At 42.4% G+C, this 72089-nt stretch overlaps 2 protein-coding genes and 3 long non-coding RNA genes across 6 annotated transcripts; 1 reads left to right on the forward strand and 4 right to left on the reverse strand.

Moving 5' to 3' along the window:
* Positions 1-3112: 3112 nt before the first annotated feature.
* Positions 3113-4622, reverse strand: LOC124652589. Its single transcript, XR_006987719.1, has 3 exons — positions 4509-4622; positions 4240-4339; positions 3113-3159 (listed from the first exon to the last, which is right to left on the reverse strand). It is a non-coding gene; the product is annotated as an uncharacterized LOC124652589 (long non-coding RNA).
* A 201-nt stretch (positions 4623-4823) lies between these two features.
* Positions 4824-5294, reverse strand: LOC124654138. Its single transcript, XR_006988227.1, has 3 exons — positions 5242-5294; positions 4961-5041; positions 4824-4872 (listed from the first exon to the last, which is right to left on the reverse strand). It is a non-coding gene; the product is annotated as an uncharacterized LOC124654138 (long non-coding RNA).
* A 981-nt stretch (positions 5295-6275) lies between these two features.
* LOC124652911 lies at positions 6276-7104 on the reverse strand. The gene is made up of 3 exons (XR_006987777.1): positions 7018-7104; positions 6834-6931; positions 6276-6365 (listed from the first exon to the last, which is right to left on the reverse strand). It is a non-coding gene; the product is annotated as an uncharacterized LOC124652911 (long non-coding RNA).
* Positions 7105-19907: 12803 nt separating this feature from the next.
* Positions 19908-20494, forward strand: LOC124653655. The gene has a single exon (XM_047192725.1). The coding sequence runs from the start codon at positions 20097-20099 to the stop codon at positions 20304-20306; it is 210 nt and encodes a 69-aa protein (XP_047048681.1). The 5' UTR covers positions 19908-20096; the 3' UTR covers positions 20307-20494.
* A 1458-nt stretch (positions 20495-21952) lies between these two features.
* LOC124653416 (GTPase-activating protein gyp1-like) lies at positions 21953-25907 on the reverse strand. Of its 2 annotated transcripts, XM_047192481.1 has the most exons (11): positions 25880-25907; positions 25591-25768; positions 25197-25329; positions 24937-25120; positions 24270-24340; positions 24040-24177; positions 23860-23951; positions 23267-23538; positions 22951-23036; positions 22777-22878; positions 21953-22442 (listed from the first exon to the last, which is right to left on the reverse strand). In XM_047192481.1, exons 2-11 carry the CDS (start codon positions 25668-25670, stop codon positions 22281-22283), a joined length of 1320 nt encoding a protein of 439 aa, XP_047048437.1. In that variant the 5' UTR covers positions 25671-25768; positions 25880-25907; the 3' UTR covers positions 21953-22280. The 2 variants fall into 2 exon arrangements, with proteins under 2 accessions (XP_047048437.1, XP_047048436.1); XM_047192480.1 differs by lacking the exon at positions 25880-25907 and having other exon boundaries at positions 25591-25772.
* Positions 25908-72089: the final 46182 nt, after the last annotated feature.

Raw genomic sequence — 72089 nt, forward strand, 5'->3', positions numbered from 1 at the left:
TGTGGCGGTGAGGGGTGCAAGCACATTTATAGAGGAGTTGGTGTGGTGCTGGAGTGATGGGTTGGTGAGTTTGACGTGTTTGCTGAGCTAGAAGAATGGCCGGTGGAAGGGAAACGGGGACTTCAATGGCGCGTTTGCTGAGCTGATTGCTGAGATCATGAAAAGAGACCGTGTAGTCGTGTAGATGTGCTGACTCTGACTAATCAGCCATGGAAAAAGACGGCCTGTTGCAATAAGTTCCTTCCTTCTTGGCCGGCAAGTCAAGAAGGCCTGGCAGAGCAGGTGCTGTGCTGGGCATTTCCAGCTGAAATGGCATGTGCAAAGTTGAACTTGATCATGGAAAATATTAAGGCCAGAACAGAGGATTCACATAAAAGGTCAGAATCTGTTGCAGCGTGTTGTCTTGGAGAAGTAGAGGAAAGGGCATAGTGAGAATGTGATCACCGGCCTTTTGCCACTCTGCACTCCTCCCTGCTTTTGCATATTTGAGATTCTTTTCGATGTCCCGATTGAACCTAACGTCGAGCCACCGCATTTTAGACGGTGGCCCCCGAATAGGGAACCTCGCATGTGAGCTGGCAATAGATTAAGGCTGAACAAAACGGCACTCTCACAGCGCATCAGCCTCATCGCATGAACTCGCATGAACAGTACCATCTATGAACAGTATCGTTGATGAACAGTGCTCCACGGTCGAAGTTACATTCCACCGTGAACTACGATGAATAGTGCCGTGATGAACAGTGTTCCATGGTACAGAAAAGTCAAAATTTTGGCTATAATTTCTCAGATCTTTAACTTCGATGGTAATATCTAAAAGTAGTTTTCCAAAGACACGTAAGTACTCAGCGTAGTATTTTTTTTACCTAAATTTTGACGAAAATTTATCGACACGAATCTTTAACTCCGACATTACTACATCACTCTTTGTAGTTTTTCAAAGACATGTAGTTCCCGATAGTAATTTTACAACAATATTAGTATTTTTTGAACAATGCACGAATGGTAATTCTTCGGCAACATTTTCCCAAATTATTCTTCCGCCGCAATAGTAATTCTCCAACTATAATTATCCAACAAATTCTTCAACCATGCGTAATTCTTCTAAGGTTATCCAACCACCGTCACCGCTACCAATTGAGCGCCTCCATCGTTCGACCTGCTACATTCACAGTTGCACCACCTATAGGGCATCGAGGGAGACGCTATCCGACCAGGAGGATGTTGATCCAGATAATATTCTTTATCTTCTATTACTCATATATTTTTAAGAATATTTTGGATTTTCTCCTTGATTTATTATTTAGCACGTGATTCAAAACTATTCCCCTATATGAAAAGGCCGAATTAGCTGCATTTAGCTAAAATGTACGCACATATTAAAATTATGACGCTATACACAACTAAACATGATATTAACCGCCAATAATATAGTTTCTATCTTTTTTTAGAAAAAATTGTACTTTCTTACGTCACTATGAGTTGGCCACCATTGTGCCTCCCACGACACCAAGTCCTAGCGACAAATTAGGTAATTGATGAACGAAACTAACCTAGCTACATCGGACAGTACTCACGGCGCCTGACTTTATTCTGACGAAATTGAATAAGGAAAATTAATCAGCAGGGTATAGTTCATCAGTATAGCCAGCCGGTGGTTAACACATTTCCGATTTAAGGATATATTAGATCTGGCTCTCCAAAGAAAACCTTCATACATTTTTTCTGACAGTGAAACCATAGGGCAAACCCCTACGGTGTGATTTTCTATTTATATTTCATATGTACAGAGAGAAAAATCAAGAGCAGTTACATCAAGGAGGGTAGAAATGGACAAGAAAGGGAAATAACAAAAGATTTAAGTAACACATGAGTCAAGCCATTCAAGAAGAGGTTGCACCTGACAAGTTTTAACCATACTAGATGACCCGTTGCGCTATCGCGCAAATGGCAGAATCAAGACGGAATTTAAATCATAAATTTTAGTTTATTTTAGTATTAAGAATTAACCTGCAATTTAATTGCTTTAGTATTTTGCGGACACACCATTTCATCAAGGTTTTGCGCTAAGATATAATAATTTAGTACAATTTTACACTTTTTCAGCTTTTAAGCTTTTGTATAAGCACCCCACCAAATTATGGTTATTGTACCGAAAGAAGTATCATTATAAAAAAAAGACAATTACTAATTTCAAGAAGAATGTTTCTACGTATTGTGGGTAGACTATTACAAATGTTTGCCCCCACGTAAATAATTTCCACGATTTGCGTTAATCTCATAACTCTGTATAGAAGCAAGCGATGTAGCCATGCTGTACAAGGCTTCCAATGTCGATTCCTAATATTTTGTATACATGTGCTACACCAATATTTACTCCATGTAAGACAAATGTCCTCGTTCTCCTTATAAGCTTGACTACTCTCGTATGGCAAGTGAATCGAGCATGACTAATATTGAATTATTGACTCTTGCAATGGGAAACTGAAGACACCTAGAACGAAGCAGCGGAAGGATGACCAAAATTTCTTCTAGCCACAAGAAACTCGAGGACTTCTCCCGATAAGATTGTAATCAGTGAGAGAATCAATATGAAATCTGGCAAAAGCTCCTAACAGTGATACACACATCATGCCAGATAGATCCAGTAATCACACCATGTCCCAGCAAAGCAAATCCAGCAGATGCCATACTAAGAGAACCACTAAGTGCAATGTTTCTTATACAGCTTAGCTGATGCCTCTTAGCTGGGTCCTTCTTCGCTCCTCTCGCACGTAAGCATTCAGAAAACAAACTACAATGAAATTACAGTATAGAGGCAAAAATCAAATGGAAATACAGCGAGGCAGCACTTGTACTCCATGTAGACCATTCCACACCCTCTCCGGGAGGCGCTCATTTATCCAGCAGAATGCCGAGCCTTCAGGCTCGCCTTGCCATCAGAATCCTCTTTCAAGTGCTCAACACCAACCATGTTATCCCATGTATTCAAAACCTGTTTGAAGTAGCACAGACAGAAATTGCAGTAAGAAACAAGCACTAAGAAACTAACAAATAACAGGTACAGAAAACACCTACTTTATCTAACAGGTCAAATTGTTCATCAAGCGCTTGAAAGCTCAGGTTAGGTCCTTCATGCGGTGGCAAGCTAGTGATCACCTAGAGAATATATTTTTTCATTAGTAAACGCAAAGTGTGAAAAAGATATCCATATATCTACAAATAAATGCTAAAAAATAAACCTTGAAGCTATAAGGAATTGTTGTCTTTTTGTTGTGCATCAGTGCAAAAGATGTCGTGCTAAATTTAATCAACATTCCCACTCCTGTGTCGGCTAATACAAGAGGGTAGAAAAAAGTATTGCATTCTTCTTTTCTACCTTCCATCCTATGTCGATGCGTGCCATTTGAAAAGAGAAAACAGATGTTTGAAAACTGATTGTTGTACTTTGAGATCTTAAATATATATTGCAAACTACTTGTAGATCACTTCCATGTGATGGGTCCCATCAATGATATTCTAGAAATAAATTGCAACATACAAACAAGTCACTCATTTAAATAAAGCATCGAAGGAAATTTGAAAACATTTCTATAGTATTCATTTCTAGAACGGGATTGAAGGAAACGTAAGTTATATAGGACATAGAGTTGTTTCGTTTGCCATAAACCATTTTTGAGTTTTTTTGTTTAACATCAACTCAGTTTGAGCAATTTATATAGGATTATCAAGAACATAAAAATCCATGCTAAATTCTGAATATCAAGACAAGCGATACAAGCAATAACCGAGACATATTTGAATATGCAGCAACCAAAATCTCTAGTACACATTGCCTTTGCCCTGAGAATACATTTAGCATGTGATGTATGAAATAATAAATTGGGTGAGAATAGAATAATGTTCTTTCTGTCTGAGGGAAAAATGCAATATGAGTGGTAAGTGGTATAATTTCAAACACACCAAAATCATGTTACAAACACAACATATTTAGTTAGTTTTCCTTTAGGACAATTACCATGGCACACCAACAGCTAAAGAAAAGGAACCCAATAGTAACATCAGTTAAAAAGTAGACATGTTGTCAAGACCAATATATATTTTGATTTAGAAAATATTGGCTGAAATGACCGGGGACAAACTAAAATTGATAAACATGGTACTAACAGTACCTACATCAGATCAGCAGAAGAAGTCAATTTAAATTTCACAACCAGCTTACTTGCCTACAACACGTACCATCTATGAACATGCAGTTCAGAAAATAATTTTGAATGTGGCACAATATACACATCAATAATCCTCATCGTTGGCATCTACAACATTATCATCCTGAATCCTGACAAAGCACACACATCAATAATCAGTAATATTTGACAATGGGGGAAAAGCAATTAAAACTCTACCCTCCGGAATTCCTTGAACCTAGAAGCATATAACAACGCCCACCTTGCTCTGCTTATAAACTAATGCTCTTCCTTCCGCACAAAAACAAAGTGATGCTCTACCTTGATGCACTTGATGTGGAGGGAGGCATAGTGATGCGCAACACTTCGCACAAAGAATAAACTCTGTTGTTGTGGTAATCAAGCTGAACATCAATGATCATGTGTTTCCTGCCTGTTCCCTTTCTGTTCCACCAAATAGAAAGAGCCATTCCTCAGGGGAGACGAAGAAAACCAATAGAAAATGAATTGAGAGGCATTAAGAAATGCTAAAAAAATAAACAATCACCTCCACCCATGAAAAAATATAAGAAAGAGGGAATAATGCTAGTGTGTATGGACGATGGAGGAGAAGAGAGGTCAGTAGGATAATCATACCTGCAGATGGCCGTTGTCACTGTCTCTGAATCTTCTGGACAGCCGAATCCTAGCAGCAAAATCAAAATAAATTACGGGGGGATCGGAGAGGGGCAGCCATAAGGAAGAAGGGAGAAGAGCACGCACATGAACCGTACCTAGTTGGGGGTGTTTGTTGCCGGCGTCGCTTGAGGTTGTATTATCTAGGTTAACTGCAGCCATCTTGAGGAGACGAGGTTCTGCATACATACAGTATGCTGCAAGTGCAAATCAGTCTAAAGTGACAATCAAGAGACAATAGGACACCGGTACCATAATTTAGGCCAAGACTACTGAATGTACAATAGGCATACACTAAAAATAATGAAATAACTGAAATAAAATAGCACAATCAAATGGTAGATATTTTACAGCTCCTCCAAAACTGCAGGACTTGTACCTGTTCAGGTCAGTTCCGTCCGACTAAGTAGGTACTGCCTCTCCCAAAACTGTCAATTCAAAACACGTTATCAATGCTCCATAAAAAATATTACATGCAAATGAGACACGGTATACTTTAAAAATGAAAGAGCATGGGGTCAAAACCTGTTATCCTGAGCTTATTGCATCTGTAGTGCTTTAAAAGGTACATGAGGAAGCTCAATGACATCATTGCCGTCTTCAGCTGAAGCTTCGATCTGCTGGAACATTCGTTTTCTCTTCAGGTTGTACTTCAGTAAGCATCTGTCCGAGACTCAAGGGAAAGCTGCAAAAAAAGCGACAATTAAGATTTAGAAGAGAAACAAGTGTTCATTTAAGTTCAGAACTCGAAGTCTATCATGTTGGTAATTTTCCGAAAATGAACAACCAATGAAAATTGTTGAAGCTTTTGGGGGAAAACCTCAGCTTCCGAATTCAGCCAAGAAAGGCTCCTTATCTTATCAATATTAGTTAATAGGTAAAGTAAGAAGGTAAGCAGATCCATGTAATTGTGGCAGCGGTATCTTATAAACTGGATCTAAATGTCCTATTGCTATCACCATTCATCTCATATCTTTTGCAGGCCATTATCTGAAATAAGCACATGCAGGCCTACATGAACAATTAGTATATGACATCTAATAAATGTAGACTAAAGCTGGCCAACATACAATTTTCTTTTTTCATAATCTCTAAATCCTAGGCTCATGTACTCTTCCATACTTTACAAATTTTAGGTGGGCTCATGTACATAAAAAAGAAGGCCATCGCTAGGCATCAACCGGCTAATACAATATGTAAACAGTCTGATAACCTGCTAATTTGCTAGCACCTACCATCCGGTTACAAGCTTAGACTCTGGCGCTGCATTGCTGAAGGGAAGAGAAAGGAGGTACTCAACTATATGATAAAACTAAAATGACACCTGAGCATATTAAAATCCGGAAAAATAACATGAGGGATGGGTTAAAACAATTGGGATAATCAGATGCAGATATGAGACTACCTTCCAACTGAGAACAATTCTTTGTTGCCTCCATCCTAGCATCCATGTACCCCTGCTTCCCTCATCAGCTAGTGATTTGAGGAGCTCAATGAAAGTCTCTGAAATATTATAATAGCAGCCATATTGAACAGCTAGCCCAAAAAAATCGGCAAGAATTAATAAAAATCTGGAAATAATATATTGGCAATTTGGTGTTGGCTCAAGCATACTGGAGACTGACATTTAGTTCGCTACTCAATTATTATTGCTGTTTAAGTAGAAGTTTAGACACCGAAGAGCACAACAATATAGTCATGTTAAGGTTCGCTTATCAAACTTCATTCACATGCGGGAGGCATTATTACCTGGGCATGGCACGTATGTGGAAATTGTATGCGAGTGTTAAGCATACAATCTGCAGAACTAATTCTCTTCAGACCATATAGCTCCAAGCCTGCAACATTCCCCATGACCAACCACCAAGCTTCTTGTTTCACCTACAGAAAACATCACGGAAAGGCTTAATGCAAATTCATTTATCCACTCTTTCATACCAAATACCAACTCTCTAGGCTATATTTTTGTACCTGGTGCTTCGGGCCACGATGGCTAACAGCTTGCAGCAAATGTCCAAACTTCCTAATTGATTGTCATTTGCAGTTCATCTGTGCACACGTGATCTTAGCTGAACATGCATCATCAGAACAGATAACCTGAGCCAAAATGAACAGGGCAAATCATGGTAAAATTTGGAGGTGGATCATAGATTACCTATCAAGTATCCCCAAGCTATCATCCGTTGCTCCTCTCCATCGCTTCAGAAGCGGCAACACCTGCAGCAGGACACATGGACACCAACGTTGCCGTCTCCTGGGCACCCAAACTCAACTGTAAAACAACAACAAAATTAGGAAATAGTATATCGCCCTTTATATGTAGTAATGCTGCTGGGATATTGTTAGAATGTTAGCGTACTGTATGCCTCTTCAATCGCCGATAGTGCTGAAAACAATGTCGAGGTTGTCTTATTATACCGCAAAGAATATGATATGCATTTAAAACTATAAAGAATATGCTTAAGGAAAAGCAAATATCTCCCAAGTTAAGCATAGCTATCAATGAAACCAGGGGTATTATAAAAAGGAATGGCCATTCCTAATAAGGAGCTCCTTCCCAAGCAAAAAAAGAGTCCATGCAACACAATTGTGAGTACATGGTAACAAGGATCACATGTGACGCAAGCTCGTATGGGTTTAGCAAATTCTTATCTTCCCATAACTTTTTGCTGTTAAACCCCGTCCAGGGCGGCCAAAGGACAGCACAGTATGACCAGAGAATAAGCCTAAACTGATTCGTTCCAGGGAAGCACAGCCAGCACAGTACAACCAACGAATAAGCCTCTTTCCAGGGAATACGTCTTAATTTCCCAATCCAACGACTGGAAAAATCATTTACTTCATAAGCCTAAACATCCAGAGATAACTAAATCTGAAATCACCCTCCTTTGTTGCCGCTGAACAAAACACTTGAGAATCATGGACTTGCTAGGGAGGCGCATATGGTGTCAAGGCATGAGCCTGCAAACTGGCGAGTGCTGCTATGTTTTTCTTTAAAACACTGCTATTTTCAGAATGCTATTTCTCTCACATGAAAAAGCTAATATTCAGAATTTAGTTCTAATAGTCTCACTAATTCTTGCGGCGCTAAGAATTACAGACGTTGTAATAAAGTAGAAAACTGAAACAATTGGCAAGCTCAGGAAAAAAAACGAGAGAATCAGTTTTAAACAAGTAAGCACACACCACTTGTAAATTGACAGCAAAATGTGATCCATTGTGGGGAGACAATATGCATAGGAAAAAAAGGTGAGGAAATCCACTTCGATCATAGACACACAAAATACTAAATCCAGAGAGTTTTAATAGACTTCAAGAAACCTTCTACTTTGCTGCTATTAACATTAGAGCAGACATCCTGGCTCCTAAAATCACTATAGAATCTCATTCTAATACTCATTACAGCAGATATCCGTAGAACTTTAGTACTCATTATAAATTCTTTCTACCAGGAAACATCCACATGAAGTTAATAACTTTTTATGAACATTACCTAACTGGAACGGCTAGAGTAATATCAAAGACTAATTACCAGCCCAAACAAACATATACGATTCACTGAATTTCACCAGACATTCACTGAATTCAATAATATAGACACGTGGAGACAATTATGTTGAATAAAACAAACATGAGAGGAGGATCTATGACTCACCATGCAGAAAATGATCTTATTGGCAATGAATGTGGCTCCATGTCCAAAACGTATATGTAATCTGCACAGTGCACTTGCTTCATATAAGAGGATTCAGCCAAATAACTTTATGGTCTGGCATAATCTTGATCTTGCCTTTGCATGCCCTTGTCAACAAGGCTGTGAGGTACCTCCACACCTTCAGGCTGCAAGTCTACCAGACCTTGCCATTTAGAACAGAATCAAAATTAATTACCATCAAATAGGGTCAATGCACAAAAGATAGAACCATGCATTGTATCTCAAAAGGCGCCTCTAAAGGACATATCATTAAATCTACCCATATATTCTTGAAAATATGAGGTGCAAAAATTATCCTTGGCAAACATCCAACAAGTCTTGCTCTCAATCTTGCTGTCGTCAGAGAAAATGTTAGCAACAACACACATCGATTAAGGAAGCAACGAGCAGCAGCAAAGGCAGCAGCCAGGCTTGGCAGCAGTAGATCTAGCAGTACAAAACGACACTGACCACATTTACAACCAGCAACACGCACATATAGCAGCACGAGTAGCAGAAGTAGCCCACAAAGCAACAGCACAAAAACACAACACAGTACCAGCAAGGAAATCTAGGGGAGACAGAGAGAGGAAGCAAAAGCTCATCTGCCTGACGGAGGATGAGACGGGGAAGAAGGGCGTGGTCGACCGGCACGTGGCCCCCACATGCCGACGAGCTGCATACGCGCGACGAGCTCCGGCGACTCGTCGTTCTGCTCTGCACCACCATCTGTCGAGGAGGAAGCTTCGGCGGGCCCCCCACAGGCAGACGAGCTGCACATCCGCGGCAAGCTCCCGTGACTCGTCGCTCTGGTCTGCAGCACCATCCGTCGAGGAGGATGCCACCGGCGGGGCTGAGCAGCGCGTGCGGATCCTCTGCACATCTCGGCCTCGTCCGTGAACCAAGATATGAGCTCCGGCGGTGCGCTTGCCTCATGCCTCGTCCGCGCCGCTAGCCTCTCCCAGACTCGCTCCTGCCGTCAGGCATCAGCCGCCATGGCCGCGCATCTTCTTCCCCTAGCCATGACCGCTCGCCCCGCCGTTCGCCGCGCGCGCTCGCCCCACTGACGCCCCGCCCCGCGCGAGGTACTCGTCGAGCTCGCCCGCCTCTGCCCGCCGACAGGAGTGGGGAGTGGAGGCCGCGGGAGAGAGGAGACGAGAGGGCGGCGGCTCGAAGTGGGAAGCCGGAGTGGACGCCGCAGATATTTTTGCCAATGAAGATCTAGGTTTTCACAGCGGGACATGTGTGCGACGTGCACCTGATCATTAAGCTGGTTCGCTGGCTGAAACACCTGCCCCACACGTAGATGGGCCCAGCTGTCATTGACCTGTTCAGACAAGCACGAAGTGAACAAAAAATTACCATATCCGACGGCTGCTGTGAAAAGTGGGATTGTGTCAACCGGATTGGACGGACAGGATTCATGTGCCCCTCTCAGACCCTCTGGTTAGCTGGGTAGTGTTGCAACATTTATAGGAGAAACTAGATGGTCCATGCGCGCCCTGTCGTGCCATCCTCTGATATTTCGATTAGATTATGTGACGTGTGGCTTCCTTTATCATAATGTACGTGGGTGTGTTACTGTATTGGTTGTTTCCATGTACTGAAGTTTACCGTGTTTTCCATGTGTTTGCCTCCAATGCTTTAAAGTTTCATGATCATTCTCATTTGTTTCCTTTCTAGCTGATCAGATTCTCCGTCCATGCTAAGGATTAACCATTGAAGAGAGAGATTCAGTTACTTGCACATTTGTAGCACAAAAATCATGTCACTTGCACACAAATGGTGCAAATGCTCCAGTTTGCCAACGAACACATTATCCTTCTGCCTCATTTTCAGGTTCCTTTTTTTTCAAGGATAGATTGCAACACTATCTACCGAGCCAAGAACCACTCATCACCGCGAGCCAAAAAATAGGACAAGGGAGAGAAGGGGCAGGAGAGTGCTCGCGCCACCTCGCTCCAGCTTCCCGCCGATATGCTTTGGTAGCACAAAGGGATCACCTTGAGTTTTGCGTCACTGCATCTCCATGCATAGATGCATGTGGAGGAAGAGATTAGACCCACCTCACTGCTGCTAGGGTTCTCCGTGGGGGCGCTTGCTGAGGTGGAAGGGTTTGGATCACACAAATTACCACCAAAGAAGTTGGAGGCCACATGCCACAATGTTGAGAAGCCTCATGTGTGCCCCTAAAATTATGAATAGTTTAAATGCTAGTAGGATTTGGCATGTAAGCCGCTGGATCGATGCTTCTAGCGAGCCTAGATGGACACTTTGTGTGTGTTATTCTACTCTTGCGTCTACTGCTCACTCGTTGCAGCCGCCGATATCTTGGATCCTTTTTCGCCCCTCATCGGTGTAGATATGATGCTGCCAGCACTCCTCGCTGTAAAATAGGGCGTCGGCTCTGCGCGCGAAAATTAATCAGGAACCGTGTTTAGATGATCACAAATCAGAGTGTCAACTTCTGCATACATAACAAAAAAGTGTATTTTTCTGGATGTTTACCGATATATGTCTCGGTTTCTGGTGAGTGTGCACGTGCACCAGAAGCAAGTGTGGAGATAGTGGTGGCAAAGTTCACATGTGTCGTTATCGCGGGATAACGCACGACGGGCCTCGGTGATGGCGAGCTCCGGTTGCTTGGGCGGAGAGCATGACTCGGAAGCTTGTGGTGACTTTGGTGGTTGTCTTCAGGGAGGTGGGGAAGTTTTAGTAGTACTCCATTTGTTGGTTATAGCAACTCCGAACCGCCACGTATACCTGGCCATGGGAAGCCCGGCCCGGCCCGAAATTTCTGGGCTTGGGCCTGCCCGAGCATGCATGTGGGCTGGGCCTAGGCCGAAAATTTAGGCCCGATGACTATCACGGGCCGGGCCTGGGCTTGAGAAATGCATGAAATAGGGAAGATACCCGGCCCGAGACCCGAGGCCCGACGGGCTTTTGTACTGATGGGCCGGGCTTGGAACTAAAAGTTAGGCCTGATGGTCGGGCCGGGCCGAGCCTAGGCCTGGGTTTTTTGCGTCGGGCTTTGTTAGGCTCGGCCCGAAGCCCGACCCAGCCCGAAGCCCGACCCGGCCCGAAGAATGCCCAAGTATGCCGCCACGTGATCCCTTGGCCTCGGCGACACGTTGAACACATGTGACCCATGAGGACGACACGCACACGACAGACGGAACCAACGCAGGCAGACATACGGTCCCAAACAAGGGCCCATCACTAAGCGACGAACGGTTCCCCACATCTGGCACGGAAACGGAAAATTCTATTTAACGCTCAATAAGAAAGGTATCGACTTGACGATGTCCTTCAGCGCATACTCCCGATCGGTAGTTTTAGGGTGACCAATTAAGTTTGTTTGTGAGATGTCTCGTTTCATATTCTTAGTTCTTTTTGCACCACGAACATGTTGTTTCTCTCCTTTTATTTTGTATTTCCCCCCCTTTTTTAAATCCATGCGATTTTCAGTTTGGGAAAATTTTGAATTCATCAATACTTTTAATTTTGAGAATATTATTTCTCGTCCATGGAATTTTTTTAAAAGCATGAACATCTTTCCAAATTCAAAAATATTTTAAAAAAAATAGGATATTTTTTCAAATTCGTGAACACTTTCTAATTCATGAACTTTTTTCCAATGTTGAATCCCTAAATATTTTAAGTTCATGAACAGTTTTTTAATCCATGTACAGTTTTAAACTTGTAATTATTATTAAGCGCGAACATTTTCTAAACTCAATTTTGTTGAGCATGAATATTTTCCAAACGCCAACATTTTTTGAACTCTTTGATTTTTTAAGAGCAAACATTCTAAACCCCAACATTTCTAAACTCGAACATTTTTTAAGCGCGAATATTTTCTGAATGCGAACATTTTCTCGGTGCGAATATTTTTTAAGCATGAATTTTTTTTAAATGCTAAAAAATTAAGCCCGTTAAATCTTTCAATCTCATGAGATATTAAAATCTGTGAACATTTTTCAATTTTTTATCAATTTTTGTTTATCAAAAAATAATAATAGAAAGAACCTAACATTTATTTTCCCAATAGCTGCAGCGAGTGAACGGAAAAGTTGTAATATAACTAACATGATAGTTCTATTATATCGAAGAAACAACAAATGTACTAACCCCAATCACCACGGGAGGGTTCACCAGCCTCGTCACTTGACGCGAGAAGACGTGCCTAGGAAAACGCAGGCACGAGCACTAAGCGACGCCGTTTTACGTAGGCACATATGTTTTGCAGGTGGGGTCAGCGACGGCGACTTGCAGATCGCTTAAGAGCACTCACATTACTGGGAGCTTAGAGCTCTTAGTAGATAAATGTGAAGCTGCAAAATACTTTGAAATCTCACACGCCATCTGCCCAATGAAATATTCTAATCTTTGAAGCTATGATTGTTTCTCTCCTTCCATACATTCCAAGCTGCACATACAAAAATCTCCATGAAACAAGGACCTTTGTATAAACTTTTGGCTTTCAACACTTTCTGAAAGATCCCAATAATCCATTATTATAACCCATTTATACTAATTTCTTTTACTTTTTGAGAACCTACTCATAAGATTATAATTCTAACAAAACAATTTCGTAATTACATAGCTCTAATGTCTATAATTGTGAAACCTTTATGTTGAACCAGAATTACAATAACATGTATCTTATTTTCATTTCTACATAATGTAGATTGATACATTTCCTTTAATAGAACATGTTATTGACTTGAATCAACATAAATATAACAAGAACATCATGAAAATACCAAATTATAATCCTCAACAGATTTATTAGTTCTACTAGAATAATGTGTCTGTACATAGTTGTGTTCATTTTACTGTCGTTGTACACCCTTATAGAATACCTGAATGCTTTTAGGGGTTATAGAGATTTCTAGAGCCTACAACTGTCAATATGACATTTAAATTGTATGTAATGTTTCACTTATAGAGAACGTCAACTATGGCTAGCTTTATTTGTATCATTTAATAGTCATCATGCACAAGAGTAGTCTAGAGAAAATAAGGAGTTCTTAAAACCCATTGCAAGTATTTGTCTAAAAAATAAAATATATTTATATGATGAGTCATGACATTTGTTTCTCTAAGAAAAATCTTTAAATCAACCTTCCTGGTCATACACACGGTCTCCATGACTAACAAAGCACCCATGCATTTTAGCGTGATTTTCTGAACATATTCTGAGCATCTCTCAGCATGGTAGTCCATGTCAACTTGACATGTTTGCTCATGTTTCTAGAATAGGGGATTACTAAATGATACAACACCTATCATTGTAACAACTTGGAGGTAGATGGTGGAAAGTAATCGGAAATATGTGATAGACACGCAACTTGCGGTGAAAAGTGGAAAAATTCAATTGTGTATGAAATTTCATTGTTGAATCTGCCATTTGCTCGCCGTAGGCAGGTAGTTGGAACAAAATCTTCTTGATAAATTAATTGTATTATTGTTTTTATATTAAGAAGACAAGATAATTTCTCAAATTTTATGAAAAGGATAAAAAAATCACGACTCAAGTTAATTCATGCGGTTAAACAAGACACCATAATACAAGTGTGTGCAAGGTCACTCTAGATCATATATGAACAATAGTTATAGTAAAAAAAAATTCAAAGGTACTTGGGTGTCCCTATCCTACTGAAAATAGCAAAACAAAGAATAGAGAGCCTTGGAGGACAATTTTGAGAAAAATGTTGAGCAGTTGGAATGAGTTGTTCTCATATGGAAATTTTCTTGTTATTCTAAATGTTGGGATGTCCATGTTTCCTTTCTTCGAAGTACCTAATGGGATTCAGAAAAAGAATGAGGTAATTGCATGGCTCATACATAAACTTGTCATTGGGGTGCATTTTCATACAAAAACTTGTAAAGCGTGTTCACCTAGTACACGAACTTGTTACTTACGTGCAAATTCATACAAAATGCTTTCAGTCAACATTTGGTGCTGCCACGCTGGATCGAAATTAACAAAGAGACCCATTCGGTTCTCTATTTTTATTTTAGCGCGATCCCTTTAGCCCGTTCTCTCTTTCATGTTCTGCTTTGAGTCTTGACCTGTCTGGAACCTTGGCAAACAGACTATAGCAAACATACTCCATTTAAATAAGAGCTGGCATATTCGTTGTTTACCTAGTGCAGTAGTGTATACACTTAAGCCATGTCCAACGGAGCGACACGCGTCCATTTAGGACCGCGCTGAAAAATGCGTCTCTACCTAGGCTCAACAGTCCAACGCATAGTGATCGGGCCATTCGTTGAGACGCAAACACGGCGCATATTTACGACTCGGATGCGTCTCGTAGGACGATGCACGGTCGCACCGCGTGACCGCTCGCTTTTTCTGCGGGCTCGCCTATCAGCGACCTAGAGGCCTGTTCCGAGCGCATCGCTTCCGCGGCCATTGCTTCGGTGATCTTCGCTTCCGCGTCTACGCCGCAGCCTTCACCATCAATGGTGTCGCTTCCTCTTCTACACTCCTGGCGGGAGACGACTGTACTTCCGCATCACCATGGAAAAGAAGAAGCACGACTCCCAAACGTCCGGCAGCAGCATCAAGAAGGAGACACGACTCAACAGGGTGCCGCTCCACATCGACTGGCGCGGCTCATGCACCAGAGCAGGACCAGACCTAGTGTCGTTCATCCCGTGGACTGCCCTTAGGCAGACAAAAGCACTTGGCATATGCAATTCAAATATGTCCATTTTAGAGCATCTCCAAGTCGCGTCCTCCAAAGCAAACCCCAAAAGTATTTGGGGCACGCCGGATAATTTTTTGTTCCTAGCCGCGCGTCCCAAAGGCCCTTCGTCCGGCGCAGCGCAGGAGCTACGACGGAGGGGAGGCGACGACGGGGCAGGACCGTCAAACGCACCGCCGGGCAGCCAGTAGGCTAGGGTTAGATAATCTAGCCATTTTCATTCAAACTTGTAAAATATAATCAAATTTGAATGAAAACCATTATTTTCGTGCACTTTATTTATTTGGGATGCGTTTGGGGGACGTGGCTGGGGATCGACATCCCCTAATCGCGACACGAAGAAAACTCGTCCCCCAAACACTCGATCCGACACTGTTTGGAGGTCACTTTGGTGGGGACGTGGTTGGAATGCTTTTAACCGGTCAATAGTGGACAAAAGGTTGGATCATCATTGTCGAGTGTTTTTTTGTAAAATAATAGGAAAAAAGTAAATAAATAAATGTGTACTTTGATTTTGAAGAGAAATCTTTTGAATTTTTAATTTTAGATAATGCCAAAAGAAGTTATCAACTTTTCGTAAAAAAGGTTTCTTCATATTCTAAGTAAAAAAAATCGTTTCTAGCCAACAATACAGGTTGATAGATAATTTCAAACATTTTGCAAATTTTAATGCTTTCTAGTTACTTTTACTCAATTGAAATCCAAATTCTAGAAAAATTCAAGTCAATTAATTTGGGATGGAAGAGTATATCTCCATCATCCCACTAGGGCGAGAGAGATAGGCGAGAGATAAGCAATGGATTCCGACCGGCAGTAACCGCCCGGTCTTAAACTTGCAGAGCCTCAAAGTGCCCACTCAGGCCGCGAGATGCAATACGTATATAGGGATCGTGCTAGAATAAAAAGATAAAATGGGTCTCTTTGTTAATTTTCAATCCAGCGTGGCAGCACCAAATGTTAGACTGACAGCGTTTTGTATGAATTTGCACGCAAGTTACAAGTTCATGTACTGTCTGAACACGCTTTACAAGTTTTTGTATGAAAATGCACCCTAATGACAAGTTTATGTATGTGCCATGCAATTACCTCAAAAAGAATAGACTATTAGAGATCTAGATATTTGTGGCAATGTGATTAACTTAAATGAAAATTTTAGCTAACTAATTGGGGATTATTTTTTACGAATAGGTAAAGGAGGCTTGAGAGTGGAGGTTGCCGAATAACCTAGAAATATATACTTGGTAAATGGTTGTTCAAGCCACTGAATGAGGATAGCGTGTGGCAAGAGTTGCTTCATTATAAATACCTTCAGATGATGCCAAAACTGACAGCCAAATTTATAGATTCTTCGTCTTTGTAAGAACCAAACATACGCCTTTTTTGGTAGAGGTACAAAACAGGCACGCGCTTTTAGGAAACGTTTAAGTATAGATAAATAATAGTATGGTTACTTAGGTTCCTGATGTTTTGGTATTCTGAAATATATTTGGTAAAGAGGCTTAGAGCATATACATCTAATAATTACCTTGTTTTTCTAGAATTTGCGATTGTTAACCTAAAATTCTAGTGTGTTTGGCATGTCTACCTTTTGGTAGTTTGTTCTTCTCTATTAAAGAGGAGCATGCTTATCAATATGAAAATATCAAATAATAGTTACTTTGTTTCATGTTCTTATTTAATAGAAAATTATTGGCTTCATCAATAACTAGATCACATGAATATTAATTAACAAAACATGTAGAATTCATTCTTTTTGGTAATGCTTGAGCCCGAGCTTCTCTTGTTCATATCCACCATCTCCAAGCAATTGATGTGCAATCCCACCATTGATCTTCACCAGGTGTTGACAACTTCCATTGAGTTTGATTCTGCATGAATGAATAACTTTCCTTCGTCCGCAATCACAATCAAGGTGAGTGTAGAATAACACTACATAAACCATCGAAAGAAGTTGAGACTACTTTGGGGGAGGCTACGGCTACGTAGTCAAACTACCTGGTGGTGGTGAGGTGCCCTATGCCCCTATACACCTAGACCAGGGGAGTACATCAAATGTAACATGGGTGAGGATATTGCTCGTTTGCTTGATAACTACTTTAATTCTTGGTTAACCAACAAAATCATGACTTTTTTTGTTTGAGTGCTGCCGGCTTCCCCTATTTTATTTATTGTCTGAAGGCTTTCTTAACTAGGCATTTTTAAGTAAGGAAAAATGCATGCATAACAATTGCAATCACAAAGGGATTGAAAAAAACACAATTACACACAAAAAAATGTGCATATATATGTTGTTACACATCCATGTGAAATTATACGTCTTCGAGCAAAAAATATGCATTTATTTTTCTGATGCACTACACATACATTTGAAGATATGTTAAAATTACACACACATATGCACTTGTGAACATATGTGCAATTTCTTAATTCTCGGGAAATCGAAGTCATCGACCTTTATGTGGATCAACGGTGGCATCCACGTTCATCTAGATTGAATTTTTCCTCCAATTTTCTCTTATATTATATTAGAATTTAATTTTCCATGCGCAATTAGAAGCCAATAACAATCTAAAAAAACAAACAACCACATGCCCAATCACAAGTTAAAATGGAAAAAAATCAAAATAAAATAGAGATTACATATAAAGTTTAAGATTGTACATATATATATGCAGTGAGAAAACGGTCAAGCTTTCTTCCATCCTTCCTAGCTCATCGAGCTTGCACCCGTCTCGCGCATTAATGTGCGATTACACATATGGAATTGCATATAAAAAACCTATAGGTGCAATTACACATTGTGGTTTTTCAGTTACATACATATATATGCAATTGCACGTCCACATGTGCACATAAAGTTATTATGTGATATTACAAGCATTATTATTCCATTAGAAAAATGTACGGTTACACATGGATCGAAAACAGCCGCACAAAATGATAGATCCGACCATAGATACAACAGCACGAGAGCAACGGAACCATAAAACGCCCGACAGGAAACAACACGGGAGAAGAAAAATGACTACACCGTTTGCACAAAACTCACTCAGGCGGTGACCAAGCACTGACCCATACTCATTATATTAGTATTTTGCCTCTGTCGTGACCGTGGTCGCACTAAAGCTGTCCTTAACCTCTCTGATAATCACCACAGTAGCTCCATGCCTAAAGCAGGAAAAGAACAACAGCACTCCTTGAACATACCGAATGAACTAGAGGACACATCCATGCTTTTGTGTTTCCCTCCATAGTGCATACACATGCACATGTACATCTTATATAACTATATAAGTGCATGATTGGCAACAGTTTAACTACTCATGTGTCCATCCATGATTAGTTGTGTTGCGAAGTGATGCATCAAAATCAATGGAATCGGTGTGGGCGGTTGTAATGATTTAATCGTTTTCGTCCTGTAGAGAAAGGCTAAGCAGGAATCAACATGTCTAAACGCACTCCGTTAGCTAGCCCTCCAAGATATAGGAAAACATTGAATGTATGCATAAGAATGGCTAGATTTAAGAAATCTCCACAGATCGGCCTAACTGAATCTGGGCAAGAGAGGAAATCAAAACCCAGATGAACATAGAGCAGGAACGGAAGGAAGGAGAACTGATCGATAATTCAACTTATTAAATTTTGCTGTGTAACTTGTCACTGATTTATATTTTTCGTGTCGAACAATACTGTTCACGCGTCTACAGATGTGTATATCCACTATATCTTCTTTGAGGCTTGAATGGTTGCAGCGAATCTAGGCATCAAAATCAGTGAAATTGGTGTCCTAGCTAGTAGAAGAAAAGAGAAGCAGGTAGCAGCGCCATACCATTGCCCAGGACCAGCGCGCTGAGCTAGCACGATGTCTGTGTGTGTGACTTTAGGTGTTGCGTATCCTCTACATATTTTGTTCTTTCATCCTCTACCACTTCTTTTCACCTGATTGATGGAAAACGAAGTATGCAACGCAGCCACGGCCAGAAGCTATGGGAGTCATCTTATTTCCCCACTGGAATGCATTCTAGATTCAGATAGCTCAGAATTTGACTACCAGCTTATTGATTATTTTTCTGATAATGGACGCTTTTATCAGACTCATTGTGTCGCATCAAGGCGATAAAGTTTACACCCGGCCTCCGCATACCCATGAAGCACTCACATGAGTTTGTTAGTTTTGAATTGGATCAACTACGGTAATTGATTGATCATCACTGCAAATCTGAATTAAGCAGTCTTGGTGAGAAAAGACAATAAGCAATGAAGGAAGTAGGGGGCAGGGCTAGTCACGTAATGAGCGTTTGCTTGGCAGTTGACATCACCATTCACTCCCACAAACACAAAGGAAGAGAGGTGTCCACAGACTTAACTCTCACTGTCGACCTGCCTGTCTGCTTACCAACAAGCTCATCATCAAGTAAGAAACAGGCAAGAATGGTCTTCTTGTTCGAATCAGCTAGCTAATCAAATAGGCAAAAACAAGGAAAATATCTCATTCAAGGAATCAACAGTATGATTATCAATTAAAAATGATTTATTTTCAGAAGCAAGTGCAATGCAGAACGTGTGACTGGAGAAGGATGGCCGGAGTAGCTAGCTAGAGCTGGCCGGATGTGGTCGCAAGAGGAAACGATGGAAAGCGAGACGTCACCAACCGAACCGAAAGGCAGAATCCCCCTCCTTCCATCACACCTTTTCCCTCCACTCCTCCACCACTTCCTTGCCTCCCCAATCACACCATTCTCCCCTGCTCTCCTCTGCTCCATTACTTCCTCCTCGTCGTGGTTGTCGCCATCGTCGGAGGAGAACAAGAAGAGGAAGAGGATGTCGGACTGGGGCCCGGTGGTGATCGCGGTGGTGCTGTTCGTGCTGCTGTCGCCGGGGCTGCTGCTGCAGCTGCCGGGGAAGCACCACTTCGTCGAGTTCGGCAACATGCACACCAGCGCCATGTCCATCCTCGTCCACGCCATCATCTACTTCGCGCTCGTCGCCCTCTTCGTCATCGTCATCGGAGTACACATCACAACCGACTAGACCGGCTAGGCTAGCTAACAAGAGCCTTCATCTGATCCTGCCATGCCTCCTGTTTCGAATTTCTTCTTCTTCCTTCTCTTTATGTTCGTTTCTTTCTTCTGACTGATGCCCCTGTGTTCTTTCTTCCTCTCAATGCATATGTAACATTATCCAAACTGCCATTAAAAATATCAGTTCCATATGGTGTACTTTTTGCACATATTATTTCTACTGCAACTTTTTTGAGTTCGTTAACCACTTCCACTCAGCTCAGAACTAAAATTCTACTGCCATCTTTTTTTTCGCGAAAACGGAAAAGCCTTGCATTTCGATGAATTGATAGAAAAAAAGTTATATGTACAAGTACAAGAAAGAACCAACACCACCGTACAACCAAAGCCAACTAGCTAAACTAGGGGAGAAGCTGACGAAGTTCCCAGGCTCCCACGTCCGCCCATTGTCATGCCTCCGCCCTGATGTCGTTGAATAAGGATGCAACCGAGGGACGTGCCTTGTCAAATACTTCCGTGCTTCGGTGCTTCCGGATCCCCCATGCGGTGAGCATGATTATCGATGAAGTGCCCTTGCGCAACTAGCGAGGGGTGGTCCGCACCATCAGCGACCACCATTCTACTGCTATCTCAATTCCTCAATGTTTGTGGATTTGTGTATGGTTGTAAGAATTACAGTTTGTTGTGCTACTGATGGGAATCGACATTCCCCGATTATTGTCTTGTGTATGTAGTTTGGCTTAAGCCTTCACGAAGTTCGAATAAAATTTTGCTTATGCGTCTCTTGTAGCATTGCAAGATACTGCATCAGGAATTGAGGGTGATCCTTTCATGATCTCAAAAAAACACTCCCATATCAATCTAAAATTATTCGTAATAAACACGCAGTGGAATCTAGAACAGAATATGTGTTTCTAATAATACTGAGATTTTCCTACTAGGTTAGTCTGATCTGCAGTTTGCATAGACTATACAGACCCGAGATTTTATGTTCATGCTGATTTTACTTTAACTATTAGGAATCTGAAAAATGGTTTTTTGACAAAAACTTATTTGACACCATTCTTTTAGAGAAAAGAAAATTAAATTTCTTGTTGTAGGTCATCTTCTTATTTTTGCACCAGCTTCGTTCTTGGTCCATGTTGCAGCACTCAGGGGATTAGCGACTAGAGACTATGATGTTGGCAAATGCTACACTCGAGATAGTGGGAAGATTTTCAGCATACACAGATGGCCGCTCCACTTCCACATCAGCCTCTGTGTAGTTTGAATCACTTAGTTTATACAGGGGTTCACATACTCGGATTTCGTTAAGGCTCCATTTTTTACATGTTCTTGCCTCTATACAGGGGTTCACATACTCGGATTTCATTAAGGCTCCATTTTTTACATGTTTGGATTGTGGTAGTTTCACTCATCCTGTAGTAAATTTGCTTTTCAGTCTTCTCGTCAAGAAATATCAAGTGCTGAAGTCCCAACATGGGATTGGAACAATAGCTAGTTAGGAACGGTTAGTGAAGTCTTATTATTGCCTTGAATGAATGCAGACATTCTGTTGGATGTGAGACCTAAGAGTTCAGACTTGACAGATTCAAAATTCAGCCTCAGGGAATGTCGGTAGGATCCAAGTTAGATTCAGGACAAGTTGGCAGGTAGTAAAAACAAACAGGAAGCATATTTATATCACTGGCAGAAACTGGAAAGGTGCTGTCTGAACTGTCACAGAATAATCAATCAGTAAGTTGCCAATTTCCGATATAACAGTAGGAAGTTGCCCATTTGTAAGCAACAGAATTAGGGCGTCAAAATCCAATGTCATCTATTCATTACCACTGAGTAATTTCGCAACAAGATATACAAATTGGAGCTATATGATAATCCATTACTCAAAACAAACATACAAGGTTCCTCCCAGAATGGAATATGTGTCTACAACGGAAGCAGGGACCTGCTTCCATATATAATCGACAGCCACGATGTCGCCCTAGCTGGCAAGATGACTGGGCGAGCTTTTGAACATTGTATGCCACATATATGCTCTGGAGAGGACCATCTCGAGCTCATGGTGCGCCCAGTTCCTGGTCGGGAGGTGCTGGAGGAACATGACCATCTCTTGAAAATCTAGTTTCTGCAGCTTCTCTGACCACTGGGGAAGAAAGAGCAAAAGCAAACATCACTCTCTAAGGCTTAGACACTGTTGTAAAATTAATGATTTACTAAAAAAGCAGGATCCTTTGTCAAAAGTCTTAAGTTGGAGTGAACACGATGAAAAAAGGAACGATCTGCACAGCTGCAAATCAGTACAAAGCATGGAGGTACTTTAACTTGCTGTTAACAAAAAACTAGCTGGTGTAAAATTAATGTATACTAAACAAGCAGGATCATTTGTCAAAAGTCATAAGCTGGAGTGCACACAGTGAAAAAAGAAACGACCTGCACAGCTGCAAATCAGTACAAAGCATGGAGGTACTTAAACTTACTGTTAACAAAAAACTAGCTGATATGTACACGAGAAAATCTGGTAGATAATCCCCTTCAGCAAGATATGTATCCCACAAGCGTGTCACGAGATGAAAAGGGACCTACAATGGTGTAAGCTATTAAGCAACATGAATGTGCAGACCACATAAACAATGGACCTTGATTAGACTAACCTCGCGTATCAAAAGACAATTGAACCAACGAAAGGCGAACTGAAGGAACTCCAATCCTTGTTCCTCTATGTGCTTCGATAATGATTCTGTATTACCACCAAGATGTTGGTGGAAAAAATCAGTATTTCAAACATTTAACGAAACTTTCAAGTATTACCAGCAGATCCAAAGTCATGCAAAATTTAATGACACCATAAATACTGTTATTACTTTCCTTGCAATGCTACTAATGTCCTATAACTCCTTAGTCCTTTACTACAGTACACTGAATTATAGAAGGAAAAGCCATCATATATGTTAATCAGTGGGACAGTACCATCTATCCGATGAACCAACTCTTTCAACCTGAATACAAGGCGTTGTATTCCTGGTTGCGCAAAAGTGTAATGGTCCTGCATGCCATCGAGGAACTTCGAGAGACACCAATAGCAGTCTGCTTCTATGTTAGAAACGTCCTGCAAAGAAAGCTTTTCCATAGACCAAGTGTCCATATTGCCTTCTAAGTGCTCCGACAAGAACACAATCAAGAACGGTGTAAGAAGGTCGTTTATTCCTTGGACATAACCACTTGCTGGGTGACGGATGGCCCTGAAAATAAGGCATAAATGAATCAACTAATAGTGAAGAACAAATAAAAATATTATTGTGGCAGAATCAGAGGCCCAGTTTCCCCCCATAACGCATGCTGGCAATTGCAAATTATGAGGAAGTAAATAAAAGCTACTCCATCCGATCCAAGTGTCGGGGGTTTAGTTCAAACTTGAGATGATTTGAACTCAACCCCCGACACTTTATTATGGATTGGAGGGAGTAGTATTTTCAGCGGAACCAGTCAGAATGCATGCTAAAACAATTATAGGTGCATTTTGCTGATGAATCCAGATGAACCAGCCAAATACAGTTCCTCACCACGTATACAAAATGCGCTCCAAAGACTTCTGGATCTGAGGGTCTTGGAAAAAGGTAACATCCGGGACAGTTCTTGGGCAGTCAACAGCAATCTACAGGACAGCATGCGAGTTTAAAATAGTGGATTTAACTAAAAATTGGGGGCAAGCCTGATGAGGCAGATTGAAGCCTAAATGTTACCTGGCGAAGCATGTTAATCTCTTCATCTGAGCGATCAGTGTCATCAATATCGTAGTATTGAGAAACGCATTCTACATACTCAAGTCTTTTCCTCGTTAGAACACCTTCTCTTCTATCCGCATTGGGAGGTGCATATCCCTGTAGCCAGCTGATATTAAATTCAATACTGAAACACGACACTGGAAAGAGGATACATCATCTCATAATAAACATGTCAAATGTCTACTCACCAAAAGAAGCCTCCATATGTTAGGTCGCATATAAGGGGGCACACCACTCCAAGATAGTTCACGCAATTTATCTAGGTAGTCAAGTAAGAACAATGTATGAGAACTAAAATCTCGACAAGCTAATTTAATATAAATAGATCATAATAATGTACGACTATATAATTTATATAGAACCCAAGCAGAATGGAACCTGAAATGTAGAAACATATCATGCTCTTTAACCATGACTAAATTAAAAAATTAATTTACTGGCTACCTTTCAAACGATGCCACAAGTTCACTGAGTAACAAATTGAAACTTAATCCTTTCTCAGCATCTGAGAAAATTTCCCATGGTTGTAAAAAAGTTAAAATTGAGAACATCAAAAGAACCAGAATTGAGAAACATAACTGCCATAAGATTTAGAGGCCATAACTAGATTTAGAATGTCACTCTAGGGAAAAATCTGCAGCCTTCTCCATTTGGGTTGCATTCAATAATGTGACAGCTGCTAGATGTATATAGAGACTGGATTTTGTACATGCAAGGGTTGGTGCTTGAGTTCAGGGTTTATGTAATAAATAATCCTTTTTTTAACTAGGAAATAACTTCCATGTTGATTGCCTAATTCAAATCGTTACACACTCAACAACTGATTGAATAGTCCTACAAAGAAAATATGCATACCTAATATAACAGCTGGCCTAGAGAGTTCAGCTGTGAATTTTGTAATTCTTGCAGAATCTGTTGCCCTAGCCCCAGAAACTATTCCTTGGGCATCCGGCAATGAATTGACGCTACTTGTCGATGGTGAAATTGATTTCTTAGTATTCAGGTTATCGGTTGTGCTTCCAGATGCTTGCCGTTCTGCCTGAACAAGTAGATTTTTATCAGTTTCAATCTGCAATACTCACATGTCCAAACAACACCAGCAAACACCACATTACCTCCTGTGATCCCTCATTTTGTTCAAAATCATAGCGATCATTCTCAGAGCGTGGGGAGTATTCTGGAGGTGAAAGGGGCTCAGATCTTCGGGTTAGCAGAACCTTCCCAGGAAAGCTCCGTCCTTTGAGCATACTGGCAAAATTTGGGGAAAAAATAGAAATAAGCTCTTTCTGTAAGATTATGAGCAGGTAGATTTCGCAATAGCATGCCATATCTCTAATTATGATCGTGGAATAAAATTTAGGCAGAAACATTATCAATGGCCAGTAGCCAACATTATTTAAACTAAAATTTTACTCCAGGAGCTGTTAAATCAAGATTAGACCATCGACTGCACATATCCAGAAAAAATAGATGGTTGGGAAGTTCTGATAGAGGAGGGGACTGACTGACCCTTGCACGTTGCGGAGTGTCTGGTTGAAGCGCCATTCCGAGTTGTTGGGGCTCCCTCCGCCGCCGTTGCCGCCGCTCATGGCCGCGGGTCACTCCGAACCGCCCGAGGTGCCGGTTGAGAGCAACCGATCAGGAGTTGCTCTTCGCCGGATCTTGCTGCCTAACTCGTGATTTGTCCCTGCATGCATTAATTGTTCATTCTCTGCAGTGCGATGGAGCTCAGGGGTTAGAGCGTCGACTGGAGCGAGCACGCGCGAAGCAGAGCGGATGCCATTCTAGGGGCACGTACCTCGTGCGGCGGCGGCGGAGCAGAAAAGCTGGGCCGAGCGCGCCGGGTCAGAAGGTCGCTGGACGGGGTCCGGCGCTCGCGAACGCGGGCCGTGCAGCGGAGCGATCGGCCGGCCAGTCCAGCCAACCCTAGCAGCAATGCGGGGCGCTGAAATCGGTGGACCGCGCCGGGCGGGAAGATGACTAGAGGAGTTCCGCCGGCTGGTGCGAAGGTGGCGGCGGCGGCGCGAGGGGGTCGCCGGGGAGGAGACGGAAAAGTGTTGTTTTTTTCTCTTCGACGGAATGGGATCTGAGGAGAGGCAGTGGGGATCGCCGAAGGAGACGAGAGGAGGATGGCGAGGGCGAGGACGAGATGATGAGGTGGCACCCGGGCCCGAACGGCAGGATCGACGCCACGTGGCGATACGGACGGACAATGTTTTCCCTTCTGATGTACTATGGTCTCGAAACCAAAGGGATTTGTAACAAATTTTAGCTCATTTAAATTGTTTGTTGAATTTTACTCTTGACTATGACATTGTGGTGTATTTATCTATTTTTTTCTCGAACTGACAAAATAGACTCAGGGGCTGGTTGACATGGCATTTGACTCAACGAACAATTCGGATTTGTATCTGTAAATTTAGAACAACTGACTAAATTTGAGGTCCCTAGTGGATGCATTGTCATATGTCACATGGATGTAGCTTTTTAGTTTGGAAATGATATAATCATATCTTGAAGTCGCAATTAAAGGATAAAATATAATAATCTTTTCTACACGAGGTAAAATCCATCACAACATTAAAACTATAGGGTAAAACACAAGATTTTACTCAAGATTTGTGATGGAAAAACACTCTAGTTTATACCTCTTGTAGTAGACAAACTACTTGTTTGCGAAGTATTAGAACTGGGTTTGGTGTACCTAGATTTTAAAACTCCACTTGCCCAAATCCCGAAATCGTCTGGTGGATAAGTTTTAATATTCCATACCATGAAAATGGATAATTGGCTGCACGGAAATTTGAAGCATGTTTGGTTGATGGCCAAATTTTACGGAACATGTGCAACAAAGGCCTCTTATAATGGCAACAATGTTTAGTTGAATATTTAATCTTCTATGCATGGAAAATGTATGCAAGAAAAGTATGTCCTGCCAGCTTCGAGGTGTTCTTGAAAACAACAATTTTAGTATTTTGATTTCAAAAGTTGTGCATGGACATAACCAAATGATTCATAGATGAGACAAATTGGTGAGTAATTTATTCATTTTTTGTGTTGTAATTTTTTTAGTAAAACCAAAGGGGTTTCCAGGAGACGAGCAATATGTAGTCAACATTGTTTTGGGATTAAGTTACCTTTCTTATAAAGTCCCTTATGGAGACTAAAACAAAATCAACACAAAAAAATTAATTCGTTAAACCTAACACTTTTGAATTTAAGGGATCAACAAGAACAAACTTGTTGTAAATGTGTCTCAGTGTTGGTTAAATAAACTATTGAATGTAGTTGATTACATGATTGTCTTGATCTGTCTCATGTTAAACTCACGTTTGCATACTCAAACTCTAGATCCAGCTCATGGACTCACCCGTTAAAATAAAAGAGTGATCCTTATTTATACTAAATAATTTTATTTTATCAGAAATTGCCTCATAATCATAAAATTAGCAATGTAACAATGCAATGGTCACATGTCTCGGATGTAAATACAAATACACTATATTGTCCATATTTTTCAGTGACATTTATGTTATCTTTTATTTTTCCTAAATTTAGTTTGACAGATTTCAATTTAGTTTATTGAATCCACATGTTATTTTATTTTTCCACCTAGATATCAGAACATATGAATATAAAACTATATTAGTCCACAGATTAGTTCGCGCCACTTACATGGACTATAGTTTCTATGTGTGTTGTGGTTATTCTAGTAGCCTTAAATATCCAAGTAAACATGTCAAAATCTTCATTCTCACAAATATCTTAACAATTCTTTTATTATTTTCTATTAAAAATCTAGTTTTCCTTTATGAGGAAGACTATCATATTGGTATCAAATAATAGTTATATCTTCCATGAATTACTCGAATTAAAAGTTTAGGGTTCTCAGCCAAATGAGAGCAATACTATTACGGGAAATTCACTTTTGAACTTGAAGGCATATGCTCCTGCTACCCAAAACAGCATTTTAAATGTCAAAAAGCTAAACAAAAAATTGGCGAGTATGTGTCGATATTATATGTGTGTACGCCAAGTTTCGTGGAAATTGTGTCATGTGAAAAAAAGATAAATAAAAGCATCTTCAAAATCTTTTTTATTCACCATTTTTTTAAATTTTTTGCACACGACACAAAAAAATGCCAGTTTGTCGCAAAACAACTTTATGAGCTCATAGAACGTGTATGCTTCAATTTTCATTCGGATTTTTTTGCAAAAACAACTAGTCTATAAGTAGTCCCTATAGCCATAAATACTTGTCACGAGTTTAATGAAATTAGACACATTTTAGCCTATATTTTGTCTAAATCCGCGACAACTATTTAGGGCCGGAGAGAGTAGATATCTTCAGAAGTAGTGTCATTTACTTGTGAACTCAACATTCCTGATTACACCCACCGTTAGGGATGGATTCATTGAAGCTTGGTGATACCTAATATAAACTACCTAGGCCCTAATCCCCCTTCTTCATCCACGACGCCGACACGTCCATCACCATGGCTTCATTTGTTAACGACGCAGTGGCGTGGTACGCTCTGGAAGCGGTGTCGCGTGGTGAAAAAGAAGGGAAAGGGTGGCGAGGGGCTCGGCGTACATGACGGTGAAGTGGCGGGCGGCAAAAGGTTGGTGGGGAGTGAAACTTTCACCCCACCAGCAGAATGAATTTTCTTGGTAAAAAAAATACCTAAAAAAAATACTCTACGATGCACCGGAGAGCATTTGGTATAGCGGTCATTTCTCCTAGTTTGGCATTGGGGTCTTGATAGTTTTTAGAGAATCTGATAGTTTGGAGCATTAGCAGACCCCCAGCCCCCATCCGCATAATAACTGCCATGTTGGAGTTTTAGAGAGAGAAAATGGTTGACTCAGACACCGCATCGGGCCTCCATCCGGAAAAAAAATTCCAGTCTTTCCAGTTTCGCGTCGCGGGAACTCCAAATACCCAGTTTTGCGAGGCCTTCCAAGAGCGAACCTCATCCCAACTCCGTGTTGGCGTCAAGGAAATTTCAGCCCGTACCAGCGCCGGAGTCTACCAAACTTCGCCGGAATCGCCACAATCGAGTCAAAATTCGCCGGAATCCGGAGCGAGAGGCCGGCGGAAGCGAGCGACGAGGCTGCAGGGAGCGGGCCGGGATGGACGGTGGTGGGCACGGTCGGGGCGGGGCGGCCGGGGCGAGCTCGGGCAGGGCGAGCTCGAGCGGGACAGGGCGCGGCAGGGGCGGGCGCGACCGGGGCGGCCTCGAGCTGCGGGCGGGGCGTGGCCGTGGCGAGCTCGGGCTGCGGACGGGGCAGCAACATAGGCAGAGGTTGGGGAAGAAGGAGGGAAAAAGGGAAAAAAAAATAGACTGATTGCGGAGCCAGGATGGAATATGCTGTTTTAGGGGTTCGTTTTGCGGTGTCTGGGCTGCGAGCCGTTTTTTCGACCCGCAAAACGCGTTTAGGATGATCTAGATACACCGATTTAACGTTTTTCTTTTGGGGTTCCGCTAGAGATGCTCTTGGGGTAGCTTTAGGCAAACAGTACGGAACCAATAACAAACAAACCATGTATTTCAGTATCAAAGTTGTGGTGGACCAATGTTGTTGTTGCTCTCTGAGTGTATATAAAGCAGATGATTGGCAATCACAGCGAAATTGAGAAATACAAGTTGTTGAACAGCATCGCAGTATATCGCATCGCTGCATGCACGCAAGCATTGCCTTCTTTTAAGCTTGCCAGTTGCCACAATCTACTCGACTGAACTCTGAAGCTTGGACACCGGCCAGGAAGAGCGGCGGCGGCGGCGGCAGCAGCAGCACACCAGCGTCAGCACCCACCCAAAACTGCAAACACAATACACGAGAACCTAAGTAACCACTAGTTCAAGGCCCAAGCACGACACCGTAGTCCGTGTTCGAAGAACTTCGAACAAGTACTTACCACCATGATCCCAGATCAATCCACCTTCTCGGCGGACGACACGGCCGTCGCTGCTGCTCCCGAGCAAATGCCGCCGCCGCGTCCGTTGAGAACGCGGAGTAATGCAGCGCTGGCTCAGACTGCGCTGCCCGTTCCAGGAGCGGGGAGGACGGCGACGGCGTGGTGGCTGCTGGAGAGAAGGGCGGCGACGCGGACGGGGACGGCGTGAAGGCGTACCGCCGGCGTCCCGGGCCGACGCTGACCGGCAATGGGGACGAAGGTGGTGTCAGCGGCGAAGAGGTGGAGGAGGCTGCACTGCTGCTCATTGCCGGTGCACGGCACGTCGCTCGCGGTCGGCACTATCTCTTTCTCGATCCCGTACCGTCGCGTAGTTGGATGGAATTGGAGTGGGACAGTCGGAAGCGGTAGCTGGGATTCATCGGTGGCTGTGTAAAGCTTTGGGTCACCCGCGAGTCAAACATGAGTGATGGTGTGATCTGAACTTCTGAAGACTCGCAGATAGGTATACGACTGCATTTGCATGTGACCGCCAAATTAGCTGTCCGTTTTGCCGGTCGTTCTGGTCGATAGATCGACCGGTGTGGCCGGTGTATAGAGGCGATCGGTGAAGGTGGTGTGACACAGTGATTGGCTGTGAGAGGGGACATGAGCAAAGCCTTGCTAGCTAGCAGTGGATGAACCAGACGCGGCTTGCCCGATGGTTGCACTTGTACCCCAACGCACCAACTCTAGCCGGGTCAGGGGACACGAGCAAGCCTCGATCGCTCGGTCACTTCCTTTGTGCCAATGGTTCCAGCCAAGGCGACTTGACTCTTGACCTTAAACATCTTAAAGTCGCTCTGTTCACTTCCTCCTCTAAACTGCCCACCGGCATAGTCCAAACCGCATCAGTCACCGAGCACAAGTTAACAACAACATGCTGCGAAGAGCTTGTCCATGACCCAACCGAGGACCCCGTAGTCAAACAGACCACTAACCTAGCTAACGTGCTAAAAAAAAAAATCTTTTGGATGCATACCTCCATCACCTATCTACTGGTTATCTTTCACATAATCAAGATCACCGAAAGATAAGTGGATTTACTTCCAAAGCATTTGATACAAAATACATGTATCAGCAGCTATATTTTTGGATGCAATCTTAGGTTAGATAATTTTGCATGTTAATCTCATTTTAGTATAAATTTCATGTTGTACTATAAATTTTAGTTGTATACAATATAAAATGCATCTATTCTAGTATAAATTTCCTGTTGAATCGGCTTAAAATTAGAAAGTCGAGAAACTAACATCTTTACAATCTCATACGGAGTTCCTTAACCATCCAATTAATATTTTATGATTACTTAATCAATCTTATTTTCATTTCAACTCATAATCAGGAGTGTTGAGATCCGCAATGTCATTGTCTCACACTTTAACTTGCTTCATAGACAACTTCCCCGGCTTTAGATTCCGGATTGTGGATCCACCCATTAAAATAAGAGACTCACACTTATTTATATCAAACTTTTTTATTTTCTCTTATTTTTAATGAGATCTTAATTAATATAAACTCATGTTTAATAGAATTAACCACACAAAAAATATTGTGATTTCAATATTTCGTAGCTCTAACATGAATACCTTTACTTTGAACTGATCATAATTTTCAACAACAATTATTTTCCTTTTTATTCTTCTTAAACTTAGTTTGATACATTTCACTTTAGTAAATTCTGCCATTTTATTGTATGCACCTAGATATAAGAAAAGATTCACGGAAATATAAAATCGTATTCTTTCATGGATATATTCGTGCGACCTTGATAGGTTATAGCCAGTCTATATGTGCTCAAGTTATTTTGGTATATCCTTAAATATCTAAGTAAAGATGTATAAACCATATGTTTCTGATAACTATCTTAATACTCCATCTGATTCATATTAATTGACTCAACTTTGTCAAGAGATAGATGTATCTAGTCAACAAACATGTCTAGATACATCTACATCTAGACAAAGTTGAACCAATTAATTTAAATCGGACGGAGTACTAATGTTTTTTTTTATTTCTCATACAAATATCTTGAGTGCATAACCCTACGAGTAGTTTGTTCTTTCTAAGGAAGAAACTATTTGTAGACAGTTCACGCATGTACCGATACTGGCCTACTGGGAGATAGCACCAGCCGGGCCACCTACGGCGTGATTGGTAGGTGGCAGCCCTTTTTGAGCTCCCGAGGGGCAGGCGTTGGGGGCCAAGATGGGTGGAGATGGACGAAAAGCCAACTTCTGCACCTCGTTTGGTTGCCCACAAGACACATTTTTGCGCAAGGGCGGGAATGTTAGCTGTAGTGTTTGGTTCGATGCAATTACATTGTTTTAAGGAAGTCTATGCTAGTTGCTGATGTTTCGTTGCAACACTACCCACAGATATGGTAATCTCTTCCTTTGAGAGGTGAGCTTACCAAGCACATGTCAGACACTAAACAGTTAATCACTACAAGGGAAAGGCCTATTGCCGGCACACCTGATTGGCCTATTGCCGGCGCACCAAAGCCCGCCGGTGCGAACGGGCCGGTGATAGCTGGGTATTGCCGGCGCACCAATCTGTTCGCCGGCGGTAGGGAATCTACTGCCGGCGCACCGGCCCTGATTCACCGACAAATACCCTATTCCACTGGCGCACGTGTAGCTGCGCCGGCAGTAGGGTTGCCAGCACTGACGCTTGCCTTGTGCGCCGGCAGTAGGGCATGTAGGTGCGTTGGCAGTAGTACTCGAAAATATAATTTTATAGCTTTTTTCCAGCGTATTACAATGCATATTTGCAAATTTATATAGCAGTTCATATTTATACAGCAGTACATGCAATATGAGAAGCACATAGAGAGCCAAGTCTCATTTCGGTATCAATACACAAATACACAAGTCTCGTTTCGAAATGTTGATTCATACAACACATGTGCATATGCAACATCGAACGACGAAGTTTCACAAAGTTACAAGTCTCGGTACATAGTCGTCACAAATGTTGTCATACACCTCACAATGTAGCTACTAACCTAAACTACAATCACATAGAACATGACCAACATGGTCACGATGAGCATCATCACGAAGGCCATGGTCTTCATCCGGTTCCTCCTTATGTCCCTCCTCTCTCCCGCTAGTAACGCGCGTATCTTCCTTCCGCCCCCACCCTAGTGGGGTATCCCTTGTAGCTGTTGCCGCTAAAGCGGTGCACCTATCTCCGACAGTACTCCCAGTCGTCGTAGACTCCAGGAACCCTCCCCTTGTACACGACATATGTCGTCGACATCTTCATGCACAAGACAAATAAAACATCAGTACCAATGCAATTAACAAGTGGGAACTCAAATAAGAAACAAGTAGTATGAACTAAATAGCATGTGCCTCATACTTTGTTGGTCGAAACAAATATTAACATTCAGGGATGGGGTCAGCGAGGCCAGATAGGATGCACAATAAGCCTATTTCAAGGATTAAATAATAAATATAGCAAATCTAATAGTAGCAGTTGATGCTGCTTTTGATGAAAGCAAAACCAAGCTGCATATATAGCAGCAGCATTTTGCATTTCATATAAACCACGCTACTGCATGCATTTCATTTTCTTTTTTCAAACCAGAGAACAAATTCAAACCAGAGAAATAGCATTCTCTAAGAAATAGCATTTCAAGAGTCCAAGATTAATAGAAACAAGAGCAGCTACCAAGAGTCCAAGATCAATAGAAACTAAGATTAGCATGGCTACTGAATTTACCAGACATATTCAGATATAAAGCACAAAGGCCCACATGTGAACCAGAGAAATTAAAATAGCAATACATTTTAGAAATGGACAATGCTACTTCAAGATAGACAATGATGCAAGAATCAAACAATTTCCATTTTAGCAAACCATCTGTTAATTTTCAAGCCAGTAGAGAATTTTGATCCACCATGTATTCTAGTCTGTACAAAAATGAGCACGCAAAAATGAACCAGAGAATGCAAAATCTCGACTTGAGATACCAAGCATTTTGATTAACCAACTAAATCAACCAGTAGGAGTAGCATGACCATTTTTTCATCATTTTTTTAAATGAACCAGAGAATGAATCCTCCAATTTGGCCAGCATTTACAATTTTAGGGAAGCATCAAATGAATCCTAAACCAGGGAGGGTATTCATGTATTTTCCTTGTACTACTACTGCAGAGAGGGGAATTCAGGAGAGGGGAACTAAACCTAATAATACTGCAGAGAGGGGAATATTGGGGAGGGACAGGGGAAGGAAGAGGGGGAGGAGAGGGGAAGGTGGAGGAGGTCCTGGCGGCGTCGGGGAAGGATGAGGGGAAGGGAGAGGGGCGGTTCTTACCGACGGTGGCCGGTGCGTGTGCGACGCCCTCCTCCTCCTCCGCGGCGACAGTGGCAACGGTGGCCGGCGCCTGCTCGATCCTCCTCTCCGAGGCGACGGTGTGGAGACGCCTGCTCCTCCTCCTCTCGGTGGCTCTCCTCCTCACGGCGGCTCGGGTGCGGCGGTGGCGCGACGGCGGGTGCTTCTCCAACGGCGGCGCTCGATCTAGAGGCAGAGAGATGTGGTGGCTGGGGATGCGGGTGCTTCCTTCCTTTTACCCCAAATCCTATACTATTTTATTTTTCTTATCTTTTCAAGATAATAACAAAGAAATATGCATGAGTTATGTAAAAACATGAAGATATGAGTTATATATACATACACAAAATATTGACCAACACAATATTAATTAGTTATACATAAAATATTGGCCATGACCATATGAGTAGTTATGAATTACACAAAATATGAGTAATACATTGGAAATAAAGTTTTACATCATCGATCGAGAAGAGTGTTTCACTTTCTTCTTGCTTTTCTTGCTCGTCGTTGAATAATTTAGCCCCGTGTCGTGACTTCTTCTTTTGAAGGGTCGACCTGACCTCGATAGCGTGGTCCTGCTTCTTCTTGTGGTGTATGTTGTGTCTTCGTCCTCGGATTCTCCCATCATTGGGTCTCCGACTTGTCCTTCGAAGTCTTCCTCGTTGGCGACTCCATCCATTCCGACGATGATCCTCTTGCCTCTCCTCACGATAACACGGCTAGGCCTGGATGGGTCGGTTATGAAGAAGCATTGGTGCACGTGTTCTGCCAGTACCCATGGCTCATTCTGCGTGGTGGCGTTCGTGGACTTCGATTTGTTGGCTTCGGGTAGAAACATGTTGGTGAAATACCGGTCTTCTTTTATGACGCTCTTAGCCCATCTGATACGGAACATCGGCACTTTCTCCCCAGCGTAGCTAAACTCCCAGATTTCCTTGATCCTTCTGTAGTATCTAGTCTTTACGTCACCCGTCCAGGAATCCATCGTTACCAATGAGTTCTGGTAAACACTGTTCTTGTCTTTTTCTTCCGTGTAGAATGTGTACCCATTGATATCGTACGCTTGGTAAGTCATGATGTTGGGCGCGGGGCCATGTGACAAGGCCAATATTAGTTTATCCTTGTCAGAATTCATTTGTGGGGGATTAGCATCAATGTGGTCTTTGAACCAGCGCGCGAAAGAGGAGTTGTGATGTCTGAATATTTCTGCTTCCGTCATCATCGGCTTGCCACTGTTCTCTATCATGGTTTTGTGCTCTTTCAACCAAGGATCGATCAAGTCAATGTGTTGTAGCGCTACTAAGTGTGCCCTGTCAAAGTCGGAAGTCTGACCAGACATGTGCACGTGTAGTTCCTTCCTTCCATTTTTGTGGCCTACTCCCTCGAACCTACGGAGGTGCTTGTTTTGAGGCAAACCAACAGGATCCTCGATGTCTAGATAATTCATGCAGAAAGAGATGCACTCTTCGGTGAGCCAGCCCTGGACGATGCTTCCATCCGGTTGTGACCTGTTACGAACAAATCCTTTAATGATCTCATTCATTCTTTCAAACGGCATCATGTTGTGTAGGAATGCCGGCCCTAGATTGTTGATATCATCCATGATATGGACCAACAGATGGACCATCACGTCAAAGAATGCAGGCGAGAAGTACATCTCAAGCTCACATAGGATCACCACGATCTCTTCCTAGAGCCTTGCGAGTTTCTTCACGCTTATCGACTTCTGAGTTATGACGTCGAAGAAGTTACAGAGCCTAGTCAGCGTTGCACAGACATGGTCATCCATTATACCTTGGATTGCAACCGGAAGAATCTGCGTCATCATCGCGTGACAGTCATGAGACTTCATGCCGCTGAAGTTTCGTTTCTTGGGGTCCATGTATTTGCTTATTAGCCCGGAGTAACCGAAGGGAACTCTGACTCCTAGAAGGCAATTGAAAAATTGATCGACCTCAGCCGGACTAAAAGTGAAGCAGGAGGGGGCAGTAATAGTCTGGCTGCTTAATCCTTTTGCGCTTCTGATCGCCGTCTATCTCCTCCTCCGACTGTCCCTCTTGGGTCGCCGGGATCTGAAGCTCTTCCCTGATGCCCAAAACTTTCAGGTCGTGTCTTGCTTTCGGCCCATCTTTGGTCCGGTCCGGCATGTTGAGAAGAGTGCCAAGCAAGCTCTCGCACACGTTATTTGTAATATGCATGACATGAAGGCAGTGAGGTGTATCAAGAATTTTCCAGTACGGCAAGTCCCAAAACATGGACCTCCTTTTCCATACACCAATGAGCGGCGTCGTTGCCTTTTTATTCTTCTCTCCAGGCTTTTGACAAATCTTTCCCGGCGCAGGGCACTCCTTCCAACTTTTCAGTAATGTATCGATCTCTTCGCCGCTCTTCTTACGTGGAGGTCCTCGGGGTTCATTTTTACCATCGAACAGATCTCCACGCTTTCTCCACGGGTCAGTCTTGTGTAGCCACCTTCGATGCCCCATGTAAACGGTTTTCGAAGAGCCGGGATACTTACCAAGCTGCAAAAACACCGTCTCTTCCATGCACCTGACACATGCCTTGTGTCCATGGTACACCTGACATGAAATATAACCGTATCCGAGGTAGTCCTGCACCGTCGTGATCAACGCGGCTCTCAAAGGGGAATAATCTTCCTCGACGGCGTCCCATGTATCTACCCCTTCCTCCGCCCACAATGTTTCAAGCTCCTCCTTTAATAGTTCGAGATACATGTTGATATCGTTTCCTGGCTGTGTCGGCCCTTGAATTAGAATACTCATATGTATGTACTTCCTCTTCATGCACAGCCAGGGCGGGAGGTTGTAGATCCATACAAACACGGGCCATGTGCTATGTGTGCTGCTCTCGTTTCCGAACATATTGAATCCGTCCGTGCTCGCACCCAACCTGATGTTTCTGGGATCTGCCCCGAAACTTCCAAATTCATTGTCTAATGATTTCCACTGGTTTGCATCCGAAGGGTGTGTCAGCACTGGGTGTTCAATCCGCTCTACATCATTCAGCACTGCCTCCTTTTCTTTCAGCGTGCCAGCGCATGAGGTTTGCTTCCTTGCGGTCCGCGTAGAACCGTTGCAGCCACGGGGGGGAGCGGGAAGTACCACACAACTTTCCGAGGAGCTTTCTTCTTCCCTTTCTTGTACCGTTCAGCGTCACAAACAGGACATTTGGTCTTGTCCACGTGCTCCTTGCGATACATGATACAGTCGTTGATGCAGGCGTGATACTTTTCGTGGGGTAAGTCGAGAGGGCACGTGATTCTCTTGGCCTCGGCTAGACTACCAGGACACGTGTTCCCGGCAGGAAGGAGATCTTTCAAGTATTCAAGAATGTCATCGACGCTTGTGTCCGTCCATCCGTGTTTCACCTTCATCTATAGCACATCGAGCGCTACTCTCAAGCGGGACTCCTCCAACCCGCGACCTGAGTCGTACAACGGAGTATTCGAGTCTGTCTCCAGTTGCTCAAGCTTTGATTCCGCTTGGTGCCTTTCGTCTTTTCGAGAAGCAGATCTTGAAGATGACGGCCCCGCACGACTGAAGCTAGCGGCACCTCTTCGTCGTCGTCAAGGTCATTGTCCGCGTCTTCAACATTTTGTTCATCATCATACTGATTTGCATTGTCATGTGCAGCAAACTCTTCATCGTCATCAATATCATGATGCCCTCCTTCTTGCTGGCCATTACCACCTGCTGCCATCGCCCCATTGACCTCCGCGCCATCATCACTCATCCATTGAGTGTGTCCATGCATGAAACCATTAGTGAGCAGGTGCCCCTGCAATTTGCCTGAATAGGGGTCAAACCATTTCCCTAGTTTGCATCTTCGGCACGGATACAATACCTCCATGCGGTTATTTTCATACATGTCGATGATCGCGTGTTTCAGATATCTCATCACGACGCTTTCACTCATCTCGATAACCATTATCGCATGCACGGTAAGATTATATGGTTGATTAGAACCATGCATCCGTCGGTAGTTTTCACGGAAAATTTCGGTATTACCTTCCTACACGGTAGGACATAGGAGCGCCAGAAATGTGCCGAAACGGAAACTTAACGAATCAACATTTTGGCGCAACGTTGGCAACTCATTTTTAATGCCAACACACACAAGCACAAATACAACATATATATATGCCACACACGAGAGCTTTGCTTCAAATGTCCAATATACGTCGATGTCATTCCTCAATTTGTTCATTAATCACCTATTTGTTTGATATATTCGTCGACGAGATCGAGACGTCGCGCCGCGACCACGGCGTATGGAAGCCAACTTTCTAGATCTAGATCTAGATTGAGCGGTCAATGCGGGATAGTAGATCTAGATCTACATAGGGGGATGTAGGAAGGGAAGATTTGCTCAAAAAATATGATTTTGTTTGGTCAAATTTGGCCAAATTGGGGGTAGAAATGGGAAAAAATGAGCTGGGTTGGGAGAAGGCTCGGGTTTGTGTGGAGGAGTGGAGTAATGGTAGTGGGGGAGTGGTTGTTGGGCAGAAATAACTGCCCAGGTTATTGCCGGCGCACCAGGACGTGGGTGCACCGGCAGTATTAAGTGATACGTCCAATTTGCATCACTATTTTATATCATAATTTGCTGTTATTCATTGATATATTTCATATTTGGAGATAATACTTATGTTATTTCATCTATTTTGCATGTTTCATGATTATTGGAGGATCGCGCACCGGAGCCGGGATTCTGCTGGAAAAAGCGCCGTCGAATGCAATATTTCGGAAGATCAACGGTTGACGGAAATTATACGAAAAATCCTATTTTTCCGTGAAGACGAAGGGAGCCAGAAGGGGAGCCGAGGGGACCCGAGGTGGGCCCACCCCATAGGCCGGCGCGGCCCAAGGCCTGGCCGCGCCGCCCTGTGAGGAGGGGGCCCACAGCCCCCTCTCGCCTCCTTTTCTTCGCGTACGCCTTCGTCCTGAAAACCTAAGCTCCAGGGATACGTCGCGAAGAGTCACAGCCGCCTCTGCGGGGCGGAGAACACCAGAGAGAAAAGAGCTCTCCGGCAGGCTGAGATCCGCTGGGGAAATTCCCTCCCGGAGGGGGTAATCAACGCCATCGTCATCGTCATCGAGTTGGACATCATCTCCATCACCATCTTCATCATCATCACCGCCGTCTCCACCGCTGCACATCGCCACCGTTGTAGCAATTTGGGTTTGATCTTGATTGTTTAATAGGGGAAACTCTCCCGGTGTTGATTTCTACTAGTTATTGATGCTATTGAGTGAAACCGTTGAACCAAGGTTTATGTTCAGATTGTTATTCATCATCATATCACCTCTGATCATTTTCCATATGATGTCTCGTGAGTAGTTCGTTTAGTTCTTGAGGACATGGGTGAAGTCTAAATGCTAGTAGTGAAGTATGGTTGGGTAATATTCAATGTTATGATATTTAAGTTGTGGTATTATTCTTCTAGTGGTGTCATGTGAACGTCGACTACACGACACTTCACCTTTATGGGCCTAGGGGAATGCATCTTGTACTCGTTTGCCAATTGCGGGGTTGCCGGAGTGACGAAACCCGAGCCCCCGTTGGTATATCGATGCAGGAGGGATAGCGGGATCTCGTAGTTTAAGGTCGTGGTTAGATTTATCTTAATTACTTTCTTGTAGTTGCGGATGCTTGCAAGGGGTATAATCACAAGTATGTATTAGTCCTAGGAAGGGCGGTACATTAGCATAGGTTCACCCACACAACACTTATCAAAACAATGAAGATTAATTAGCCGTATGTAGCGAAAGCACTAGACTAAAATCCCGTGTGTCCTCGAGAACGTTTGGTCATTATAAGTAAACAAACCGGCCTGTCCTTTGTGCTAAAAAAGATTGGGCCACTCGCTGCAATTATTACTCTCGCACTTTATTTACTCGTACTTTATTCATCTGTTACATCAAAGCCCCCTGAATACTTGTCTGTGAGCATTTACAGTGAATCCTTCATCGAAACTGCTTGTCAACACCTTCTGCTCCTCGTTGGGATCGACATTATTACTTATCGAAGATACTACGATACACCCCCTATACTTGTGGGTCATCAAGACTATTTTCTGGCGCCGTTGCCGGGGAGTGAAGCGCTATTGGTAAGTGGATTTGGTAAGGGAAATTTCTACTGTTTGTGCTGATTTTATTTCTGCCTGCTGCTATAATTCATTATGGAGAGATCTTCTCTTGAGTTTTTATTTGGGAAATCTACTACTACCGCAAAGGTAGTGGATGAGGCGCCGAGTGAGGAAGAAATACCATACAAAATACCTATGAAAATTATTGAACGTGTAGTGGATAACCGTTATACAGGGGATGGAACCGTCCACCCCGGAGATCATTTACTTGTTCTTACATGAATTATGCGGTTTATTCAAGTGTGCAGGTATTGCTATGGATGAAGTGAGGAAGAAACTATTCTCTATATCGTCTGTCCGGTAAAGCGGCGCATTGGTATAAATTACTCGGATAATGGGGATTCTCTTGAATGGAATGATATTGTGCCCCGGTTTTATTCTAAGTTCTATCCTCCAAGTGAGATTCACAAAGATCGGAATCGCATATATAATTTTTGGCCTCATGAAGGAGAGAGTATTGCCCAAGCGTGGGGGATATTGAAGTCTTTAATGCTCAAATGCCCCATTCATGAGCTTCCTGGTAATATTATTATTGATAATTTCTATGCAAGACTTTCTTTTGAAGACAAGACCTTGCTGGATACTTCTTGTTGTGGATCATTCACGTGCAACAAGGAAGAGTTTAAAAGAGACCTTCTTAATCGGATCCAGGAAAATACTGAAGGATGGGAGAACGACAAGGATAGAGAATCAGGTATAAATTATGATTATAAATGCATTGAAGCTTTTATGGATACTGATAAATTTCGTAATATGAGTGCTACTTATGGTCTTGATTCTCAAGTTGCTGAAATCTTTATAAAGCTTTTGCTTCTCATTATGAATTGCCTAAGAAGAAGTTTGATAAGTATCATGAACCGTATAAAGATAAAATTGATTCATCTATAAATAAATGTGTTGTAGTTGAAACTGTTGATCATGTTATTCCCGAAGCTTATATTGAAAAAACTCCTTTCCCTGCTAAAATGAAGGAGTACTCTGTTATAAATAGTGCGGTTCATAAAAGTGAAAAGAAACCTATAGAACCTGAAGAACAAATAAAAGTTGAACCTCTTTGTTGCAATAGTTAAAGATCTTGTGACTGAAAATGTGGAGGATGGTCATATTATTTTCTGTGAAGATGCCTCTAATATTGTTTCACATCCTAATAAGTCCAAGCAAGCTAGTGTTCCTATGCTATCTCGTTAGAATTGGTGATCATTGTTATTATGGTTTATGTGATATTGGTGCAAGTATTAGTGCTATTCCTTATGAGCTTTACACGGAGATTATGCACGAAATTGGTTCTTGTGAACTTGAAGATATTGATGTGGTTATTCGGCTGGCTAATAGAGAAACTATTTCTCCAATTGGTATTGTTCGAGATGTGGAAGTTCTATGTGGTAAGATTAAATATCCTGCCGACTTTTTGGTACTTGGTTCTGCTGCTAGTAAATATTGTCCTATCATTTTTGGTAGACCTTTTCTAAATACTTGTGGAGCTATTATAGATTGCAAGAAAGAGAAAATTTTGACTAAATTTGCTGGTGAATCTTATGAGTTTAACTTCTCTAAATTTGCCAAAACTCCTTATAAAATTGATTCGCCTAATAATGATTTTAAAGTTGAACAGTGTGCATCTATTGCTCTTGCTCCTGATAATCCTTTGCAGCAACATTTGGAGAATAGTGAGAGTGAAGTTTTTAGGGAAGAAAGAGATGAGCTTGATGAAATTTTCCTTCGTCAACCTATTCTTAAGCATGATTTACCGGTGGAAGATCTGGGTACAACACCACCACCAAAGGAAGATCCTGTCTTTGATTTAAAACCATTGCCTGATAATCTTAAATATGCTCATATTGATGATAAGAAAATATATCCTGTTATTATTAGTTCTAAGCTTTCAGAATTTGAAGAAGAAAGGCTATTGGAAATATTGAAGAAGCACCGAGGAGCTATTGGCTACACTCTTGATGATTTGAAGGGGATTTCTCCCTCTATTTGCCAACACGCCATTAATATGGAAGATGATGCGAAGCCTGTTGTTGAACCTCAGCGTCGTCTAATTCCTAAGATGAAGGATGTGGTAAGAAATGAGGTATTAAGACTTATTGAAGCTGGTATTATATATCCTATTGCTGATAGTAGATGGGTTAGTCCTGTGCATTGTGTTCCTAAGAAAGGAGGAATGACTGTTGTGCCTAATGATAATGATGAGCTCATACCTCGAGAGTAGTTGTAGGGTATAGAATGTGCATTGATTATCGAAAAGTTAATAAGGTTACTAAGAAAGATCATTACCCTTTGCCTTTTATTGATCAAATGTTAGAAAGGTTATCTAAAAATACTCATTTTTGCTTTCTTGATGGTTATTCTGGGTTCTCACAAATTGCTGTTAAAACTAAGGATCAAGAGAAAACCACTTTCACTTGTCCCTATGGAACTTATGCTTATAGACGTATGCCTTTTGGTTTATGTAATGCTCCTGCTACTTTTCAAAGATGCATGTCTGCTATTTTTCATGGGTTTTACGAGAGTATTGTAGAGGTATTCATGGACAATTTTTCCGTCTATGGGAATTCTTTTGATAATTGCTTGCGGAACCTTGATAAAGTTTTGCAGAGATGTGAAGTAACTAACCTTGTTCTTAATTGGGAGAAATGCCACTTTATGGTTAATGAAGGAATTGTATTGGGACATAAAATTTTCGAGAGATGTATTGAAGTTGATAGAGCTAAAGTTGAAGCAATTGAGAAGATGCCCTATCCTAGGGATGTTAAAGGTATTCGTAGTGTTCTTGGTCATGCTGGGTTTTATAGGAGGTTTATTAAAGACTTCTCCAAGATTTCAAAACCTCTTACTAATCTTCTTCAAAAAGATGTACCTTTTGTTTTTGATGATGATTGTAAGGAAGCTTTTGAAACTCTAAAGAAAGCCTTAACAACTGCTCCTATAGTTGAACCTCCTGATTGGAACTTACCTTTTGAAATTATGTGTGATGCTAGTGATTTTGCTGTAGGCGCTGTTCTTGGACAGCGAGTAGATAAAAAATTGAATGTTATTCATTATGCTAGTAAAACCCTTGATGCTTGCTCAAAGAAATTATGCTACTACCGAAAAAGAATTGTTAGCCGTAGTCTTTGCTTGTGATAAGTTTAGATCTTATATTGTTGATTCAAAAGTTACTATACATACCGATCATGTTGCAATCGGATACCTTATGCAAAAGAAAGATGCTAAGCCAAGGCTTATTAGATGGGTACTTCGTTGCAAGAATTTGATTTACATATTGTAGATAGGAAAGGTGCTGATAATCCCGTTGCTGATAATTTGTCTAGATTGGAAAATATTGCTTATGACCCCGTTCTCGTTAATGATAGTTTTCCAAATGAACAATTGGTCGTAATAAAGGTGAGCTCGCGAGACAGTCCTTGGTATGCTGATTATGCTGACTTTATTGTTTCCAAGTACTTGCCTCCAACCTTTTCAGCTCAGCAAAGGAGGAAATTCTTTTATGACTTGAGGCATTATTTTTGGGATGACCCACACTTATATAAAGAAGGAGTGGATGGTATTCTGCGAAGATGTGTTCCCGAATATGAATAGCAAGAGATATTAAGTAAATGTCATGGTAGTGCTTATGGAGGACATCACGCCGGAGATAGAACCGCGCTAAAGGTTCTACAATCAGGTTTTTATTGGCCGACTCTCTTCAAAGATGCAAGGAAGTTTATTTTATCTTGTGATGAATGTCAAAGGGTTGGTAATATCTCCAGACGCAATGAAATGCCTATGAATTATACTCTTGTTATTGAACCATTCGATTGTTGGGGATTTGACTTCATGGGACCTTTTCCCTCTTCAGAAGGTAACACTCATATACTTTTTGCTATTGATTATGTTACTAAATGGGTGGAAGCCATACCTACAAAAAGTGCTGATGGTGAGACTTCTTTAAGAATGCTTTTAGATATTATTTTTCCTCGATTTGGAGTTCCTAGATATATTATGACTGATGGAGGTTCTCATTTTATTCATGGTGGTTTTAGAAAAACTCTTGCTAAATATGGTATTAATCATAGAATTGCTTCCGCTTATTGATACGTTCAAAACGTATCTACTTTCCCGAACACTTTTGCTATTGTTTTGCCTCTAATTTGTGTATTTTGGATGCAACTAACACGGACTAACGCTGTTTTCAGCAGAACTGTTCTGGTGTCTCGTTTTTGTGCGTAAATCCAACTTTCGGGAAAATCCTCGGAATTTATGCGAAGGCCCTATTTTCCCGGAATACCGACGGAGCCGAAGGACAAATAAGGTGGAGGCCCGAGGGCCCCACACCATAAGGCGGCGCGGCCTAGGGGGCCCGCGCGGCCCTATGGTGTGGCCCCCTCGGCCGGCCTCCGACGCCCTCCTTCGGACTATATAATGCCTTCGACCTAAAAACGCACGGGGAGAAGTCGAAGTCGCCAGAAAGCCTCCAGAACGCCGCCACATCGCGAAACTCCGTCGCGGGAGCCAGAAGTCTCCGTTCTGGCACTCCGCCGGGACGGGGAATTGGAGGAGATCATCGCCATCATCACCGCCAACGCCTCTCCATCAACCAGCCATGTTTCCCCCATCCATGTGTGAGTAATTCCCCCGCTGTAGGCCGAAGGGGATGGTAGGGATTGGATGAGATTGGTCATGTAATAGCATAAGATTGTTAGGGCATAGTGCCTAGTGTCCGTAATTGGTACTTTGATGATATTGTTGCAACTTGTTATGCTTAATGCTTGTCACTAGGGCCCGAGTGCCATGATCTCAGATCTGAACATGTTATTATTTCATCATGATATTCATTGTTTATGGTCTTCCCTGCAAGTTGTATACACATGTCGCTGTCCGGAACCAATGGCCCCGAAGTGACAGAAATCGGGACAACCGGAGGGGATGGTAGTGATGTGAGGATCACATGTGTTCACGGAGTGTTAATGCTTTGCTCCAGTACTCTATTAAAAGGAGTACCTTAATATCCAGTAGTTTCCCTTGAGGCCCGGCTGCCACCGGCTGGTAGGACAAAAGATGTTGTGCAAGTTTCTCATTGCGAGCACGTACGACTATAATTGGAACACATGCCTATTGATTGCTTTGTACTTGGACACCGTTTTATTATTATCTCGCAAATGCCCCTGCTATGATTGTTACATGAGTTTCTCTCATCCATGCAATGCCCGTCATCCGTCCCCGTGCCTACAATATTTTAATCCTGCTGTTTACTATAATCACTACTGCTGTCTCTGTTACTTCGCCGTCGTTATTTCACTACTGCTACTGCTATAAAACTGTTACTACTGATAAACTCTTGCAAGCAAGTCTGTTTCCAGGTGCAGCTGAATTGACAACTCCGCTGTTACGGCCTCCAAGTATTCTTTGTCTCCCCTTGTGTCGAATCAATAAATTGGGATTTACTTCCCGCGAAGACTGTCGCGATCCCCTATACTTGTGGGTTATCAAGATCGTTTTCTGGCGCCGTTGCCGGGGAGCATAGCTTTATTTGGAAGTTCACTTGGATTGATATTGTTCGCTGCAAATTCTCCATCATGGGTAAAGCTCGCGATTCTAAAGTCGCCATATTACCATCCACTACAAGAAAAGGTACAACTCTGAGTACCTCCGCTACACTTGATTCACCATCTGTGATAAGTCAACTTGTTTCACCGCCACAAGCTGGTACGTCTGCTGAATCTGAAAACTCTCATAATATTGATAATGTTTCTGCTGTGCTTGATGATAGTGGTTCATTGGGATCCTTTCTAGACGCTACAATTGCTAGGTCTAGACAAATTGAAAATGCTGAAACTCCTGATGAAAATGCCACGCCTGTTAATTCACCTGAACTTGATTATTCTAGTGATGATCCTGATGAAGATTATGTGGAGCTTAACGATGATTTTATTGATAAATGCAATTCTATTACTGATGCAAGAAACATTAAAAAAATTCTCGCACAATATACTGTTAGACATAAGCTGTCTCCTGATCCTGAATTTGCCACATCTCCTATATGCATTAAGGATAAAGATTATGATTTTTCTCTTGATCTATCTCATATAGCTATTGTAGAGAAAACACCCTTTTGTGGTACTGAAAAAGAAAGTGCCGTAGAACACATGATTGAACTTTCTTCTATGAGTAGCTTGTTTTCTGATGATGTCAAGATGCGTACTTACTTTGTCGCTAAATTTTTTCCTTTCTCATTAAAGGATGACGCTAAAACTTGGTATAATAATTTGCCTCCTGGTTCTATTAAAAGTCCAACTGATTTGCGTGATGTTTTCTTTCGAAAATACTTTCCTGCTAGTGCTCAACATGCCGCTTTACAGAGAATTTACAGATTTGATCAAGGAGATGAAGAGAAATTGCCTGCGGCATGGGCAAGATTTTGTTCTCTTATCAGAGCTAGACCTGGACATGATTTAGAAAAGAATGATCTACTTGATATATTTTATAGTGGACTAACCATTGAATCTAGAGCATATTTGGATAGTTTTGCTGGTTGTGTTTTCAGGAAAAGAACTCCGCACGAAGTCGAAGATTTATTGGCTAGAATAAGCCGGAATCATGATGATTGGGAAACACCTGAACCAACTCCAACGCCAATATTGAAGAAGAGGGATTTAATTGAATTGAATGATGAAGATATGCGGGAAGCTAAGAAGTCTCTCAAGGAGAAAGGTATTAAATCCGAAGATGTGAAGAATCTACCTCCTATAGAAGATATATGTGAGATAATTCCCCCTTCACCCATGATTGAGGTAAACTCCCTTCAACGCTTTACTAGGGAAGATATTCCGTATTCAAAACCTCCTGCGCAATGCTTAGATGAGTTTGATAATTATATTGTTAAGCAAGAAAATTTTAATATGAGAGTAGAGAATCATCTAATGGAAAATTCTCAAGCTATTAGCAATTTGCATGATATTGTGGAGAGAACCTCCAATGATGTTAAGATGCTTGTTAAACATTTTCAAATGATTCAAACTCAAATTGATCAACTCACTAAAGTGCAAAATGACTTGCTAAATAATAATTCTAAAGAGAAACATGCTTATGAAGTAACAACTAGAGGTGGTGTCTCTACCCAGGATCCTCTATATCCTGAAGGGCACCCCAAAAGAATTGAACAAGATTCTCAACGCATTGAACCTAGTGCTCCTTCTAAGAAAAAAAAAGAAGAAACATAAAAAATGTTGTAGAATCCTCTGAACCTGTTAATGATCCTAATAGTATTTCTATTTCTGATGCTTAAACTGAAAGTGGTAATGAACATGATAATGATAATGATAATGATAAGAATGATGCTTCTGATAAAGAAGAAGTTGAAGATGAACCTGAAAAGCATGATAAAAATAAAAAGTATACTAAAGAAGATTTTATTGCTAAGAAACATGGTAATGAAAGAGAACCTTGGGTGCAAAAGCAAATGCCTTTTCCTGCTAAGAAAATAAAATCAAAGGAAGAAGAACACTATAATAAATTTTGCGATTGGATGAAACCTTTATTCTTGCAAATCCCTTTGACTGATGGTATTAAATTGCCTCCTTATTCAAAGTATATGAAAGATATTGTTACTAACAAGAGGAAAATCCCCAATGAGGAAATTTCCACTATGCTTGCTAATTACTCTTTCAATGGCAAGGTTCCGAAGAAGTTGGGCGACCCAGGTATACCTACTATTCCTTGTTCTATCAAGAATAATTATGTTAAAACTGCTCTATGTGACTTGGGAGCCGGTGTTAGTGTTATGCCTTTTTCTCTTTATAAGAGGCTTTATCTAGATAAGTTGATACCTACTGATATATCTTTGCAAATGGCTGATAAATCTATCGCTATTCCTGTTGGTATATGTGAGGATATTCCTGTTCAAGTTACTACTAACTGCTTGATATTAACTGATTTTGTTGTGTTGAAAATGCCTGAAGATGATAATATGTCTATTATTCTTGGGAGACCTTTTCTTAACACCGCAGGGGCTGTTATTGATTGCAATAAAGGAAAGGTTACTTTTAATGTTGATGATAAGGAGCATACCGTCTATTTCCCCAAGAAGATCGATAAAGTATGTGGAGTCAATACTATTTCTAATGTGAGAACTATCAAAGTTGGAACTATTGATTGTCCTATATATGAGCCTAAAGAAGGTTATCAAAATCTTATGATTGGATCCATATCAATACAATTCAAGGTAACATGATTGATTTGAGGTTTATTTCTTCTTATGTTATGTAAAAATTATTCGGTGGCAAGACTTGATCAACCTTGTTAACGAATACCTTTTATATGCATAGAGGAGGTAAACAACATCTCTTTCTTCCTCCACTTGTCTTATTTGCTGTAGCACTTTTGATTTGCAAAGTTCCTTAGTTAATTAGAGATTTCAAAAAAATTCCTGGCCAGTAATAATAAACTTAATACCCAAAAATGTGCATTTTTCAAAATTTTCAAAAATTCACAAAAATTATACCGTTGGTCCTATTTTTCGAAGAGGCACCTGGGAGCACCAGAGGATGACCTGTGGGGCACCCCGGGTGCCACACCACGAGACGGCGCGGCCAAGGAGGGGGCACGCCACCCTGTGGTGTGGGCCCCTCCTTGCCCCACTACTTCATCTCTTTCTCCCAAGCATCTTCTCTCTCCCGAAAAAACTCGAACCAGCTTTCTCTCACTCGCGTTTTTGCTCAAGAGCTCAGGATTTTTCGATCTCTTTGCTCAGCCCGCATTTCGTCCGAAATTTGGCACATTTGCTCTCCGGTATGTGACTCCTCCGCCTATCCAAATAGAATTTTGTTTGGTTGAGTATATCTTGAATATTTTGCTGCTGTAGGTAACATGTTTAGTGAGCTTTCATGCTTGTTCTAAGTTGTATAAACTAGTTTTGATGCATGATTAGTACTCTAGCAAGTTCCTATAGTAGTTCCCCTTGATTATATGTCACCCAATCAAGTTTTATATCACTTGTTGAAAATTTCAGAAAATGGAGTGGAATAGGTATCAACTCAACCAACAAGAATTGGAGGTCCAACAAGTCATGAGAGTGAACCGTGAAGAGGGAGTATACCCCTCTTACTACCCGTGCGTGGATTTCATGAGGAGCGCATGAATATTGGAAGATGTTTGGAGTCTAATTTCTCGTGCAGGACTGAGTGATTTTGTTGAAGGAGAACCAAGCCAATATGCAAAATTAACTATGTCTGTTGTGCAGGACTTTAAGTTCAATTGGTCGCGATCTAACCCCACGGTTCAGTATAAGATTTATAATAAAGCTGTCAACTTGCCATTCAGTGATTTTTGTGCAGCAATTAGAGTACCGCAATGGGGATCATGCGAGAAGATAAGGGGATCGCCGCAAGAACTCTTAAGCCTCTTCAAGATGATTTGCTATGGAAGGAGTTTCTCAGAGGATAGTGGGAGGATTGGTCGGTCACAGAAGGTGCACTGAATGCACACATAGAGGGAGGAGGCCATCATGCAAGAGACAACGCGGAGGAGGCCGAGGAACACCTCGACTCATCATCCGATGCAGCAAGTTCCTCGCATCAACATGTTGGGTATGTGGAGCCTCCACGTTTTTCTTCTGCACAGGAACTTTACTATGACTACGCCATGAATTATCCACCGGCGAGGAACAGCGACCCTCGTTGGGGTTGAACTCCACTTAGGCCAAAAGCCTAAGCTTGGGGGGAGGTATACCGGCATCACTCATTCTTTGCATATTATGATTGCTGGATACTTGTACATACTTGTTTTGTTCGTTTGAGTGGTTTTCTAATGAGAGAGAGATGATATTTGGGGAAGTGCTGCCTGAAAACAGATTCTGGACTGTTACCGTAAAAATTCTCAAACATAGCCAGGACGGTATTTTGCGAGGCCAATTTTTGTGCATGTTCCCCAGGTTGTTATCTAACTTTCATTAGTTGAACACTTTTCGATTTGAGCAGCGGAAGAATTTATTAAAAATCGAGTACTGTACTGCTGCCAAGTTTGACGAATTTCTGCTGCTTTGCTTTTATGTGACTTTTCTAGTTTGCCAATTCTTGTTTTTGCTTTGTTTCTTTCCCAAAACACAAAAAGACCAAAAATATTTCTGTTGTTTCTCTTCACCACTTGTTTGCTTTGGTTTCTTGCATTTGTTTCGCTTTATTTGCTATTGCTAGTTTGCTATAAGAAAACCCAAAAAGATTTTGCTTTGTTTGCTTGTTTCCTTTTGTTCTTGTTTCTAATTCGAAAACATCAAAAATATTTGCTGTTCTTCTTTGGTTTGTAAAGTTCATTATGAGTTCAATGGTCTTCGGTGGCTGGAGCGTGGTTTTCATTTCATATTATTCAAGCTACACAAGTGAAAGGCAATAATGACGATCTACGCCAATTGGATTATGGTGAGAGGCTGGTATGAACTCTATTTGTTTTCATTTTTGTACATATACTCATCCATGTGAGCATGCTTAGTTGGTTCATGTGAGGTATATGTTATTTGAGAAAGTCTAGTAGTTTATGATCTCTCATGTTTAGCTCCAATTTATTAATATGAGTAGCATGTCATGGATGTTTGCTTGCATTGTTTTATTCATAAGTAAGTATGGCATTGTGGTATCCTCCTCTGAATAATTCATTTATATCGACTTGGCACATGCTCACGCATGCATATGACTGAACCAAAGTCAATTAAGCCTCGATGATTTATATTGCTTCAGAGTTCTTGTATCACTTTTATGCCTCCGTTAATTTATTTTGCCGCAAACATGATTATGACGATTCATCGCTCTCTTGATTTGTCGCTCCCTAGTCTTTTGCTAGCCTTCACTTGTACCGAGCGGGAACGCTGCTCGTGCTTCCAAACACCTGAAAACCAAGTTGTTCCAAAGTGTCCACCATAAATACCTATGCATGGCATTTCAAACCATTCCAAGTAAATTCTCATGCGCTACCTTTAAAACCTTTAAAATGCTTCTCAATTTGTGTTTATGTTTCATAGCTCATGAGGAAGTATGTGGTGTTTAGCTTTCAACCTTGTCATTTAGTTTTGACGGACTCTCATATGGACTAGTGGCACATCCGCTTATCCAATAATTTTGCAAAAAGAGCTGGCAATGGGATTCCCAGTCCCAAATTAATTAACTTAAATAGACACTCCTCCATGGTTTGTGATTGTTGGACGGCACTCGAAGGATTCGGTTAGCCATGGCTTGTGTAAGCAAAGGTTGGGGGGAGTGTCATCATCATAATAAAACTAAAATAAAAAGGCACTCCTTCATGGTATGTGATTGTTGGCAGGCACCCGAGGATTCAGTTAGCCATGGTTTGTGAAAGAAAGGTTGGAAGGAGTGCCACATAAACATGCAAATAATTCATGGGAGCCGCTCTTGGGAGTCCGGTTGGCGAGGTAGTTGGTGTACCCATTACCATTCGTTGACAACAACAAACACCTCTCAAAATAATTTTACTCCTGATTTCAAAAATGAAAAGCTCTAGCGCATGTTAATCCCCTGCCTCCTCTGCGAAGGGTCAATCTTTTACTTTTATGTTGTGTCTCCATTATTTCTTTGAGCACTATCTCGAGAGCACAACTGTCATTCTTAGTATAATATGCTTGTCCCAAAATATGATTGATTGTGGTATAACTTTGATGCTTTTATCTTTGACAATCACTACTTCTAGTCTTTCTATGAACTCCAGAGGTGCCTGGGCATTTATGTTTTGCCGATCAAATACGGGCAAGCGAGATACCATTTTATCATACTCTCTTATGAACATTGCAATCCTGCTTATATACATGATTCTTGATGCTTATTATTAATTGTTGGTACCTCTCCATGATTGACATAGTCTGTTAGATGATCTTATTTGTATGCATCTCATTATGAACTCGCTTGAGTATTAGCCATAGCATGAGAATATATACATCATATGAGCAAATGTGTTCGTGAAAGTTCTTTTATCGCTCAGTTGTTAACTGAATTGCTTGAGGACAAGCAATAAGCTAAGCTTGGGGGGAGTTGATACGTCCAAAACGTATCTACTTTCCCGAACACTTTTGCTATTGTTTTGCCTCAAATTTGTGTATTTTGGATGCAACTAACACGGACTAACGCTGTTTTCGACGGAACTGTTACAGTGTCTCGTTTTTGTGCAGAAATCCAACTTTCGGGAAAATCCTCGGAATTTATGCAGAAGGCCCTATTTTCCCAGAATACTGACGGAGCCAGAAGGACAAATAAGGTGGAGGCCCGAGGGCACCACACCATAAGGCGGTGTGGCCTAGGGGGGCCCGCGTGGCCCTATGGTGTGGCCCCCTCGGCCGGCCTCCGATGCCCTCCTTCGGACTATATAATGCCTTCGACCTAAAAACGCACGGGGAGAAGTCGAAGTCGCCAGAAAGCCTCCAGAACGCCGCCACATCGCAAAACTCCGTCGCGGGAGCCAGAAGTCTCCGTTCTGGCACTCCGCCGGGACGGGGAATTGGAGGAGATCATCGCCATCATCACCGCCAACGCCTCTCCATCAACCAACCATGTTTCCCCCATCCATGTGTGAGTAATTCCCCCGCTGTAGGCCAAAGGGGATGGTAGGGATTGGACGAGATTGGTCATGTAATAGCATAAGATTGTTAGGGCATAGTGCCTAGTGTCCGTAATTGGTACTTTGATGATATTGTTGCAACTTGTTATGCTTAATGCTTGTCACTAGGGCCCGAGTGCCATGATCTCAGATCTGAACATGTTATTATTTCATCATGATATTCATTGTTTATGGTCTTACCCGCAAGTTGTATACACATGTCGCTGTCCGGAACCGATGGCCCCGAAGTGACGAAATCGGGACAACCGGAGGGGATGGTAGTGATGTGAGGATCACATGTGTTCACGGAGTGTTAATGCTTTGCTCCGGTACTCTATTAAAAGGAGTACCTTAATATCCAGATAGTTTCCCTTGAGGCCCGGCTGCCACCGTGCTGGTAGGACAAAAGATGTTGTGCAAGTTTCTCATTGCGAGCACGTACGACTATAATTGGAACACATGCCTATTGATTGCTTTGTACTTGGACACCGTTTTATTATTATCTGCAAATGCCCTGCTATGATTGTTACATGAGTTTCTCTCATCCATGCAACGCCCGTCATCCGTCCCCGTGCCTACAGTATTTTAATCCTGCTGTTTACTATAATCACTACTGCTGTCTCTGTTACTCTGCTGCTGTTATTTCACTACTGCTACTGCTATAAAACTGTTACTACTGATAAACTCTTGCGAGCATGTCTGTTTCCAGGTGCAGCTGAATTGACAACTCCGCTGTTACGGCCTCCAAGTATTCTTTGTCTCCCCTTGTGTCGAATCAATAAATTGGGATTTACTTCCCGCGAAGACTGCTGCGATCCCCTATACTTGTGGGTTATCACTTATCATCCTCAAACTAGTGGGCAAGTAGAACTATCAAATAGAGAGATTAAATCTATCTTGCAAAAGACTGTTAATAAAACTAGAAAGAATTGGGCTAGTAAATTGAAGGAAGCACTATGGGCTTATAGAACTGCTTATAAAAATCCCATCGGAATGTCACCTTATAAAATGGTTTATGGAAAAGCTTGTCATTTACCTTTAGAACTAGAGCACAAAGCTTATTGGGCTGTTAGAGAATTAAATAAAGTTCCTAAACTTGCCGGTAATAAGAGGTTGTTGCAATTGAGTTCTCTAGATGAATGGAGAAGTGAAGCTTATGAAAACGCTAAACTCTTTAAAGAGAAAGTTAAGAAATGGCATGATAGAAGGATTATCAAAAGAGAATTTAATATTGGGGATAAAGTCCTATTGTATCGGTCTCGTCTCAGATTCTTTGCAGGGAAATTACTCTCGAAATGGGAAGGACCATATGTTGTTGAGGAGGTGTATCGTTCAGGAGCAATTAAAATTAGCTCTCTCCAAGGCAATGCCACGCAAGTGGTGAATGGACAAAGACTCAAGCATTATATCTCGGGTGATTCTTATAATGTAGATGTTGATATTATTCGAGTGGAAACACCGGAAGCCTTCATCAAAGGTCAAATTGACAGTCCACCAGAACTCGACTTTGAATAGGTAATAGTACAGGTAATAAAAAGTTCGCGATTTACTTTCCGAACAATATTTTTGCTGTTTTTGGAAAATATGAAAAATTACGAGATCGAAACGGAGTGGAGGAGACGCACGAGGGCGTGCCCCCATAGGCCGGCGCGGCCAGGCCTTGGCCCGCGCCGCCCTATGAGCTGGCCGCCTCGTCGCCTCTTTCCGACTCTGGTTCGACCTGGTACTTTCCTTATGACATACAAATTCCTGCTATATAATCCCCCGGACCCCTGGAGGTCCGTATATCGTTTTCTCGACGTGTTTTTGTTTCTAGTTGTTTCTGCCAGGATCTATTTTCAATCTATGTGCATTGCATTCATGCATAGAAAATCTGGGGAATTTTCGCGCTTTAAAGTAAAACAGTCACAGTAACTGAAGTTTCACTTGATCTTGGTGGAACTGAAGTAGCTCATCAAGTCAAGCGCTTTAAACCTCAATGTGACCTTGTTAAAACCTTGTTTTGGGTAAAGATGATTTGATCTAAGGGGTTAGATCAAATGGAACTAATAATCAACACAACAACACTTTACTCAATGATCAATTGCTTGATCTTATAAAAGATTACAATATGGTAATTCTTGCCATAGCATATGAACATCTATTCAATTACAAACCAAGTAACAATAAAATGGAGAAAAACATTCTGGACTATCTTCTCCATGTTTTAAAACTATCCATGATCCTACCATGAAACCTCATGGTATTCATTCCACTTCAACATTGGAATTATCACAAAGATATCCAACTAAGGAATATAATTCTTCTCCATTTCAAATTATTATACATCAAACCCAGAGAGGTGAGAGTTCTATATTATTTATAAGAAAAGCAATAACAAACCTGGAGCTAAACCTTGGATATACATCAAAGTATTCAAATCATCATCTTTGAGAGGAACACTAGGATATTATTCAAGACAATTCCTAGAGAGAGAACCTTTATAATTAACATAGACATTGATGATCACATCAATCTCTATAGAGCCTAACCTCAGGTTAGTATTAAAGTCCTTCCCAAATGAGTGAGACCATTCATACTAATCCAAGCTTTACCTAGTTAAGAATAAAGGACAACCTTTGAACTAAAGTATTAGGAGATTAACCATTTCATCTTGGAGTGGTGAGACAACCTAACATCACATGGAATAATACCATATCCATGAACTGATAAGGTAATGAGGAGACTAATTCAACCCGGATAGCCAAGTGGAGTTTTAGACTAAATACCTATAGAGATATTGTAAGTACACCATAAACCCTAGAATAACCATTCCTTTATAAGAGAGCCTAAGATATGGTGTTACACTCAAGTTAGTTGAGGCAATACTTGGAATTGAGGGAGAGAACTACCCATACATCTTGATGATTAAATCATCATTCAGTGAGAGAACTCTAAGAGAATATCTCAGGCATTCTCCTGGGATATAAACTATAGAAGCCACCATAATAGCCCATCCTAGAAAGTAAAATAGAAGTGCTATACCTTAATTGATCAAGACAATGCTTGATCATGGAAGTGAGAACCCCATTTAATGAGAGATCCTTAGGAAGCCAAACCTTGATCATTATTAATTCAGTGATGATCATAAACCCTAAGAACTTGAGGTATTGAGAATAAACCCTAATAGGATAAGTAGATCTCGTTTCCACATGAAATTTCTGGGAGATTACTAGTAAGCAACCATATGCTTATATTCCAACCTTAACTTGTGAATCACTTGGTGCTCATAAGTAGAATCCTACCATATCTATATTCCATAGATTTAAGAACCTAAGAAAACTTTAGAGTTAAACTCTATACTTTATATGGTGAGAAACCATACATCCATATGACCAAAGTTAACTATAAAAAAGAACTATAACCAATTTAGTTACTTCAATAATGAATTAAGGATTCTAATAGAAGTCCAATGGAATAAGATAGAGCCCATTCTCAAACCCTTAGTGATTAGAGAAGCACATAAGATATGAAGCAAGTAACCATATTACCATGGTTAGGGGAGACTAAACCCTAGCAAATGCAATATGGTGTCCCCTCATCTCTACAACCTATAATTAAATCCCAACATTAGTTTATGTATCACTATGGTGATCATAATATAAACCCATGCCATAATTGAGATTCAAACCAATTGCCACTAGGTAAATATCATTAGAACCCTAATGGTTTATTAATTAAATCCAATGTTTCAATTATAAAACATAAGAAACATCTAATGCTAAGTTCTATAATTAAACCATATGTGTAGTGATCAACCATTTATCTTTGTAAACAAGATAAACCATGATGGAAACAATCCCTACTGAGATACTTTCAAATGTAGTGATAGTATTAACCTTAACAAGGGGGTTATACTAGAAATGATAAAACCTTAATAAATATGTGCTCACATAAAATCATATGCAAGTGATTAATTCCCTAAATAGAAAACAAGACATAACCAAAACTTCTGAAATACTTTGAGAAGAAAGTAGTAACTCTTAGATTTCTAAATTGAATGGAATTCATAACAAAAAGGAAAATGAAGTGAAAATATCAATTCATGTCTAATTGCTATTTTGAATAAGACACCAATATGCAATACAATCTAATACCAAGTAATTATTTCAAATGAAATAGTGGTGAAATAGTCATTGCATTACATCTTCATTGAATTAACATAATTGAGACACCTAAAATTAAAATTTGGATTAAAAGCAGAATACAAAATAGGAAATATAAAACAGAAAATAGATAAAAGAGAAAAAAGAGAGAAGCTTCACCTGGACCTTACCTGCTCGGCCAAGCCCACCAGCACAGCCCACCAGAAGCCCAGGCCCAGTCCAGCAGCCAAAGCCAGCACAGCCCGCGTACCCCTTCGATAGAAAAAAATAAAAAGAGCTCGTCCTCATCCCTTCTTCACGCCTGGAGGCCAGCGAGACGCCGTGGCCAGCTTCTCCCTCGCGCTGGCGCCCTCTCCTAGACCGAAGCCGTGACGAGGCACCCTCCGACTCCGTATAAATACCGCGGTGAAACCCTAGCCCCAAAGTTCTTCCTCTCTGCCCCAATTTTCCCCCATACCCGAAACCCTGGTTCCGCCGGTCACCATTACCGCCGGCGATGGAGACCTCCCTAGGCCAAGCCGTGACCACCACTGTGATCACCGTCCTCGACTTGGTCACCGTGTACAAGGAATTAAGTTGAGGCGTCTTCAATCGGCCGTGCCAGGTCGTCTTCTCCGACGATGGCATCAAGCAATCCCGGCGATTGCGACCTCCTCTCGCCTCGCCGTCAAGCGCATCGTATTCAGGGTGAGCTACTGGTGCTCACGCAACCCCTAGCTTCTACGATTTCGCCCTAAATCGTTCCCGCATCGATAGCCAGCGAGCGCCGCCACTCGTCCTCGCCGCCAGACTTACTCCGATGACCATTTGGAGGCGGCGCTAGCATCATTAGACTCGACATAGCCTGCTGGTTCGTTTGGTGCAAGTATTACATCCGCGCGAGCCCGCGATCGACGGCGATCGTCGAATTCCGCCGGCCACTGTGAGTCTCTGGATATGAAACCAAATTTTGACTTGGTCCACGCCGCGTGGCAGCCAGCGTGGACCACTGACCCACCTGTCTGTGGCTGTGGGTAGCTCAGTCCGGGTACGTTTAGTAGTTTCTGTTTTATTTCAAATCCCATTTAAATTACTGCAACTTCAAATAAAAGTAGAAAATTCAATTTAAGTCAGATAAATATAAATGAGATATTAAAATTCTTAGAAAAGAAAACTCTATCCAATAAAAATATAATATGGAATTTTTATTTTTAATAAAAATTCAATTATTTAATACTTGTTAATTAAGCCTTTAATTTTAATTCCAAATTCAATTATAATTCAATAATTAGGGAAACCTTATAAAATAATTAAAAAACCAGTAAGAAAATAAAGAAAACATTAAAGCCAATTTCTTTATTTATTATTTTGTTAAATCTTTATTAGTGGAAATTTAAACCCTAATTAATAATTGCCCTAATTATTAATTATTTAAAAATAATAAAATGCCTAACTCAATATTATTTTTATTTCCAAGTTAATAATAACTTCAACTTTTCAATGAAGTTATTAACTATAGAACCGTAGGGTAATTAGTAAACCCTAGTTCCATTATAAACCATGTGATAACATCATAATTTAATGTGGAACCCTAAAACCCTAATTCAATTATGCACCAAACCCTAGCTCCATTAATCAATCGGAACCTTAATTTGTTTCTCACCTAACCCTAGGTTAGAACATGGGATCATGTTACTCAATTACCATAGAGCCATGATTAGCAACTAAATACTAGTTCAAATCCACATAAAATATGGAAACCCTATCACTACTAATTAGCATCCCATGTGTTCATCTTCATCAGACCTAGATAATCAAGTAGGGCCAACCAAGTGTAAACCCTAGATCCTATTACCAAAGCCATCATCATTATTTATCCCTATTTAGCATCACACCATTGTGATGAACCCTAATAGCAACCATACCTACTATTTTACTCTACATAACCCTGTTCCATTAAACCCTACTAGCGTGAGATACTTATGAACCATCCTATTTAGGAACCAACTATTCTCTACTTAGAGATCCAATAGCTAATACAAGACAACCTCAACCCTAATTGATATACTTCTTATTATTTAAGAAGTATGTTCTTCAAAAGTTATTCTTTTGAAGAAAATAAAGAATCATCATCAACCCTGCTTATAAGGACCTATAAACCCTAGCTAGATATCACCAACAAGATGAACCAATCTTGATAGCAACCTTGTATGAATAATTGCTTAGAATGCCAGGCTTAACTCAATCTTACAAGCCCTAGGTGTTGATGAATCCAACATTGTTGGGATACATCTAATATTTACTCCAGAAACTAAATGAAACCATAGTCAACCATAGAACCCCATCAACCTAATTATCATACTTGTTCTTTATTAAAGAACATGTTCTTCAAAAGTTATTCTTTTAAAGTACATGATAATTAATCATTAACCATGCCATACAGTACTAAAACTGACCATTGTTCTTTACTTGTTAACATTATGCCAATTACCATTCTTTGTGTGCTCAATTGAATATTATGCTTTATTATCCACCTGTTTATAATACCAAGTAAATCACACCTGAATAAGAACCTTGTATGTGAATCACTCTAAAAGTGCAACACACCCTAAACCAATCATTACAACTCACCGATCCTAAATCATCGGGGTTAGGTCACGCTTAGAGCGATTGCATCTCATTCTTATGCATTATTGCATCCTTGCCAATCTTTTAAACATCGTCCTTACGGACGATGATGCTATTTCAGAATTTGGAGTTATTGCGTATCGAAGACCTTGTCCGCATAATCTTGCAATCAAGAAAGGCAAGTTCATCACTTGCTCATGTCATTTGAGTATTTCTATCAAATTACTTGCAAAGTACTATGGTTATCACTATTGCATAAAAACCAAAACCACTATTTTCATAACTATGAATATGACTATGTGGTTGGCAATGGAACCATGGATTGTGTTGATATGGTGGAGGTTCCATTGCAAGGGTTTATATCCATCTAGGATTAAACAACAAATGTCGCCAGTGATTCTTGTGCCGTAATACCCGTGTTAACCATAAGATCCGGAGTGGGACGGAGTAGTCAAAAGTGTTTCCACCTCTCGTTCATCAACGGATGCGCTTTACTGTAGACACTTGTATCTGTCGGTGGCAAGCGGTAGGCTGGGGAAGCCTTAAGTCCCCACGGCATAGTCCATAGACACTTGTCGCTCGAAGAACAAGCGGTAGGTTGGGGAAGCCTTAAGTCCCCACGGTATTGCGGTCTATGATGGGTTGCAGCTACCGGCGTAGGAGTGTATGGTAGAGCCCAGCACTGTCGTCGTGGTCGGGGTCCACGTTGAAATCTACAGGAATAATGGGACCGGCATGGACCCAGGGTTGGGGCATGCAACAAAGGGTGGGTGTTCGAGGTAGCGGAGGAACATGATTGGCTAGACCTTATACCGGGCCTCACACCAAAGGAAGTGTGGACGAGCCTGCAACTCGGTTGGCACCAAGGTTAAGATCTCTTATGGGTAAAGCAACACACCTCTCGCGAGTGTAAAGAACCGTGACCTGTCACTCCCTGTTCCGGGATATGGAACTGCGAACGCGGCCGGAAAGGAGCTCCATGAAGTTCTAGTAAACCGGTGAAGGCTGACGGACATAGTTCTTATGAATAAAAGCAACCTTTTGAAGAAATGGTTATGAAAACTTGCATTGGTATTAGACTTTCTGGTCTAATGATGTAGCTAGTACATTAAACACCTCTTTCCTATAATGAACTTGTTGAGTACGCTAGTACTCATTGAAAGGATCGTATGCCGCACCTAGAGGGGGGGGGGTGAATAGGTGCTAACCAATTTTTAGTTCTTTTTCAATTTAGGCTTGACACAAAAGGTAAATTCTCTAGATATGCAACTAAGTGAATTTACCTATATGACGAGGCTAACAACTAAGCAAGATATATCTAAGCAATATAGAGATAGAATAGGATAGAGGTAACCGAGAGTGGAGCACGCGATGACACGGAGATGATTCCCGTAGTTCCCTTCCTTTGCAAGAAGGTACGTCTACGTTTGGAGGAGTGTGGTTGCTATGAAAGCCAAACCAACAGCCACGAAGGCTTCACTCAGATCTCCGGTGAGCAACGCCACGAAGGCCTAGCCCACTTCCACTAAGGGATTTCCTCGAGGTGGAAACCGGGCCTTTACAAGGTACTTGGGGCACACATCCACAACCAAATTGGAGGCTCCCAAATCTGTTACAACACAACAATCAACAACAATACATCAACACAAATCAACTAGGGAACCAAATAGGAACACTAGCATGAGATCCCTCAAACAAGAGAGGGGGAAATGAAGAACGCTTCGGTGAGGATGTAGATCGGTGTCTTCTCCTTCGAATCCCCAAAGATCAAGAGCTTTGGTTGGGGAAGGAAGGAGATCTTGCAAATCTTGAGTTTCTTGAGGTGGCTCTAATGGTGGTGAAGCTTGGCAGATTTTTCTTGCAATGATTGAGCAACTTGTCCCTTTGGAGAAGAAAGCTATTTATATGGGTGGAGCTTTCAGATCTGACCGTTGGGGACGAATTCCACTTACACCGGAAGTTCCGGCCAGGATGGCCGGAAGTTCCGGCTTCCACCGGAAGTACCGGCCATTCGGGCCGGAACTTCCGCCCTTGATAAAATTCCTGCAAAGCAAAAGAAGGGGCGGAACTTGGGCGGAACTTCCGGTGGCCGGAAGTTCCGGCCAAGTTCCGGCCAAGTTCCGGAAACTTGCGAAAACCTTACTGGACTATACTGAGCCACAAACTCGGAATTCCGGAACTTGCCCGGAAGTTGGGCGGAAGTTCCGCTGACCGGAACTTCCGGCCAACTCCACCGGAACTTCCGGTCCTGAAGAGAAAACCTGAGCACAGACGGCGCTAAGAAGCTTCTGCTGAAAAAGTCAGGCCGGAACTTCCGCCAGATTAGGCCGGAACTTCGCCGTATACGTAAAACCCGTGGAACTTCGAACGACAGAAACCAATACACCGATCCAACATAATTTTTGATGGCTTGTACCTGTCTACATCAACACACATAAAAATATACATAGTGTTGACGTCAAACACACAAAACCCAAAAGGGCGGGAAATGTTCTTTCACTCATCCCACTCTTAAATCTCCTGCTTAGATATGGAGGCATCAAAGGAGGATCTACAGTGCAACTCGAAGACCGAGGAGTCAACAACTACTTCAAGAGACAGTACCCTGTCAGAGGAGTCACATACCACATCCAACAAGGAGAAAACCTAGTTTAGCCATAGAAGGGAACTAGCTTCCTAAACCTAGCTCCTATTTAGCTAGAATCTATTCTTAGCCTCTGTAGTTAGTTAAATACTCTACAAATAGAGTTCGTGTTAGGATTAGACTACGAGTCGTTCTTCTGGAGTTTAGTTGGAGATTTACCTCATTGTAAAGTAGGAGGCTGTGCTGATCTTATGTAACAGAGTCTGTATGTAATTCTATAGACATGCCTTGGACCCGCATATATGTTTCTGTTGTACCACTCTGAGCGATATAATACTAGTGGAACGGTGTTTCATTGGTGTTATATCAGACTTGCATACTACACCATGCAGTGGTATGCTGGGTTACCACAACCATGGCCCCCAACAACAAGGGCAAGGGGGTTTTGGAAGAAGAAGTGAAAAGGGTGTCGTCAAAACAAGAGCAACAAGCCGTTGGGAGTAAGCAAATCTTGGTGGGATCTGTTGACACTCGACGTTCTTTTTCTCATAACTTGCAGGGACTCTTACCACCTGCTCTTGGCCTCGACTCTTTCCCTGTGTTGGAAGAAGCTCTACGGACTACCGATGAGTTTTGTGATCAATACCGGGCTCTAAGAAGAGAAGTGGAGATACTCCAGGAGGAGAATTACCGACTCCGTAGAATGCTGGAATATTACTCGATTCCCATCACAAGGTCGCCACCGCCAACTTCAGATAACAATGAATCTCTTCGAGTCTTAGTGCAGAATTGCCAAGCTGAGAAACCGAAGTCGAAGGAGATCTGTAAGAAGCGCGGGAAGAGTTCATCACCACCATCGCCAAAGGAGTAATTCATCATCGGTATTGGCATCCCCTTGGTTTGTTCCAAGCTTGGGGGAGTGCCGCGGTATCACATCATCACTATCTTTTACTTTTTACTATTAAGTAGTGTCATATCATGAGTAGGGAAGTTATCATATAAGATGTGTTGCAAGGTGTGGAAGTATCTCTCCTTCAGTTGGTTGTCTATGTATCCCTTGGTGTGAGTTATCGTTATGAAATATTAATGAGAAGTCTTATCATTTACATATTGCACACCTTATTTTAGTTTGCAATCTCTATTATATGATTGATCTTGATTTTAGTATTGGTATCACTTTGGGAGCATTGAATAAATCTATTTGGTTTTGGCAAACTTAGCATTGGTCAATAGCAACAACACCTTGAGGTTTAAGTAGAAAAGAGAAATACATATAGTTGTTTCATTGTCTTCCTTTCTTGTTAGCTCATAGCTTATTATTCTGAAGTTAAAACTGTTTGTGCTTACAAGAAAGATGCATGATTGTTTCTATCACATGTATATTTGTTTGTTTCCTTCAACTCTTGTGCTTGCCAATTAACCTTGCTAGCCAAAGACCTGTACTGAGAGGGAATACTTCTCGTGCATCCATACCTCAACCCAAACCTATGCCATTTGTGTCCACCATATCTACCTACTACATGGTATTTCCTGTCATTCCAAGTAAATACTTCGTGTGCTACCTTTAAACAATTCAAAATTTGCTATCCCTTATTTGTGTCAATGTTTTATAGCTCATGAGGAAGTATGTGGTGTTTTATCTTTCAATCTTGTTGGGCAACTTTCACCAATGGACTAGTGGCTTCATCCACTTATCCAATAATTTTGCAAAAAGAGCTGGCAATGGGATTCTCAGTCCCAAATTAATTAACCTAAATAGACACTCCTCCATGGTATGTGATTGTTGGACGGCACCCGAGGATTCGGTTAGCCATGGCTTGAGAAAGCAAAGGAGGGGAGGAGTGTCATCTAAATAAAACTAAAATAAAAAGGCACTCCTTCATGGTATGAGATTGTTGGCAGGCACCCGAGGATTCGGTTAGCCATGGTTTGTGAAAGCAAGGTTGGAAGGAGTGCCAAAATAAAACTTTATGGGAGCCGCTCTTCGAGAGTTTGTCTGGCAAGGGAGTTAGAGTACCCGCTACCAGTCGTTGACAACAACAAACACCTCTCAAAATGTTACTTTTATTCTCTTTATATGATTTCAAAACTGAAAAAGCTCTAGCACATGATTTAATCCCTGCTTCCCTCTGCGAAGGGCCCGTCTTTTACTTTATGTTGAGTCAGTAAACCTATTTCCCTCCATCTCAAGCAAGCATTTGAGTTGTTGTGATCAAACCATTATATTGTGATTTGCTTCATCATGTCTTTTACTCTTCCTTGTTTAGTACAAGTTTTATCTGAATGAATATAGCTTTGAAAGTTATCAATGATCATGAGGAGATTATTATGATTAAGTATGCAAGTTGTGCCATATAAACTTTAACATGAGAGCGCTGCTCGATAGATAAATATAACCTGTTAATTGCTCTCTGACCAAGAACGGAGTTTGCCATCACCAACAATGATTTCTTATGCACCTTTATTTGTGATTACCTTATACTTGTTTCAAGTTGAATTATATGAGGAAGATGTTTACTAGAATGTCTTGTGTGAATGAATATGATGCTTCTTGTCCGTATTTGATTTATCGACTCTTCACTCCATAAACATGTGGTCCTATTTACCGAGTTCAGTTTCGCTTGGGGACAAGCGAAGTCTAAGCTTGGGGGAGTTGATACGTCCAATTTTCATCACTATTTTATATCATAATTTGCTGTTATTCATTGATATATTTCATATTTGGAGATAATACTTATGTTATTTCATCTATTTTGCATGTTTCATGATTATTGAAGGATCGCGCACCGGAGCCAGGATTCTGCTGGAAAAAGCGCCGTCAGAATGCAATATTTCGGAAGATCAACAGTTGACGGAAATTATACGAAAAATCCTATTTTTTCAGAAGACGAAGGGAGCCAGAAGGGGGAGCCGAGGGGACCCGAGGTGGGCCCACCCCATAGGCCGGCGCGGCCCAAGGCCTGGCCGCGCCGCCCTGTGAGGAGGGGGCCCACAGCCCCTTCTCGCCTCCTTTTCTTCGCGTACGCCTTCGTCCCGAAAACCTAAGCTCCAGGGGTACGTCACGAAGAGTCACAGCCGCCTCTGCGGGGCGGAGAACACCAGAGAGAAAAGAGATCTCCGGCAGGCTGAGATCCGCCGGGGAAATTCCCTCCCGGAGGGGGAAATCGACGCCATCGTCATCGAAATCGAGCTGGACATCATCTCCATCACCATCATCATCATCTTCATCATCATCACCGCCGTCTCCACCGCTGCATATCGCCACCGCTGTAGCAATTTGGGTTTGATCTTGATTGTTTAATAGGGGAAACTCTCCCGGTGTTGATTTCTACTAGTTATTGATGCTATTGAGTGAAACCGTTGAACCAAGGTTTATGTTCAGATTGTTATTCATCATCATATCACCTCTGATCATGTTCCATATGATGTCTCGTGAGTAGTTCGTTTAGTTCTTGAGGACATGGGTGAAGTCTAAATGCTAGTAGTGAAGTATGGTTGAGTAATATTCAATGTTATGATATTTAAGTTGTGGTGTTATTCTTCTAGTGGTGTCGTGTGAACGTCGACTACACGACACTTCACCTTTATGGGCCTAGGGGAATGCATCTTGTACTCGTTTGCCAATTGCGTGGTTGCCGGAGTGATAGAAACCTGAGACCCCGTTGGTATATCGATGCAGGAGGGATAGCAGGATCTCAGAGTTTAAGGCTGTGGTTAGATTTATCTTAATTACTTTCTTGTAGTTGCGGATGCTTGCAAGGGGTATAATCACAAGTATGTATTAGTCCTAGGAAGGGCGGTACATTAGCATAGGTTCACCCACACAACACTTATCAAAACAATGAAGATTAATTAGCCGTATGTAGCAAAAGCACTAGACTAAAATCCCGTGTGTCCTCGAGAACATTTGGTCATTATAAGTAAACAAACCGGCTTGTCCTTTGTGCTAAAAAGGATTGGGCCACTCGCTGCAATTATTACTCTCGCACTTTATTTACTCGTACTTTATTCATCTGTTACATCAAAACCCCCTGAATACTTGTCTGTGAGCATTTACAGTGAATCCTTCATCGAAACTGCTTGTCAACACCTTCTGCTCCATGTTGGGATCGGCATTCTTACTTATCGAAGATACTACGATACACCCCCTATACTTGTGGGTCATCATTAAGCCGATCCGGCTAAATGTGTTGCGGGCCAGGCCCAGGAAGTATTGCCGGTGCACCGGCCCAGGGGCGCGCTGGCAATAGCCAAATTCCACCAGTGCGCCCCTGGGCTGGCAATACTTTCCTGGGCCTGGCCCGGTTGGGGGGAGCCACGGCCTCCTCTTTTCGCCGGTGCAGCTTCCTGGCTGGTGCGCCGGTAGTGCGCCATCATCGCCGGCGCGGTGGCAAAGTGGTGCGCCGACACCAGTTGCCACCGGCGCATGTCCAACGTGGTGCGCCGGCACCACTTGCCACCACCTATAAGCTTTTTCCTAGTAGTGAATCAAAGGGGTGGTACTGCCTAATAGTAGCTACCATAATTACCGATGCACCACGAGCTAACCAAAAAACTGCAGCTGGAGATGCATCACTAGTTCATCATCGGAGGGGTTAATATATATACCACGTCACACACAACAAAAAAGCAGCAGCACTAACAGTGGTGCCTGCGCAGTCATGTCCTAAGCCAGGTACTGCTCCCTGACCCTGTCATGTCAACATAGTTGGTGACATCGGCCTTGTTATCCTCAAGGTAGTTGATCGTTGTCATGAGGTTGCACAGAGAGAAGAGAGATCCTCGGCATGCACGTAGGGTTGATTGAAGATTGTCTTCATATGTTGGTAGTTGGTAATGAGGGTGTTCAGCAAATTCTGGTGCTTCAGGGATTGCTAACAATGAGAATACATTTTGTTAGTTGAGTTCATCATAACAGAATGAGCATGCTTAACAAAGAAGTAATATGAAAGAAACACGATGAGGTGTGACTTCAGCTGCTCCTTGTCCATCATGATTGCATAACTCAGGCTGCAAAATGTCACTCCTGGAAGCTTCTTATCCTTCCACACAGTTGCCCACTTAAGTAATGCATGTGAAGTCAAGAACATCATTGCACACTCTGCAGATGATATTCTTTGAAGCCACGAGTACAGTCAACCCCCTCCCCTCTTGACTTGCTCACAAAGCCTGTTCAGGACAAAATCTGACAGACTGGCTCCCCACACTATATTTTGTTTGGGTGGAAATAAATATGGATGAGCTAGCGCCCAATCAGGCACCTTCCATGCCATAGATGGTATGTTCATCAGTTCAGGAGAAAGCACCGATGATATGCATGAACATCATTTGTGTAGGGTTAATTGACCAACACAAGCCATCATAACAATGGTAATTAGGACAATAAAATAGCTTACATTGAGGGGAGCAGGATTAAGCACAAATGTTGGTGAGCTGGAGGGAGAAGAAGGCAACACCACTGTGGCTATGTTTCACGGAGTGGAAGGAAGAATCACTGTCGCCGATCTCAACAGAGTGGAAGGCAGAACCACTATCATCGAGCTCAACAGAGTGGGTCGTCGAGCTCAACGGAGTGGAAGGTATGACGACCTACGGTAGATTTAACACTTAAAACCGCAGAACTGCACTCCCTGAATCCACTATGAAGCATCAAAATGGTTTCATACAATCTAAATCTCAATCTAACATGATCAACACACTATTACCCTGCATGCACATCTACCACATACATGGTTTGAGCTTTCTTACAGACATCGGGAGATGATCCAGCAGAACAGAGGGTGGCGAAGATGGTGAAGGCACGCCGCCGACGACCGCCGACAAGCTTCTCTTCACAGCTGTTGAAGATGCTCCCGCCATCACCTTGGATCTCGAAATGGGAAGAGCTCGACTAGGGGGAATGGCCGATTTGGATTTTTGGCGATGAGAGTAGAGCTAAATAAGGGAGCGAAATAAGGTGGGCGGTAACCGAAAATATCTCGCAGCTTTTTCGCTGCACCGCCTGAGCTCGCGCCATCTCCACCGCCTACATCCGCTGGTACGCCGCGTTCTTGGAAACAGACGAGATGAGGGTGATGTATTGCCGGTGTCCTGGATGTTCCTCCGAGGCCTAGTCTAAAGGGATCTTTTACGGTAGGGACAAATGAGTACCAACCGTTCAACAGCCCATACCCAACCGCTCATATTGGCCAATACTTATTACGCAGAGGATAAGTATTTTTTCAAGCAAGTGCAAAATCGTTATATTCCTGCCCACCAAAGCGTATTTTTGGATGTTGAAATTTTTGGAACCGGCTTGGTTGCAGCCCCAACGGTTAACCCCAGAACTCATTCCACCACAATCCCCGCTCCACTGAGTCAACGACGGCGAATCCGGCCGCACTCCCACGCCACTGCATCGACGACGGCATCCACTCCACTCTCTCGGCGACCGACGTCCCCGACCCCACTTCCTCTTTCCACGCCAAGTCCTTGCTCGCCGACGCCCTCGTATTAGTGTGGCAGCTGCGTCGACCAGACTTGCAGAAGCAGGGGAAGGTGGACGCGGACTAGCCTCGCATGGGGGACGGAGGCCTCGGGGAAGCGTCCGGCGCCAACACCAACTTCTGCGACTCCGACGACCGCACGGTGATGCATTTGCCGCCTCGGGTCCAGAGCGGTGACCTGCTGGCGAGGAGAAAGGAGGCAAACACACCTCGTGCAAACTACACAGACGACAGTGCTAGAGCCGGCCACGTTTGCGAGATCCTGGCCTCACGTGCAATCATCCATGGAAGGCCTAGCAGACAAGGGGAGGAAGATGGGGAGGGGAATATGGCTCCGTGGTTGGGGGCGGAGCAGCGGTGGCAGCGTAGGAGTGAGGGCGTCAGGGGCTTCCGGCGGTTTGAAAGAAACGTAATTGTGCGTCCCGACGTGCCTCGTCGGGTAGGGATCTTCTCATTATATATTGGTATAAAATACGGTTACAAAAGAGTCCTATATGTACACGTAGTGTATACGTCTGTCTAGTCTAACACCCTCCCTCAATCTCAACTAGTGAAAGATTGAGATTGCGCTTACAAAGGTAAAGGGAGAGGTTTAGTGAAGATGTCAGCAACTTGATCCTTTGAAGAGATGAACCGAATCTGAAGTTGCTTTCGAGACACCTGCTCACGAACAAAATGTAAGTCTACTTCAATATGCTTGGTCCTTGCATGAAACACTGGATTTGATGACAAGTAAGTTGCACCAATGTTGTCACACCACAAGACTGGAGGTCGGCCTTGAGTGACACCAAGCTCACGCAACAAGGACTGTACCCAGATCAGCTCAGCTGTAGCATCACCAAGAGCTTTATACTCAGACTCTGTACTTGATCTCGAGACAGTAGACTGTTTCCGTGCACTCCAGGCGATCAAATTTCCTCCATAAAAGATAGCATATCCCCCGTGGATCGCCGATCATCCATATTGCCAGCCCAATCAGCATCAGAAAATGCCGAAAGTAGTGTAGAGGAGGAAGACCGAAAAAGTAAGCCACACTGAATGGTGTGACGTACATAGCGAAGGATCCGCTTGACAGCAGACCAATGAGGCGTTCGAGGCTCATGAAGGAATTGGCAGACCTTGTTAACCACAAAGGATAAATCTGGTCGTGTCACTGTGAGATATTGAAGACCACCAACAATACTGCGGTACTGAGTCGCCTCCTCAGAAGAAAGAGCATCACCATCGGAGCTGCACAGGCGTTCAGAGGACGCCATAGGAGTAGTCACTGGAGTACACTTCAACATACCAGCGCGAGCAAGAAGCTCCAAAGCATACTTACGCTGTTGAAGAAGAAGATGGCCAGTGGAGGGCGATGACACTTCAATACCCAGAAAATAATGTAGAACACCAAGATCCTTCACAGAAAACTCAGACCGAAGCTGACCAATCAACCTAGGAATAGCAGCCTCTAGTGAGCTGAGAACAATAATGTCATCAACATAGACCAACAGGTAAATTGTAACATCCTGGCGACGAAGAATAAACAAGGACGTATCTGCCACTGACGGGGAAAAGCCCAAGGCACCAAGAACCGAACTGAGACGGGCATGCCAAGCACGAGGAGCCTGCTTCAGGCCATAGAGTGATTTGACAAGTCTCGCGTAATGATCCGGTTTAGCGGAATCAACAAAGCCAGGGGGTTGCCTCATATAAACCTCCTCATCCAGAAAACCATGGAGAAAGGCATTCTGAATATCAAGCTGACGAAGGTACCATCTGTGCGAAAGAGCCATAGCAAGTAATAACCGAACGGTAGGAGGTTTCACCACAGGACTGAAAGTCTCGTCATAGTCAAGACCATATCGTTGTTTCTAGCCTTTCGCAACTAAACGTGCCTTGTATCTCTCAATAGAGCCATCAGCATGAAGCTTTACCTTAAAGACCCACCGGGAATCAATCAGATTAACGCCAGAAACAGGGGGAACGAGTTGCCAAGTACCATTGTCCTGTAGGGCAGAAAATTCAGCCTCCATAGCATCGCGCCGTAGAGGAAGGCGTAGAGCTTCTTTATAGTCCCGGGGTTCATGAGTATGCTTCGACGCAGAATAAGCCTGCAGAACACAATTCCAAGCAATTGTACCATCTGTGCGCTGTTTAGGCTGTTTAATACCTCGACGTAGACGTGTTATAGGGCCAGTCGGTGGAGGAGCAGGAGCAGCAGACGAAGTGGAGTCAGCTGCTGTTGTTGACGGAACGGACGGAGCTGCTACTGCTGGCTGTGTCGCTGCCTGGGGGACAGGGGACACCGGTGATGGGCCAGGAGGAGACCGTCCAGAGTTGCTGGAGTCGCACGCACGAGAGGCAGGAGCAGCAGCTGTAGTACACGTCACATCCAGGGAGGAGTCAGCAGCGTCATCGTTCAGCAAACCAGGAACGGGCGGGCGCATCGCGCGCGTGACAGCCAAAGGAGTCACGTCCAGGGGCCCTGTCGCATGCACAGGAGAATCAGTGGACATGCCACGAGCTGTAGTGGCCAGGCCTGGAGCGGGCGTTTGCATTCCGCATGCAGGCACAAAGCCCGAGGTGGAGTCGGCTGAGCCTCCAGCCAAGCCATTGCATGGCTCCACGCAGCCCGAGGCAGGGCTGGCTGAAGCTGTTGTGGTGTATGGCTGCGCGTAGCCCGAGGAGGAGCCATGCATGGGCAGCAAGCCATGCATAGTAGGAGCATGTTGATCGACGTCCCGTGGCGGTGCGGGCGGGATTGAAATTTCCAGTCGACCTCCTCGTCCAGTACCTACACCATGGTTAGCAAGCAACATCGAGGCAGTGTGCATCATCCATAAATTGGTCAGCTGAAAGTAAAGACGACTCCGATATGGGTGGTAGTGTTTGTGAGTTGGGCAAGTTAGCAAAAGGAAACACATTCTCATCAAAGATGACATCTCGAGATATATAAACTCGATTGGAGGGAACATGGAGACACTTGTATCCTTTATGAAGAGAACTATAACCCAAAAACACACACTTCTTAGACCGAAACTCAAGTTTGTGATTATTATATGGTCGAAGATGAGGTCAACAGGCACAGCCGAACACCTTAAAAATGGTGTAGTCAGGTGTTTCCTTAAGAAGACGCTCAAGAGGAGTTTTCATGTCGA

Source organism: Lolium rigidum, chromosome 5 (assembly GCF_022539505.1).
Source record: "Lolium rigidum isolate FL_2022 chromosome 5, APGP_CSIRO_Lrig_0.1, whole genome shotgun sequence".
Classification (NCBI taxonomy): Eukaryota; Viridiplantae; Streptophyta; class Magnoliopsida; order Poales; family Poaceae; genus Lolium; species Lolium rigidum.

Bases quoted from the DNA above. Each gene is read 5' to 3' on its own strand.
- LOC124653655 (XM_047192725.1), top strand. From the start codon at position 20,097: ATGTCGGACTGGGGCCCGGTGGTGATCGCGGTGGTGCTGTTCGTGCTG.
- LOC124653416 (XM_047192481.1), bottom strand. From the start codon at position 25,670: ATGAGCGGCGGCAACGGCGGCGGAGGGAGCCCCAACAACTCGGAATGG. The intron at 24,178-24,269 runs GTGAGTAGACAT...AGCTGGCTACAG, and splicing joins ACATATGGAGGCTTCTTTTG to GGATATGCACCTCCCAATGC. The intron at 22,879-22,950 runs GTTAGTCTAATC...ACACCATTGTAG, and splicing joins ATTGTCTTTTGATACGCGAG to GTCCCTTTTCATCTCGTGAC.